Raw genomic sequence first — 72,089 nt, forward strand, 5'->3', positions numbered from 1 at the left:
ATCCTGTGTCCGTATATGTACTTCTGTGTGATTATTTAGTTAGTTAATAAATAAATAATTGATCCAATTGATTGTTTTAAATGTGAAGACAATGTTTGATTTGGTTGGGTACCCCCATGGCCTCGGAGTCGCTACCCTGTTTGCTCAACTTCTGGGCAATGGTTGCCATTAACTGCCTAGACAACCTTACAGAGCACCTCTTCTTTATCACAGAAAGCCTAGACAACGTCACTGAGCAACTCTTTTTGGTGAGGCAGCCGCAACAGCCTGTGCAACTCTCTGTCACAGGCATACAGTCCTACTGCATACTTGAGAGAGAGTGTGTGTGTGTGTGTGAGTCGGACTTCACCAATTGAAACATGGGACAGTGGATAGATCATTTGTACATTTCACAACATGACTGTGCAATGCAGATTGGATAATAAGCTTCCCAACTAGCACAGTGGTTCTTGGCAGATTCCGGGTGAGAGTCGGGGCAGTCGGCTGAAAGTCAGACTTGGCCGATGTCATGTGGCCTTAGGCAGTATTACTTATGGCTAGAAGGCGGGGATTGAGCTCGGCCGATTCCGGTGTGAGTTATCTGGCCCAAAAGTATTACTTGGATCTCGGGCTGATTGGGGCTACTCTCTGGCAAATGATTACATGGGCTGCTTTATATAATTAACACTTAGTTATTTATTTATTTTTCCATATTTTCTCATTGTTTCTGTGATCAAAAAATACAATTAACATTTAAATTCTTTAAGAGTCCTGTTTAAGTTGTATTTTTGTATTTTGATACTTTGTGCATTGATAAGCAATTAAAACTTTGTGGATGGAGCCTCCCGAGTGGTGCAGCAGTCTAAGACACTACATGTTGCTACATATGCTAGTTCGATACTCGTGCCAGTTGTACGGTGTTTCCTCCGACATAATTTTTTTTTGGTGGATGGGTATAATTTGTATGCATAATTCTGGGGCCGATTCTGGGCAGTCATTCATTTTGATTCCGGGCCGAGTCCAACACCCGATTCCGGCCGGATTCAATCAGTTCCGGACTCCCGGAAGAGGAACGCTTCTGAGCCGATTCCTCATTGCTAGCTGGGTTGCTTACTAACTGTGGCTATTGGCTAGTTCACATCACCCATCTTTGGCAGGTGACCTGAGGGCAAATGTATGTAGTTAGCTAGCGTACCTCCATGTGGAAGCAAGGGGCACTGACTGATTTGCATCGCCTGATTGATTGATTCACAATCGATAAATTGAATAACATTATCAGTCGTAAAAACTGAAACATTTACACTTATAGCTAACAATGGATTTTTATGGTATAACAAAAAAATGATACTTACACCCTTGCTACAGCAAGTTTTTGTAGGAAGTGTCCAGTGTTATCGTTCCCCAGTTGACTCGCGCCTATCCGCTAACTCCCGGTTCGATTTCCCACGCTCGTGACAAATATGGTTAAATTACGATGGATTGAATACAGAGCCACAGTCACATAATTTACAAATTATATTTACCGATTACGCATTCTTTCAAGTCCCATTTGCTGCTGACAGCAACTTTGATTAGGCCCTTATCTATGGATTTTACATGACTGGGCAGGGGCGAAGCCATGGGTGGGCCTGGGAGGATATAGGCAAACCCACTGCGGAGCCAGGCCCAGCCAATCAGAATTAGTTTTCCCCATAAAAGGGCTTTATTACAGACAGAAGTACTCCCCCCCTCCTCAAACGATCCCGCAGGTGAAGAAGCCGGGTGTGAAGATCCTGGGCTGGTGTGGTTACACGTGGTCTGCAGTTGTGAGACCAGTTGGATGTACTGTGAAATTCTCTAAAATGATGTTGGTGGTAGAGAAATGAACATTAAATTATCTGGCAACAGCTCTGTTTGACATTCCTGCAATCAGCATGCCAATTGCACACTGCCTCAAAACTTGAGACATCTGTGGCATTGTGTTGTGTGACAAAACTGCACATTTTATTGCCCCCAGCACAAGCTGCACCTGTGTAATGATCATGCAGTTTAACCAGCTTCTTGATATGTCACACCTGGTGGATGGATTATCTTGGCAAAGGAGAAATGCTCACTAACAGGGATGTAAACAAAATTGTGCACAAAATTTGAGAGAAATAAGCTTTTTGTGCACATGGAACATTTCTGGGATCTTTTGTCAGCTCATGAAACCAACACCTCACATTTTTGTTCAGTAATATATTGCCTTTCTGCATGGCTGTGAAACTCATTTCTGCCACAGGTGGAGCCCAAAGTACTGAAGTGAATAGAACCAGAGATGGTTCAGGCGGCGCATCACTTATCTTTAATTTAACACCTGCAGTTGTTGTAGAATACAGTTTGTTTACTGTGTAAGACAATGGGAAAATGAGAATGGAAAATTAGTAGAATTATGTAAATATTTTTATTTCACCTGTTGATATAGCTAACACTGCTGGTAGGTAAAAATAGCAGTACATTACAGTACTTCTAAAAAAAGGTATAACGCAGTTTTCTAATCTTGAAACAATAGTTTTACCATTAATACAAATGTACACAAATGGTGAATTGAAGTGTGTTCTCTTTCATTTGACTAACAACAGTTGGTTCATTAAACACTGAACACAACTCATCTCAAGAAGCAGTGTCTAATGCCAGACAAAACAAATTATGGCACGCTTGTCAACTTTCACAAGGTTGGGTTATGGGAATGTGCCTATGATTAGACTGAGCAGTTCATTTCAGTCAATATAAAAGTGCATGCACTTTGCCTGTTTCTGTTACAGAAATCACGGACGCAAGCAGAATCTTTGATCTGAAAGACATTGGTTGTCTTTGTAAAATTTTCTAAGCCATCAAATAGGGAAACCCAATTGTTAACAATCAATTTGTTAGGGATCATTAAAAAAATTAAGGGCAGCTTCATTATTCAAACGTAAGTAAAACAGATTCATCTATTCAAAACCTTAAACAGAAGCGCACTGACAAATCTCAACAGGAGAAGAAAAAACAAAATACAATCATACAGCAGAGGGGCACAAAGGGAGTAAATAAAATGACAAATGTATCTATTTCCATCTGGACTGTACATCCACAAACAATGCAGCGTTAACACATCACGGACAACTATAACCAACAACCACCGTATTTCAAATTCATCCTGCGTTAACATACCACAATCCATGATATAAAATGCAGACTACATTAACACCACATGCTATGGTTAAATATGCATTGTAAAGAAGAGGTCTGATAACAGTTAAGTTATAATAAGGAGTTGTATGAAATAATAAATCCATACACTAGGCACAATCTTTATCGAGGAACACAAGCCTACCGATAATAGGGGTTAAATAAAGTCTAAGTAAACATGTCAGAAAACAAAAAAGTTAGAAATCTTATTAAAATGATAAGACACATTAAAAGTTGGCTAAGATGATCTCATAGTTACAGTTGAAACACAGACTACACATCCCAGGACCAATGCAGAATGCATTTCTATCTGAACGTTCTGTAACGTTGCACCCTCTTGAACGGACCCCTGATCTGAAGTCAGGTGATCAAACTGAACTAGAGGTTGCTTCTGGGTCGCTTGGCGGCTTCAGGGTGGGTCTCGATGATACTGGGTCTCTGCAGTGCCCATTGGTCAACGTTGTGTCTCTGGCCCTCAGGCTCCTCTGTCTCTGATCCGCTGCTGGAGCTCCCACTGCTGCTACTGCTGGAATGGTCACTGCCAGTGAAGTCATAGCAGTCCTTCTCCTTCCCTCTCCCCTTCCCCCTCCTCTTCCCCTCTGCTGCCTCAGGGTTGACCTGCAGGGCCGACTCGGGCACCGCTGGTGGGGGTCCCATCTGCATGTCCTGCCAGGGCTCCAGGATGGGGGTGAAGACATGGAGGGTCTGCTGCTGGAGCTGGTCAGTGGGGTCATTCACAGTGCTGTGCACCTTGGGCTTGGTCTTCAGGACCTTATCAAACTTCTTGGACTTTGAGGTTACCACAAACCAGTCCTAAGAAAACACAGGACAAAGGAAATTAGTACAGTATGCCACCAAAAAGCACTACAACATGAATTTTTGCAGTACTTTATTCATATGGCAAAACAGTATACATTAATATGATACAGTAGGTCATCATGGAGGTTAAAAGTCTAAAACAAATACATTTCTGACCTGGGAGTGGACAGAGTTGATGTGGTACTTCACCCCACTCTCTGAGTTGAACTCTTTCTTACAGATCAGGCATTTGTATTTCCCTGCTTCAAAGTCCCCCTGCATAATGAGAGAAAAGATTCGCTTGAATTAGATGCTTAATAATGAATTCAATTCCTGTGCATACATCAGATTTTTATGCTGAAGAATTGACTCAGTTTCAGCTGAATTACTTTCCGTCTTCTGGATACGTTGCAGTACTTGGAAGTGAAAGACAGCAGAACAGTGAGAGTAAATCTATTCCATACCCTTCCACAGAGCCCAAGGTGAGCCTTTAATCCAGACACACTGGTGTAGACCGAGCCGCAGCCCTGAGGGAAACCAGAAAGTTTACTAGTCACATTATACAGTGGGGGAAAAAAGTATTTGATCCCCTGCTGATTTTGTACGTTTGCCCACTGACAAAGAAAGGATCAGTCTATAATTTTAATGGTAGGTTTATTTGAACAGTGAGAGACAGAATAACAACAAAAATATCCAGAAAAACGCATGTCAGAAATGTTATAAATTGACTTGCATTTTAATGATGGAAATAAGTATTTGACCCCCTCTCAATCAGAAAGATTTCTGGCTCCCAGGTGTCTTTTATACAGGTAACGAGCTGAGATTAGGAGCACACTCTTAAAGGGAGTGCTCCTATATGCAGCTTGTTACCTGTAAAAAAGACACCTGTCCACAGAAGCAATCAATCAATCAGATTCCAAACTCTCCACCATGGCCAAGACCAAAGAGCTCTCCAAGGATGTCAGGGACAAGATTGTAGACCTACACAAGGCTGGAATGGGCTACAAGACCATCGCCAAGCAGCTTGGTGAGAAGGTGACAACAGTTGCTGCGATTATTCGCAAATGGAAGAAACACAAAAGAACTGTCAATATCCCTCGGCCTGGGGCTCCATGCAAGATCTCACCTCGTGGAGTTGCAATGATCATGAGAACGGTGAGGAATCAGCCCAGAACTACACGGGAGGATCTTGTTAATGATCTCAAGGCAGCTGGGACCAGTCACCAAGAAAACAATTGGTAACACACTACGCCGTGAAGGACTGAAATCCTGCAGCGCCCGCAAGGTCCCCCTGCTCAAGAAAACATATACATGTCCATCTGAAGTTTGCCAATGAACATCTGAATGACTCAGAGGACAACTGGGTGAAAGTGTTGTGGTCAGATGAGACCAAAATGGAGCTCTTTGACATCAACTCAACTTGCCGTGTTTGGAGGAGGAGGAATGCTGCCTATGACCCCAAGAACACCATCTCCACCGTCAAACATGGAGGTGGAAACACTATGCTTTGGGGGTGTTTTTCTGCTAAGGGGACAGGACAACTTCACCGCATCAAAGGGACGATGGACGGGGCCATGGTACCGTCAAATCTTAGGTGAGAACCTCCTTCCTTCAGCCAGGGCATTGAAAATGGGTCGTGGATGGGTATTCCAGCATGACAATGACCCAAAACACACGGCCAAGGCAACAAAGGAGTGGCTCAAGAAGAAGCACATTAAGGTCCTGGAGTGGCCTAGCCAGTCTCCAGAACTTAATCCCATAGAAAATCTGTGGAAGGAGCTGAAGGTTCGAGTTGCCAAACGTCAGCCTCGAAACCTTAATGACTTGGAGAAGATCTGCGAAGAGGAGTGGGACAAAATCCCTCCTGAGATGTGCGCAAACCTGGTGGCCAACTACAAGAAACGTCTGACCTCTGTGATTGCCAACAAGGGTTTTGCCACCAAGTACTAAGTCATGTTTTGCAGAGGGGTCAAATACTCATTTTCCTCATTAAAATGCAAATCATTTCATAACATTTTTGAAATGCGTTTTTCTGGATTTTTTTGTCTCTCACTGTTCAAATAAACCTACTATTAAAATTATAGACTGATCATTTCTTTGTAAGTGGGCAAACGTACAAAATCAGCAGGGGATCAAATACTTCTCCCCCCCAATGTAACACAAGTATAGTACAGTGAACAACATCTCAACTATACGCAATATGGGATAAAAGATCATTTAAAAAACGATGGGTCGTACCAGGTTTGGGCACTGCACTTTTTTTTGCAGCTTCACTTCGTTTTTCCACTTCCGAAGGACCTCCTGACTGAAGGCAGGCAGCCCTGGGCGGGCATATCTCAGCTGTGGAACCCATCAGAAAAATAATGATTAATCTGGAGGTCAACGTATCCACAGGAACAGATACAGTACATGAGCACAGATCTAGGACCATCTTAGTGTTGAAGTGTCCTCACCTTCTTATCGTCTGGGACAAGGTCTCCGATGACCTTCCTCTTGGGCCACTCCTTGGCCAGCTCATCGTTAGCAATCTCCTGTAGGTGGAAAAAGGCCACCTGGGCTGACATGCGTTTGACCCGGCCGCTGGGTGTCCTCTCAGGGTTGGGCTCTCTCTGGACCTTCACCTCCTCCTCCTCTGCATTCTGAGGCACCTGTGGGGGAGAGGGAGACAGCTGTCTATCATCTCCCGTTCAAGAGAAGCTCAAGTAATTTAGACAGGAGGAGAAATTAGCTTCACCAATTGAAAAAAGAGACCAAGGAATGGGGTGCTCTAGGAAATTGAGTGGGTGGATATACTCAGAAATATTTGTGACATTGAAGTTGCCAGAATGTAACTGCTACAGATTGTGAGCACAATGGCATGTTGTGCGATGGAATGTCACCCAGTGAATTATAACCTTGAAAGACTGTCTTATTAGTTAGTGGACAAGTGTATAGTGTAAAACAGGATTCCCAAACTGGTAGCTCCCAGGACGAATTTGGCGCACGGGTGGTTTTATTTGACCCCACCAAGTTCTGGATTGTTGGACATAAAACTCTGTAAAAACACCAGGAAATCAGCTCCAATTGATTATAATTTTGGAAATCTGTTCCCAAGAATTCCCACGCAAAATAGAGAGATGTGATCATATACAAACGTAAGCAAGGTTTAAAATGATTGTTTTATTCAAATATTATATCTGTTTCTGATTATTGCGGTCTACAAATGATTTGCAATTTTGTCCCCCCCCCCACCCCTCAATCTAGTTGAAGATCCCTGCTGTAAAGGCAGTGCAATATAGCGAACTCACTGGTGCGTGCTCCGACTTGAGGTGGTACTCCAGGCCTGCCTTGGACTTGTAGACCTTGCCACAGTGTTGGCAGTTGAGAAGCAGCTTCTCCAGCTCAGACTCCTTTTTCCCACATTTCTTCATGTGGTACAGGTAACCCATGATGCTGGTGAAACTACCAGTGCAGCCCTGTAATGTAACACAGTCCTTTAGAGTGAAACACATCTATAGTTCCCATGTACCAACGATGCAGACTATGAAATCATAGACCTACAGCACCAGTCAAAGGTTTGGACACACCTACTCATTCCAGGGTTCTTCTTTATTTTCACTATTTTCTACATTGTAGAATAAAAGTGAAGACATCAAAACTATGAAATAACACATATGGAATCATGTGACAACCAAAAAAAAAGCGTCAAATCAAAATATATGTTATATATTGGATTCTTCAAAGTAGCCACACTTTGCTTTGATGACAGCTTTGCACACACTTGGCATTCTCTAAACCAGATTCATGAGGAAGTCACCTGGAATGCATTTCAATTAAAACAGGTGTGCCGTGTTAAAACGTTAAATTAATGCGTTTGTGCCAATCAAATGTGTTGTGACAAGGTAGGGGTTGTATACAGAAGATAACCCTATTTTGGTAAAAGACCAAGTCCATATTATGGCAATAAGCAAAGAGAAACGACAGTCCATCATTACTTTAAGAAATAAAGGTCAGTCAATGTGGAAAAGTGCAGTCGCAAAAACCATCAAGCGCTATAATGAAACTGGCTCTCACGAGGACCGCCACAGGAAAGGAAGACCCAGAGTTACCTCTGATGCAGAGGATAAGTTCAGTAGAGTTACAAGCCTCAGAAATTGCAGTCCAAATAAATGCATCACAGAGTTCAAGTAACAGACACATCTCAACATCAACTGTTCAGAGGATACTGCGTAAATCAGGCTTTCATGGTCGAATTGCTGCGTAGAAACCACCACTAAAGGACACCAATAAGAAGAAGACTTGCTTGGGCCAAGAAACACGAGCAATGGACATTAGACTGGCAGAAATCTGTCCTTTGGTCTGACGAGTACAAATTTTAGATTTTTGGTTACAACCGGCGTGTCTTTGTGAGACGCAGAGTAGGTGAACGGATGATCTCCGCATGTGTGGTTCCCACCATGAAGCATGGAGGAGGAGGTGTGACGGTGCTTTGCTGATGACACTATCTGTGATTTATTTAGAATTTAAGGCACACTTAAGCAGCATGGCTACCACAGCCTTCTGCAGTGATATGCCATCACATCTGGTTTGCGCTTAGTGGGACTATCATTTGTTTTTCAACAGGACAATGACCAAACACACCTCCAGGCTGTGTAAGGGCTATTTGACCAAGGAGAGTGATGGGAGTGCCGCATCTGATGACCTGGCCTCCAGAATCACCCGACCTCAACCAAATTGAGATGGTTAGGGATGAGTTGGACCGCAGAGTGAAGGAAAAGTAGCCAACAAGTGCTCAGTATATGTGGGAACTCCTTCAAGATTGTTGGAAAAGCATTCCAGGTGAAGCTGATCGAGAGAATGCCAAGAGAGTGCAAAGCTGTCATCGAGGCAAAGGGTGGCTACTTTGAAGAATCTAAAATAGAAAATATATTTGTTTAACACTTTAGGTTACTAAATGATTCCATATGTGTTATTACATAGTTTTGATGTCTTCACTATTATTCTACAATGTAGAAAATAGTAAAGATAAAGAAGAACCCTGGAATGAGTAGGTGTATCCAAACTCTTGACTGGTACTGTATGTCAGAACATTGTTAATGTGAGAGGCAACCAGAATGCCTAGGGAGACTACCAACAATGGTTAATGTGACATCTGTACTGGAATTTCAGATACAGACGCCATCAAGGAATCATACCTCTTTTGAGCATTTTAATTTGCCCATCCTTTTCAGCACCTTCCTCAATTTTTCCTTCATGGACTGGTCATCCAGGCCATTTATGTCATCTGGTGAGGGCTGGAAAAACAAGATAGTTAACACCAACGTCAACATGAAACACACCAAAACCAGCGTCAGATGGGAGAATGGCCTTACCAGGTTATTGTGGTCTGCCATGATGTGGTACTTCATTCCCGTGGAAGACTTCAGTTGTTTCCCGCATTGCTGACACGTGAAGGGATTCTACAAAGAACACATTAGTTTTGTTTTTGAGATTCAGTTGAACCAAGTGCAAGTGCAACATGGGAGGCTATTATTGTGAGTACAGCACAGACACACACCAATCGGCAGCTCTCCATATGTTTCTTTAGTCCATCCACAGTCTTCCTGCTCACACTTTTACACTTGGGGCACGTGACTCGCCCTTTGCCCAGGATCATCAGCTGCCACCTCTCTTCTTGACTTCCTGTTCCACACAGGAAGTGGAGTTTTTTATTATTGTACAAGTCGAATAAGGAACAATACCTACCATTACAATGTAATTACCCAAGTATTACGTAATATTGTTAATACAACATGGTTACTAAAGTAATTACAGTGTTATTACACAGGTATAGGATGAACTAATGTAAAGTGTTGCCAGGGATTGAATCTATGGTGATATTTTGTTTGCTAATCCTTTGTTCTCTCACCTGGGGGGTAGACTGGGGGTTCCTTCTTGGTTGTGAAGGTGAAGACTTTAGATTTCTCTTCCTCGGTAGGCTCTGCTGGGTGACTGTGACTGCTCTGGATAGTTACACCTCCAATAGAGTGACTTCTATGAACATGTCCACCTACAACAGAGTAACTGCTCTGGACAAGTTCACCTCCAATAGGGTAACTGCTCTGGAGATGTCCACATCCAATAGAGTGATTGCACTGGACATGTCCACCTCCAACCAAGTGACCGCTGTCGACATGGCTATGGACATGCCGACCTCCAACCGAGTGACCGCTGTCAACATGGCTATGGGCATGTCCACCTCCTACCAAGTGACCGCTGTCGACATGGCTATGGACATGCCGACCTCCAACCGAGTGACCGCTGTCAACATGGCTATGGGCATGTCCACCTCCTACCAAGTGAACGCTGTCAAAATGGCTATGGACATGTCCACCTCCTACCAAGTGACCGCTGTCGACATGGCTATGGACATGTCCACCTCCTACCAAGTGACTGCTGTCAAAATGGCTATGGGCATGTCCACCTCCTACCAAGTGACCGCTGTAGACATTGCTATGCCCACCTCCCACTGAGTGACCGCTATGGACATGGCTATGAACATGCCCACCTCCAACAGGAACTGGAACTGCATCAAAGGAAACATTCAACATTAACTAAAACTTGAATACCTGTTTATAAGAGAAAGGGTCAGAAAACAAGAAAGTGATGGTTGCAACATAACTACCTGACTGTCTCACTTCTTGGGAGAAATTTGTAACAGAAGGTGTGCTGTTGTTGTCCACCTCCACTCTCCGTATTTTCTTAATCGCAAAATCGGAGGGCAGGTGTGGTTCCTGACCCCGGCCCTGGGCTCTGCCTGTGTCTGGGGCCTGGTTGGGCCAGCAGTCTTTAGCCACCAGCCTGTGAGGCAGTCTGGCAGAGGGTGGTGGAGGAGGAGGAAGCTCACCGTTGGCTACAGCCAGGCTGGAAGACACCACGGAGCAGCAGGACGTCTCGCTGGTTGAATCCTCCACACCAGAACCCAGAGAGACATTCTGCAGATCCTCATACCTAGACAGTGACACACAGCACCAAACTCACATGGCAACAACTACTCTGGTCAGCTTATGCACAGAGAAAACTCTGCACAAGCACAGACTATTTCCCAGATCAAATGCCTCTATCACCTATACACTTTGAACTTGTGGAGATCTGAGAATATTGGATGGGAAGGAGTCAGTGACGGGAAGGAAAATATACAGAAATGGGCAATTAAAATAAAGGAAACTCACAGTGGGCCCATTGACCTTTTTCTGCCATATGATCTTTTCATCTTTTGGGTCGCCTGGGCATGGGGGTCATCATTCTATAATATTCAAGTACAGAATTGTAAAGCAGAGATCCAGTGTCCTACAGGACCTTACAGGGTTTATTGTGAACACTGCACTAAGGACCATCATATGTTGATGTAGAAGTTCTTAATGCTAAATCACTTCTAGATCATCATGATGGTTGTTATTTTAGTTTTCATGTTGAGGACTGGAATAGTGCACCCATGCTTTGGTAGGAACACTCATAATGGCCAAGTAGAACTGAAAGAAAAGACTGTTACTGTGTATTTATTCTTACCTTAGGTGGAACACCAATCATGCTCATCACACTCATATCTGGCATCTTCTGGATAACTGTTGGATTATGGTCACATTTTCATTAGTTCATCTCGTTCCTTACAAAACACTAGTGAAGGAGCGTTTCCAAGACATTCTGCATGGAATACGTAAATGGAGACTCCACAGACAATAATAATGATGATTCAAGACATCTGCAATTGCAACTGGCCAGAGACAAATCTGGACATAATGTAATTTATCAATACTCTAAAGTTTGCTCAGTAAACTGACAATTTGTCAATCATCTAGTGACAGTTTAGTGACATTTACCTGGTAGTGGAACACCACTTTTTTGTTTTGGCTGTGAAGCCTTCCTCTTCCTTGGCACATATGATGGTGACATGCTTCCTTGTGTGTGATGATGAAGTTGATGATGATCCATGACTGCAGTTGACCTGACCGATCAGTACTGCAACATATAACACAACACCAGGCCTGAATTATTCTATGACATAGTCCATCAATAGACATCATCACTATCACATAATTGATAAAAGGGCTTTAATATTATTTAGTCTGGGGAACATCTATTCTGTTAGTAATTTGATGTCCACATTAAGAAGAATCACGTGGCATACCAACCCTTATATGAACACAGGATTAGCCCGCGTGTGAATACAAAGGTAGGCCTAATATGAAGTCCTTGGTTCTGTTTTGTTCAGTGCAGCAGTGTACCTTACTCGAGCAGTGTAGCAGTAGCAGTGTTTCTAGAGCCACAGCCACCATCATTTTCCACGAATAGTCACACGAAAAAGGGGAACGCTTGCTTTGCAGTGACGTTGCAGCAAATCTACACTCTGGATGCTGATATAATGTAACCTTTCTAACCGTGCACTACATGCGCTCAAACAACTTGGCTACAGTGTAGCCACCTACTGATTTAATTGTTTGATACACTTAACGTTACATTGTGAAACGTCTATCCGTACCGCACACTCCTTAGCAAGGTTAGCTGCCATTCCTTCCTGTTTAAGTCCCCCTCTGTCATTTCCCCCCGACAACGATCCGCCTAACCACTCGTTGGATTCGGCTATTTGAATAGAAAGACCATCAAATGGCTATGCTGAAATTTTCAAGAGGATATCTAATTAAAAATAATGCTCCGACAAACCGTATAGTATCAACTCTCCATATTGCATACCCTCTTTGAGATTACTTCATTCCCGAAACGCCCTCTTAGTGGAGACAACAAATGAGATTCCCATCTCATTCACCACGACTGTAAAGGGGGCGGTTACTTACAGCCATCCAGTACGAACAGGTTTTGTTGAGCGGAACGCTAAACAGATTCCAGATCAGTTATGTCTTCATATTGCCTTACGATGGCTCCGCCTCCTAGTAGTATTCTAGCTCATCCAGACATAGCAGCTGGATGTAGGAAAAAAAATAGGAAAACTAAAATGTGTTTTTTGGTCTTAATTTAAGGTTAGGGTTAGGCATAAGGTTAGCAGTGTGGTCAAGGTTAGGTTTAAAGTTAGGGTTAGGTTTAAAATCACATTTTAAGAAGATTATAGAAATAGGCGGGGTTTATGACTTTGTGGCTGTGGTAACTATTGACGACCTTATAGGTGAGACTGGTGCAGACAGACTTCTGGTGCCTACTGTGCTTTATATTGTGTAAAATGGATTGTCTTGTATATATTAGGGATTGTTGCATATATTAGATAGATGGGTGGGAGACTCTGTGTAGCTTATCTCAGAGGGGTCAGTCATAGTCAGAATGAAAGTGAAAAAAGATTTGAAACAGTTACGCTGTTGCAACACTGATGTTGTGTGATACAGTAAGATAATATATGTATTTTATTGTCTGTTACATGACTAACACATATTTTTTTCTCTGTTCACTCCCCTAACAGATCTCCAATGGAATGCAGAGGTAATTATTTTAATAGGACACATGTTTTAAATAATGTTTAAGTAATGTTTAAGGTCAGATCTTAGGTTAGGCTAATAGCTGTCTGGGCCGTGATCTAAACCAAAACATTGCTACTTTTAGTTTTAGAGTCTATACTTGACTTTTCTCTTTTTTATCAATTATTAAACAGAGGTGCCAAGGTTGATGAAGTACTACACCATCACCACTGGCAATACTATGGATTCTCATATCCAGTTTATGAGACAACTTGGAGGAGGCTTCACTGAAGTGATGTCACCAGAGCAGAGTGATGTCATCATGGCTTTCTGACCCATCGTCTCTCGTGCTGGTACTGATATTGAGGCAGCACTGCAGCAGATTCCAGGTAGCCAACCCCCAAGGTATCCTCCAAAACTATATTACTGTCTCTTCTATCTATTATATCTCCATATCAGAGTTGATGTAGATAGAACATGAGTGAGCGCGAGAGTGGGGTGACCTGGGGAGTTCTGAGGTACCGGAACGCATAAAAAAAACACCTTTATAATAAAGCATTGCATGCATGTCTTCCCATTTCCGTAGTGATATAGAGCAGTAGAGCAGAGGCACTTACAGAAGTTGCACATATAGAGACCAATTTAGTAGCCTTGCATCCGAGAAAAATGTGGCCTTTTATAAATGCATTTCATGCAATTCTGTGTGGCCTTTTATAAATGCATTTCATGCAATTCATTTTACATGACTGGAGATTTTGGCAGAATATTTTTTAATACCGCACAAATTATCGAAATGGCAGGCTACTTTGACACTGACAAACTGATAATCTGAGACCAATAAAAAAACGACCTTGTCTTGAATCCATCAATAGCCTAGGTTTTTGTGTGTGGAGACTCAAAATGCAGGCTACAATATGAGGATGAAATTATAGTCCTAAAAATCCTTACTCACCCAATGATGTACAGTTTACTTACTGGAGATGGCCAATGATGTACAGTTTACTTACTGGAGATGGCCAATGCATTCATTCCAAAAGCCTATCCTCTTTTGTAAAACAATATTTTGAAGTGGATCAAATATTTTGTTCTCCTACAGCAGATGGATAAGTCTTCTCTTTTCAGCAGGAACAATTTGCTTTACAACCTGTGTTTTCCCTAAATTGTATTTGAAATGTTGCTAAAGGCCTGTTTTGTCTGCATGCTGTTTTTTCACTGATAGATTTGCCGCGAGTTCCCGACTGTAGGCTATTCCTTGTTATTGGGCTACAATCCACAGCTAGACTATTAAAAAAAAATGATCCTCCGTGGCTAAATTATAGGTCTTCTCCTGGTGTAGTAGGCTATTCTGAATGATTTCATTCATTTCTGATTAGACAGCAGTAATTCTATAACTTTGTCAAATGTATTTAAATTCATCAGTGGTGCTGCAGTTCCTTCAGAACCCTTCGCGCGGCTATTGTTCTATAAGGAAATAAATGATAAAGTGCAACGCTGGAGAGATGAGAGTTGTAGGCTCATGTCTATCAGAGCAGAGAGTGAGATAGATCATAGAAAGTGAATCTCATTATAGTTATGTGAGATACTGGCTCGCTTTTCACACAGCCACAGCCACACATTGGTCTCAAACATATATAGGTTACAATGTTGAGCAAACCATAAACCCGGGCCGGCTCAACCCAAATCAGCTCTTAAAATATTAGGCCCAGGGAAGCAGATTCGCAGCACTGCTGCACATTCCTGGTAATCTAGTCAGGGCAGGGTCAATCCATCCAAAATGAATGGAAAAATAGTCATACAAAATAAAATGGTAATGAGGTTAAGTGTATTTTCTTTTCCTTTTGACAGCTGATAAACCTGTCATTCTGGTAGTACTGCATCAGACCTTCAACCCAGACTACACTGTACCTGACAGCAGCAGACTAGTGACCAGAGGTGATGTAATACTCACAGTGGACTGTCTCTTCCATGAGAGACAGGGACTATTGGAGTGTCATCACAATGAAGCAACAGTCACAGAGATTTTGAAGAAGCTCAGTAAACATCCTAAGATATTAATTCATCACCAACATTTTGAATTTCACTCTGCTAATTATGTACTATGAGAGCTAAAGATAATGTTTTAATCTTTCTTTTACAGACTGAATCTGGATCTGTTTGTATGGGTCTGCTCAGGGTATGGAAAAACATTGCAAATGACTGTCACGCCCTGACCTTAGAGATCCCTTTTATTCTCTATTTGGTTAGGTCAGAGTGTGACTAGGGTGGGAAATCTATGTTTTCTATTTCTTTGTTGGCCGGGTATGGTTCTCAATCAGAGGCAGCTGTCCATCGTTGTCTCTGATTGGGGATCATACTTAGGCAGCCTTTTTTCCCACCTTAGTTTGTGGGATCTTGTTTTTGGTACTGTGCTGTATTGCCCTACTGAACGTTACATTTTTGTTTGTATTTGTTTTGTTTTCGGTGTTCATTTAATAAATTAAAATGTATGCCTACCACGCTGCACCTTGGTCCGATCCTTCCATCAACGAGCGTAACAATGACAAAATACATCAGCAATGTTCTGCATTATACCCTCTCAAGCAACTTTCATATTGGGATTTCTTTTTAAGCAGGGCCTATCTTTATTTTCATGATTTCTTCAGCTTTTGTATTGTTGGTCAAAGTCCCATTCAGAGGTCTACTTGTTACTAGTAGTAAATATACAGTACAACATCCATACTATTCTGAAGGTTCTGAAGCCAATGTGTCATTCTGATTGTTTTAATTTCCAGATGGTGTGTTCCTGTATCCTTGGTTGCATCTGGGCAGTCAGGCGTTGTAAGTCCATCATTAATTAAAACTAAATTCTACAACATTACAATATTTACAGCTGCTTATATACAGTGCATTCGGACAGTTTTCAGACCCCTTGACTTTTTCCAGATTTTGTTATGTTACAGCCTTATTCTAAATTGGATTAAATATACTGCTCAAACACTTAAACAACACATCCTAGATCTGAATGAAAGAAATAATCATAGTTGAATGTGCTGACAACAAAATCACACAAAAATAATCAATGGAAATCCAATTTATCAACCCATGGAGGTCTGGATTTGGAGTCACACTCAAAATTAAAGTGGAAAACCACACTACAGGCGGATCCAACTTTGATGTAATGTCCTTAAAACAAGTCAAAATGAGGCTCAGTAGTGTGTGTGGCCTCCATGTGCCTGTATGACCTCCCTACAATGCCTGGGCATGCTCCTGATGAGGTGGCGGAGGGTCTCCTGAGGGATCTCCTCCCAGACCTGGACTAAAGCATCCACCAACTCCTGGACAGTCTGTGGTGCAACGTGGCGTTGGTGGATGGAGCGAGACATGATGTCCCAGATGTGCTCAATTGGATTCAGGTCTGGGGAACGGGCGGGCCAGTCCATAGCATCAATGCCTTCCTCTTGCAGGAACTGCTGACACACTCCAGCCACATGAGGTCTAGCATTGTCTTGCATTAGGAGGAACCCAGGGCCAACCGCACCAGCATATGGTCTCACAAGGGGTCTGAGGATCTCATCTCGGTACCTAATGGCAGTCAGGCTACGTCTGGCAAGCACATGGAGTTGTTGCTGGGTTGTTGCCCTCCTACGTTCTCCTCCACGTCTCCTGATGTACTGGCCTGTCTCCTGGTAGCGCCTCCATGCTCTGGACACTACGCTGACAGACACAGCAAGCCTTCTTGCCACAGCTCGCATTGATATGCCATCCTGGATGAGCTGCACTACCTGAGCCACTTGTGTGGGTTGTAGACTCCGTCTCATGCTACCACTAGAGTGAAAGCACCGCCAGCATTCAAAAGTGACCAAAACATCAGCCAGGAAGCATAGGAACTGAGAAGTGGTCTGTGGTCACCACCTGCAGAACCACTCCTTTATTGGGGGTGTCTTGCTAATTGCCTATAATTTCCACCTGTTGTCTATTCCATTTGCACAACAGCATGTGACATTTATTGTCAATCAGTGTTGCTTCCTAAGTGGACATTTTGATTTCACAGAAGTGTGATTGACTTGGAGTTACATTGTGTTGTTTAAGTGTTCCCTGTATTTTTTTGAGCAGTGTAATTTCCCCCCTAATCAATCTACACACAATACCCCATAATGACAAAGCAAAAACAGGTTAAATAAAAAAAACATAAATATCCCATTTACATAAGTATTCAAGTGAACTCAGTACTTTGTTGAAGCACCTTTGGCAGCGATTACAGCCGAGAGTCTTTTTGGGTATGACGCTACAAGTTTGGCACACCTGTATTTGGGGAGTTTCTCCCATTTTTCTCTGCAGATCCTCTCAAGCTCTGTCAGGTTGGATGGGGAGCGTTGCGGCACAGCTGTTTTCAGGTCCCTCCAGAGATGTTCGATCGGGTTCAAGTCCGGACTTTGGCTCGGCCACTCAAGGACATTCAAGGACTTGTCCCGAAGCAACTCCTGTGTTGTCTTAGCTTTGTGCTTAGGGTCATTGTCCTGTTGGAAGGTGAACCTTTGCCCCAGTCTGAGGTCCTGAGTGCTCTGGAGCAAGTTTTCATCAAGGATCTCTCTGTACTTTGCGCCGTTCATCTTTCCCTCGATCCTGACTAGTCTCCCAGTCCCTGCCGCTGAAAAACATCCCCACATCATGATGGTGCCAGGTTTCCTCCAGACATGACTCTTAGCATTCAGGCCAAAGAGTTCAATCTTGGTTTCATCAGACCAGAGAATCTGTTTCTCATGGTCTGAGAGTCTTCAGGTGCCTTTTGGCAAACTCCAAGCAGGCTGTCAAATGCCCTTTATTGAAGAGTGGCTTCCGTCTGGCCCCTCTACCATAAAGACCTGATTGGTGGTTGTGCTTCTGGAAGGTTCTCCCATCTCCACAGAGGAACTCTGGAGATCATCAGGTTCTTAGTCACCTCCCTGACCAAGGCTCATCTCCCACAATTACTCAGTATGGCCAGGCGGCCAGCTCTAGGAATAGCCTTGGTGGTTCCAAACTTCTTCCATTTAAGAATGATGGAGGCCACTGTGTTCTTGGGGACCTTCAATGCTGCAGACATTTTTTCGTACCCTTCCCCAGATCTGTGCCTTGACACAATCCTGTCTCTGAGCTCTACGGACAATTTCTTCAACCTCATGGCTTGTTTTTTGCTCTGACATGGGCTGTCAACTGTGGGACCTTGTAGAGACAGGTGTGTGCCTTTCCAAATCATATCCAATCAATTCAATTTACTACAGGTGAACTCCAATCAAATTGAAGAAACATTTCAAGCTCACCTGAGTTTATATTTAGTAGTGAGTGTAAATGCTAAGTGGATGCTTCACATTTATACATCTGGTGAAATATCTGTCTCATTGTTCTATATCTGGTATTAGTTTAAGATGGCATGATGCTCATGTAATATTCTAGGCCTAATCTGATTGTATATTTTCTATTGTTTCTAGCAAGAAAACAATGAGGATGATTCTGCTTTGACTGCCCTTGTTTTAAATATTAAAGTCATTGAATTTCAGTTGCTGAATAAGTGTGAGTCATTGATGAAGCACAAATAGCCATCATTACACTTTAATAAGAACATGAACCTGTGTTGGGGTAGGAGTGATGCTGTGTTGTTAACCAAGTGGGAAGGTGGTATTTACCAGTTGTGAAGTCATAAATACCAGTTGGATGCACTTCTAGAGAAACGCAGTTAGGCCAATGGCCAACAATCTGCGTCAACCATAAACTAAAACTACAGCTATCCAGTATTTGATCCCCTGCTGATTTTGTATGTTTGCCCACTGACAAAGAAATTATCAGTCTTTAATTTTAATGGTAGGTATATTTGAACAGTGAGAGACAGAATAACAACAAAAAAATACAGAAAAATGCATGTCAAAATGTTAAATGGATTTGCATTTTAATGAGGGAAATAAGTATTTGACCCCCTCTAAATCAGAAAGATTTCTGGCTCCCAGGTGTCTTTTATACAGGTAACGAGCTGAGATTAGGAGCACACTCTTAAAGGGAGTGCTCCTAATCTCAGCTTGCTACCTGTATAAAAGACACCTGTCCACAGAAGCAATCAATCAATCAATCAGATTCCAAACTCTCCACCATGGCCAAGACCAAAGAGCTCTCCAAGGATGTCAGGGACAAGATTGTAGACCTACACAAGGCTGGAATGGGCTACAAGACCATCGCCAAGCAGCTTGGTGAGAAGGTGACAACAGTTGGTGCGATTATTCGCAAATGGAAGAAACACAAAAGAACTGTCTCCCTCGGCCTGAGGCTCCATGCAAGATCTCACCTCGTGGAGTTGCAATGATCATGAGAACGGTGAGGAATCAGCCCAGAACTACACGGGAGGATCTTGTCAATGATCTCAAGGCAGCTGGGACCATAGTCACCAAGAAAGCAATTGGTATCCCACTACGCCGTGAAGGACTGAAATCCTGCAGCACCCGCAAGGTCCCCCTGCTCAAGAAAGCACATATACATGCCCGTCTGAAGTTTGCCAATGAACATCTGAATGATTCAGAGGACAACTGGGTGAAAGTGTTGTGGTCAGATGAGACCAAAATGGAGCTCTTTTGCATCAACTCAACTCGTCGTGTTTGGAGGAGAAGGAATGCTGCCTATGACCCCAAGAACACCATCCCCACCGTCAAACATGTAGGTGGAAACATTATGCTTTGGGGGTGTTTTTCTGCTAAGGGGACAGGACAACTTCACCGCATCAAAGGGACGATGGACGGGGCCATGGTGGGTGAGAACCTCCTTCCCTCAGCCAGGGCATTGAAAATGGGTCGTGGATGGGTATTCCAGCATGACAATGACCCAAAACACATGGCCAAGGCAACAAAGGAGTGGCTCAAAAAGAAGCACATTAAGGTCCTGGAGTGGCCTAGCCAATCTCCAGACCTTAATCCCATAGAAAATCTGTGGAGGGAGCTGAAGGTTCGAGTTGCCTAACGTCAGCCTCGAAACCTTAATGACTTGGAGAAGATCTGCAAAGAGGAGTGGGACAAGATCCCTCCTGAGATGTGTGCAAACCTGGTGGCCAGCTACAAGAAACGTCTGACCTCTGTGATTGCCAACAAGGGTTTTGCCACCAAGTACTAAGTCATGTTTTGCAGAGGGGGTCAAATACTTATTTCCCTCATTAAAATGCAAATCAATTTATAACATTTTTGACATTAGTTTTTTTTCTGATTTTTTTGTTGTTGTTATTCTGTCTCTCACTGTTCAAATAAACCTACCATTAAAATGATAGACTGATCATGTCTTTGTCAGTGGGCAAACGTACAAAATCAGCAGGGGATCAAATACTTTTTCCCTCACTGTACATAGGTTGACCCAAACAGTACAAACATCTTCTGAGCATGACTCCTAATCTTTGGAAAGTTTTGCTCATCGAGAGATGCATAGAACCTCGTTAGTGACATTGTTTTGAATAGTTCTCCAATCATTGCATCAGACTGAAGATCGATAAGCTCAAGTTGCAGGTCATTGGGAGCGTTATCCACACTGAAGGTGAAAGGAGAGGAAACCAACAGCATGTCATTTTCCAACACTTTGAAATCCTCAAAATTACGAGATAACTCACTGTTCAAAGCACGCAGCAGCGATATATACTTCTCCCTGTCATAAGCGTCGATGAAAGGGGACCAAAGCGCAGCGGGTATAGTGCTCATCTTCTTTTATTATCGTAATAAAGTGAACACTTAAACAAAAATAATAAACCGACAATCAACAATTCTGTAAGGTTCTCAGACTGTACAAGAAACAACCACCCACAACCCACAGGAAAAAACAGGCTGCCTAAGTATGGCTTCCAATCAGAGACAACTAACGACACCTGCCTCTGATTGGAAACCATACTCGGCCACACAAAGAAAAACGAACATAGAAAATGAAAACTAGAACATATCTCCTAGAAACAAACAAACCCCAAAACACACAAAAACAACACCCCCTGCCATTCTCTGACCATACTACAATGACAAATGACCCCTTTACTGGTCAGGACGTGACAGTACCCCCCCCCCCCCCCCCCCCGAAAGTGCAGACCCCCACTATGATTATTATTATTATTTTTCTTACGGCGAAAGGGGAACAAACCATACAGATGTTTAAAGACTTGAAAAGAGTTTTCAGAAGAGACCTCGGAGGGCTTCATCCGTATACTCTTATGGTAGCTGTAGTTGTAACCCTTTACTAAATCTTGAACTATATCGATATATCTATGCATGTTGTGAGCTGTAAAATATCTCCACATCCGCTCCTTCAGAGTTCTGTTAAAGTGTTCAACAACTGAAGCTTTCAAATCTGAGCGTGTAGCAAAATATACTATATTGTGCTTCTTCATGAGTTCCTGAAAAGTATTATTAAAACGTTATTTTCCGCCGTCAGTCTGCACTTTCTTGGGGGCTCCTCCTTCCTTCAAGATAGAGTCACCTCTGCTCCACTCTTATTTTTTAAGACACTTACAAATGCTATTTTAGAGAAAATATCTATAACCGTTAGCATGTTGCGATTTCCATCATTTTTATCTGCAAGGGCCTGCATGTCACATAGATCTGCCTGAAACTGGGACAAGGGATGAGTAGAAAAAACTCTATTTCTTGGAAATTGTTTTCGTACAGGTTTATACAGAGTGTAAGCATCCTGCTCTGCTAACCATTCATTCACTTGAGCAACGCCTAACCGGCTACCTGTTCCCTCGGCCAAAGCTCTCTGTAAACGCTCCTTACCCCCATAAGACCCTGGGTTAGAGGGGGTATAATAAATGTTTTTCAACATCTGCTCCGCCATCCTTCTTGCCTCTGAGGTACAATAATGTTAATGAGCCCCTTTCAAATAACGACAACATTTCATTTTCATTTTTTATTTTATGCGAACATCACGTATTACATATACAGACAATTCAGGATTCGTAGCAGGATTCTAGTCCCCGTTTTCTCAACGATCCAAGCATGCAACACCCTGTATATTTGGTTTAGATTTACAGGCTTGTGTCGCTGAATTTTTAAAACACACACATCCGCTATATAAGTATATAAACAACAAATATGATACATGTTACAATTAGACGGTGTTTCAAACAAATAAAGTAAAATCTTAGACAAGGTTATTTCTAGTTCTTCAGAATCATCCACAAGACGGGATACCATTTGTGTCCATTGTAGGCTCTCGCCCGTATGTCGTACATGATTCATGATTTGCTCCATTTTTAGAACACGCTCTGCATTAGCCCAGGTATTGTGTGTTGTGTAGAACGATACATTGTTCACTTTATTTTCAATAATTTGCTGCATAACATTTGTAAGTTCTCTCAAAATATTTTTATTTATTTATTCTCTCTAACATTGTATGCATATAGTTACCCATTGCTTTACATCTAAATAAAAATATGTATTGTTACTCGGTCTCTTGCGGTTTATTGAGCCAGAAAGTCATCACATCAGCCACCACAGCTTCCTTGTATTTGTTGTCGTCCACCAGGGTGTGTCGATTTCATTCAGTTTCTCGTGGATGTAGATCGCCTCCTACAGTTCATGTAGGAAAGCCCCGTCTGGGAATAGACGGCACAAGACCCATAGACTCCAGGGCTCTGACCAACGAAGGCATGAACCGGCTGAGCCACAGTCTTTTCACCAACTCCTCAAAATGGTTGAAGAAGTAGTACCTTGGGGGTTCATATAAACACGGATGATGTCGTTGGCTGGGGTGATTGATCTCACGACCGATGCATTTTTCTCTTATATACTCTCCAAAAACCACGTCTAAAAGTGCGGCTACAGAGGCCTTGATGGTGTCCACAAAAATAGTACTGACCACCCCATCAAACACATCCTCAGGCTGTGTACATGTAGGGGGTGTCGGGAGTCTTGCCTGGGGGGAGTAGAATGGTGGGCTGCGAGGCATAGAGTCCTTAGGGTCTGGCACCCATGATGTATCGGAGTCCTGGTATGTTGTATGAATATCCATGGTATATGCTGAAATGAAGAACCGGAGGCTTTATGGGCCCTCCTTTTATTGTTGAACCAGTCCTTTGGTATCAGGGCGTGGTTAACGCAGCCGTGTACTTAGTGTTCTTCGGGGGCTGACCGTTCTGAGGATGACCCTTCTTGGGGTTCCTTTGAATCATAATCCTCAGGATTCGTATATATTATGCACTTCCTTAGCCGAACAATGCTCTGCCGCTGTTGGCTCTGTACAAAAAGAGCGTCCAACAACTCTTTTCAATTCCATTAGATCCCAACTTTTAAAAGGAATAAGCATGCGCAACCTAAAATCCCCACTCAGGCCACCATCACAAATGTTTTGGTTGCGGATTTCCTCGTTGCTGATATAGAACTCCACGCACCCACATGGAAGTCCATTCTTTCTTTGTATTTTCACCCTGTGAAATACTCTTCCTGAGGAGTCAGGGGTACCTTCCCAATGGGTCTCGTAGCCCGTGAACACGATATATCCCTTTGTGATAACTCTCAGTTCGGGACACACCACCTTGCGAAAAACCTGCCAGTCTTCAAGCCCGTAGTCCACTCCTAAAGTCTGGTCTGTATTTTCTTCTCCTTCGGCTACGGTATAGAGTTTCACTCTACAGGGCTGGTAATCAAACTGATAACCCCATTGCTGTCCATTAGACATCATCACTTGATCGTATATTGTTGCTTTATACTCGGACCTTTCTCTATGTTTCAACCGTGGTCCTGCTTCCGTTGTTACGGTCATCACTGCTTTGCCACTGATTACAAAATCCATGTTTAATTTATTTAGTGGTTTATCGTGGTCGCTTGTGTTGTTCTGGGTCTTATTTATAATGCGTCTGCCCCCACACAATACCCCCGGACATTCCTGCTTCATAGACAACAGCCCTGAGGGCAATAAAATAGGGGGTGTGGGGCCAACCTCTTTGAAATGTTCAAACACATCCCCCCCAGTTCAATGAGGTCCCTACACATAAATCATCATGACAACTTCAAAGGAATAGATGCAATATATGCATAAATTAACTTCTTGGTGACAGGGGGCAGTATTCGGAAATTCAGATGAATAACACAGCCAAATTAAACTGCCTGCTACTCGGGCCCAGACGGTAGGATATGCATATCATTAGTAGATTTGGATAGAAAACACTCTGAAGTTTCTAAAACTGTTTGAATGATGTCTGTGAGTATAACAGAACTCATATGGCAGGCAAAAACCTGAGAGAAAATCCAACCAGGAAGTGGTTTGTGGTTTTTCAACTTATTGCCTTTCCAAACTACAGTGTCTGTGGGGTCATTTTGCACTTCCTAAGGCTTCCACTAGATGTCAACAGTCTTTAGAACCTTGTTTCATGCTTCTTCTGTTACTGGGAAGAGAATAAGAGCTGTCTCAAGCCTGGGACCAATGAGTTGTTTACTGTGCAGGCACGCAGGCGCGCCGTTCCTTCTTTTTCCTATGTAATGAATACGCTATTGTCCAGTTGGAATATTATCGAAGATTTATGTTAAAAAGACCCTAAGGATTGATTGTAAACAACGTTTGACATGTTTCTATGAACGGTAATGGTACTATTTGACTTTTCGTCTCGGATTTTGCGCTCACGCATTATGCCTTTGGATTAGTGATCTGAACGCGAGAACAAAATGGAGTTATCGAACCAAACGAACATTTCTTGTGGAAGTGGGAGTCCTGGGAGTGCATTCCGACGAAGATCAGCAAAGGTAAGTGAAGATTTATAATACTATTTCTGACTACCCCCATAGAGGTACTATAATTAACAGCTACCACTACAAGGTATGTCATGTTTACTTTTTCAAATATATCGCAACTTAAACATTAAACATTAGGCTGTTGTAAACAAACCAACTTTGCATCTGTTGTTATTGATTCTGTGTTGAGGGAAATGTAAAATGTTACACTGTTATTTATGTTGCGGTTGGAAATCCTTTAAACATCCAAGAATGCATCCCTTATTCATTGAATTGTTTCATGCATTCAAAAGGAGTAAAAGAGTGATGTTGGAGTTTGGCGTAGAATTAGGAATAAATGGACTCCTATTAGATAAGAGGCTACACTAATATTGCTTTCTGTTGATGATAGTAGGCCTAATAGTGAAGGTGAAAGATTCTCATTGGAAACAGTCACACAGAAACAGTCACAGGTTGTTATGTAACTAATACTTTATTTCTATTTGTTTATTTTTCCTACAGAATCACTATGGAACACACAGGTAATTTTCAATAGTACATAATGTCTTTAAATAAAGTCACCTCCAAAATTATTGGCACCCTTGATAAAGATGAGCAAAAAATACGGTATAAAATAAATAGCACATACTGAGCTGTATTGTCTGCTCAAACTTTTTTTTGACAATTATTGTATTTTATACTAATACAATTGCTAAAAATTACATGGTATACCAACCCTTATGAACACAGGATTATCCCGTGTGTGAATCCAAAGGTCATATGAACTCCTTGGTTCTGTTTTATTCAGAACAGCAGTGTAGTATTGTAGCTACTCCAGCAGTGTAGCAGTAGCAGTGTTTCTAGAGCCACAGCCACCATCATTGTCCACGAATAGTCACACGAAGAAGGGGAATACTTGCTTTGCAGTGACGTTGCAGCAAATCTACACTCTGGATGCTGATATAATGTAACCTTTCTAACCGTGCACTACATGCGCTCAAACAACTTGGCTACAGTAGCCACCTATTTAGATTTTATTTGGATCTCTTTTAGTCCCCATTTGGACTAATCTTCCAAGAGTCCTTAAATATTAAAATACAATTTATATACGAACACATTTTCACATATAACAAACTATTACAAACATACATAATATACTAACGTAATAAACCAATAAATAATTGATTTAATTGATACACTTACATTGTGAAATGTCTACCCGTACCGTACACTTCCCTTAGCAAGATTAGCTGTCATTTCACCCTGTCTGAATCCCCCTCTGTCATTTCCTCCCGAAAACGATCCGCATAAACAGTGTTTGCATTCGGTATTTCAATAGAGAGACTATCAAATGGATATGCTGATATTTTCAATATGCTACTTATGAAAAATATTTCCCAGGAAAACATTGCCAGAAGATACCGACCCTGCCGATAAGCTTGCTTACACTGAGCTGCACTGAGGTCAGAACGCAATCATGGTTACATTAAGAGACAGTGGAGTTAGCGTGAGACATGGGTAGGAAAACGTAGGGATGGTATTTGCTAGTGTAACCGATGTGAAATGGCTAGTTAGTTAGCGGTAGTGCGCGCTAATAGCGCTTCAATCAGTGACGTCACTCGCTCTGAGACCTGAAGTGGTTGTTCCCCTTGTGTTGCAAGGGCCGCGGCTTTTCGATGCTTCGTGGGTGTCAGTTGTTGATGTGTGCAAGGGTCCCTGGTTCGAGCCCAGGTTGGGGCGAAGAGAGATACGGAACATACACTGTTACACTAGGGGTGTGCCGACATGGCCATATTAGTACTCGTAATCGTATCCGTAAATTGACAGTTGATAGTCATATCGGATCGGATGACAGTCTTGATCTAAATATATATATATATTTTAATATGCCTAAGTAGATGTTGGCAAAATACTTCCCTGCACATTCTCACGGCAAAAAAGCTGCAGATTAGGAGCCGCGTGTGAAGCAGTGAGTGTGTGTCCTCAATTTGCAGCAGGCTGCCATGTTTGCTGTCTCTTAGTCAGAATGCGCATTAGCGTTTCATATCTTTTCCCTACCAATGCCCCGCTTGTTTGATATTATCTACATTGATAGCTTGATAGCAAACATCCTCACCATGTGATTTATCATAGTAGCAGGCAGCAGCAATTTAAACAGTTGAGGCTCCTCAGAGGAGAAAGGGGAGGACCATCCTCAGTGAATTAAATAAAAATAGTGAAACATTAAAAAAGTTAATATTTTTATATAAAATATTCACATCCCCGAATAACTTAGTTAAACATTGTTTTGCAATGTACAGTTGAAGTCGGAAGTTTATATACAATTAGATTGGAGTCATTAAAACTCGTTTTTCAACCACTCCACAAATTTCTTGTCAACAAACTATAGTTTTGGAAAGTCAGTTAGGACATCTACTTTGTGCATGACACAAGTAATTTTTCCAACAACTGTTTACAGACAGATTATTTCACTTATAATTCACTGTATCACAATTCCATTGGGTCAGAAATGTACACACACTAAGTTGACTGTGCCTTTAAACAGCTTGGAAAATTCCAGAAAATGATGTCATGACTTTAGAAGCTTCTGATAGGCTAATTGACATCATTTGAGTCAATTGGAGGTGTACCTGTGGATGTATTTCAAAGCCGACCTTCAAACTCAGTGCCGCTTTGCTTGACATCATGGGAAAATCAAAAGAAATCAGCCAAGACCTCAGAAAAACAATTGTAGACCTCCACAAGTCTGGTTCATCCTTGGGAGCAATTTCCAAATGACTGATGGTACCACGTTCGTCTGTACGAACAATAGTACGCAAGTGTAAACAGCATGGGACCACGCAGCCGTCATACCGCTCAGGAAGAAGACGTGTTCTGTCTCCTAGAGATGAACGTACTTTGGTGCGAAAAGTGCAAATCAATCCTAGAACAACAGCAAAGGACCTTGTGAAGATGCTGGAGGAAACAGGTACAAAAGTATCTATATCCACAGTGTAATGAGTCCTATATCGACATAACCTGAAAGGCCGCTCAGCAAGGAAGAAGCCACTGCTCCAAAACCGCCATAAATATGCTTGTGGAATGCTACACGAAACGTTTGACCCAAGTTGAACAACTACCAAATACTAATTGAGTGTATGTAAACTTCTGACCCACTGGGAATGTGATGAAAGAAGTAAAAGCTGAAATAAATAATTCTCTACTATTATTCTGACATTTCACATTCTTAAAATAAAGTGGTGATCCTAACTGACCTAAGACGGGGATTTTTACTAGGATTAAATGTCAGGAATTGTTCAAAACTGAGTTTAAATGTATTTGGCGAAGGTGTATGTAAACTTCCGACTTCAACTGTAAGTCTACAGTAGCCTCAGCAGCATTCTGTAGGGTAGCACCACCATGGTGTAGCCAGAGTAGAGCTAGCTTCTGTCCTCCTCTGGGTACATTGAATTCAATACAAAACCTAGGAGGCTCATGGGTTCTCACCCCTTCCATAGACCTACACAATAATTATGACAGCTTCCGAAGGATGTCCTCCAACCTATCAGAGCTCTTGCAGCATGAACTGACATGTTGTCCTCTCAATCACAGGATCAGAGAATGAATCTAGTACTGAAAGCATAAGCTATCGCTAGCTAGTACTGCAGTGCATAAAATATGGTGAGTAGTTGACTCAAAGAGATAGAAAGACAATAGTTGAACAGTTTGGAATAAATTCATTTCTTCCAAAATGAAGAGAAAGAGAAAGATATTTGGTGATATTTTTTAAAACTTGAACTTTCACTTAGCTAACAAACACAGCTAGCTAGTTTAGTCTACTGAAACACCCAGCTCAAACAGAGAGGGATGCTATGTTAGCTAGCTGGCAATGGCTATCCAACACTGGAACTCTTCCAAGTCAAGGTAAGCTTTTGGTTTTATTAATTTATTGCCACTGGGGCCCGCCAGGTGTAACTGCAAAATTCCTTTCTGACTGTACATTGTACTGCATGATTGTCGAGGGTTGACCGCATGATTGTAGAGGGTTGACTAACGTGTTAGTTCGAGTAGTTCCCATTGACTTTGAATTGACAACGATGTAGGCTGTGTGTAGCTGTTAGCGATCATGATATGAAGGTTTGGCTTGGAAAGGTTTTTTCACCTGGTCACAGACAGCTGATGTTTTGTGCACTGAAGTCCACAAGTAAATGGTAAAGGTGAGAGGAGGAGAGTGCATAGATAGTTGTGAGAAAGAATTATATATACAACTTGCAAAGTGATCATGCTGTTTTTATGTGGCTGTTATGAAAGTGAACTGTGTTTGCGTGTGATCAGGGGTGCACCTACGTTATTGTAAAATGTTATTCATAGGCTAGGTTGTAGCAACCTCATGATGGGTACAGTGAAAATTCGAGTATCATGTTGTAGCCTAAGCCTATCGATGTTACATTGAGCTGGGTAAATGGAAAATGAATGACAGTCATCAATTATACTGCCATGCTCATATTATTTTTTTAATTCTCCCTCATCTTAAACTGCACCGACTGCCACTAAATCTAAACGATCAGACAGAAAACATGCGAGGAAAACTGATCGGGTGAAATTATGAAGCAAGTGGCTGGAGAAATACAGCTTCACTCTATCCAATCAGAGCAGCAGGATCAACGTACAGCCCGCCCTTCTCTTTAAAGACAGCCAGTTGAGTTATTTAGACCATGTAAAAACCTCGCACCTGACTGACTGACATGAGAACGATGCATGTTTTTTAAAATTTTTTATCACGGATAATTTGAAAAAGTAGTCTAATCATAATCGTATGCAGAAAATGTCCCATATCCATTACAATACTCCTTTTGTCCGACTACTTGGCACACCCGAAGTATATGCCACTGTAAATATTACCTTTTCCACACAGATATATTGAGACGATTGAAATGCTACTAGTTTCACGGAAAACTGCCCTTTTCCACCTCATGCTAGCTAGCAGTAGCCACTCAGCCATTTTGGAATGACAGTGTCAGCCAATCAGCTCCTTTGTTGTTCAACGCTACGTGCCATTCCATAATGGCTGCCATGGCTACTGGTAGCTATCATGAGGACGAAAAGGGAAATTTTTCTGGAAAACTAGCAGTATTTCAATCTTCTTGATAGAGCAATGTGGATGAAGGTAACATTTGGAGTACAGTGGCATATCCCATCCCTGCATTGAGGTACGTTTTCTGATCAATATCTGCCGCCGGCTCTATGGTGTCTTGATGTAACCATGATTGTGTTCCGACCTCAGTGCAGCTAGTGTAAACAAGCTTACCTGTAGTCGGTATCTTCTGGAAAAGAGAAACACTACAGTATCAATTCTCTATATTGCATACCTTCTTTGAGATTACTTCAATCCCGAAACGCCCTCTTTGTGGAGACAACACATGAGATTCTCATCTCATTCACCACAACTGTAAATGAGGCAGTTTCTTGCAGCTGACCAGTAGGAACAGGATGTGTTGAGCAGACGCAAAACAGATTCCAGATCAGCTACTTCTACCCTACATGTATTCCCCCACAGCTGGTCCAGAGACATTGTCTAATTTTGTGTTTGTATTTATTATGGATCCCCATTAGCAAAGGCAGCAGCTACTCTTCCTGGGGTCCAGCAAAATTAAGGCAGTTCATACAATTTTAAAAACGTGGATGGGGGGTGCTCCCTCTGCTGTTTCCTGAAGTCCACGATCACCTCCTTTGTTTTGTTGATGTTGAGTGTGAGGTTATTTTCCTGACACAACACTCCGAGTGCCCTCACCTTCTCCCTGTAGGCCATCTCGTCGTTGTTGGTAATCAAGCCTAACACTGTATTGTCGTCTGCAAACTTGATGATTCAGTCATGTGTGAACAGGGAATGCAGGAGAAGGCTGAGAACGCACCCTTGTGGGGCCCCAGTGTTAAGGATCAGCGGGGTGGAGATGTTATTTCCCACCCTCACCACCTGGGGGCTTGCCGTCAGGAAGTCCAGGATCCAGTTGCACAGGGTGGGTCGAGACCCAGGGTCTCGAGCTTAATGACGAGTTTGGAGGTTACTATGATGTTAAATGCTGAGCTGTAATCGTTGAACAGCATTCTTACATAGGTATTCCTCTTGTCCAGATGGGTTAGGGCAGTGTGATTGCGATTTCATCGTCTGTGGACCTATTGGGGCGGTAAGCAAATTGGAGTGGGTCTAGGGTGTCAGGTAGGGTAGAGGTGATATGATCCTTTACTAGTCTCTCAAAGCCCTTCATGATGACGGAAGTGAGGGCTACGGGGCGATAGTCATTTAGCTCAGTTACTTTAGCTTTCTTGGGAACAGGAACAATGGTGGCCCTCTTGGAGCATGTGGGAAGAGCAGACTAGGATAGGGATTGATTGAATATGTCCGTAAACACACCAGCCAGCTGGTCTGCGCATGCTCTGAGGATGCGGCTAGGGATGTCGTCTGGGCCGGCAGCCTTGCGAGGGTTAACACGTTTAAATGTTTTACTCACATTGGCCGCGGTGAAGGAGAGCCCGCAGGTTTTGGTAACGGGCCGTGTCAGTGGCACTGTGTTGTCCTCAAAGCGAGCAAAGAAGATGTTTAATTTGTCTAAAAGCAAGACGTCGGTGTCTTCTGACGACGGGGCTTGTTTTCTTTTTGTAATCCATGATTGACTCTAGACCCTGCCACATACGTCTCGTGTCTGAGCCGTTGAATTGCGACTCTACTTTGTCTCTATACTGACACTTTGCTTGTTTGATTGCCTTGCGGAGGGAATAGCTACACTGTTTGTATTTGGTCATGTTTCCGTTCACCTTGCCATGATTGAAAGCAGTGGTTCGCGCTTTCAGTTTTGCGCGAATGCTGCCATCAATCCATGGTTTCTGGTTGGGGAAGGTTTTAATTGTCACCGTGGGTACAACATCACCGATACACTTGCTAATTAACTCAATGTTGTTGTCTGAGGCTATCCGGAACATATCCCAGTCCATGTGATCGAAGCAATCTTGAAGCGTGGAATCTGATTGGTCGGACCAGCGTTGAACAGACCTGAGCACGGGCGTTTCCTGTTTTAATTTCTGTCTATAGGCTGGGAGCAACAAAATGGAGTCGTGGTCAGATTTGCCTAAAGGAGTGCGAGGAAGCGCTTTGTATGCGTCGCGGAAGTTAGAGAGCAATGATCCAGAATGCTGCCAGCCCGGGTCGCGCATTCGATATGCTGATAAAATTTAGGGAGCCTTGTTTTCAGATTATCTTTGTTAAAATTCCCAGCTACAATAAATGCAGTCTCAGGATATATGGTTTCCAGTTTACAGAGTCCAACCAATGAAGTTCTTTCAGGGCCGTCGAGGTGTCTGCTTGGGGGGGTGTACCCGGCTGTGATTATAATTGAAGAGAATTCTCTTGGTAGATAATGCAGTTGGCATTTGATTGTAAGGAATTCTAGGTCAGGTGTACGTGTGTGTGTATAATGGGCATGTTATCGTGTGTGTGTGTATGTATGTGTCTGTGCCTATGTTTGTGTTGCTTCACCATAAGGTGTATTTGTATCTGTTTTTTAAATCTACTTTTACACACTTGCCTCAGTTACTTGATGTGGAATAGAGTTCCATGTAGTCATAGCTCTGTGTAGTACTGTGCGCCTCCCATAGTCTGTTCTGGACTTGGGGACTGTGAAGAGACCTCTTGTGGCATGTCTTGTGGGGTATGCATGGGTGTCCGAGCCGTGCGCCAGCAGTTGAAACAGACAGCTCGGTGCATTCAGCATGTTAATACCTCTCATAAAAACAAGTAGTGATGAAGTCAATCCCTCCTCCACTTTGAGCCAGGAGAGATTGACATGCATATTTTTAATATTAGCTCTTTTTATGTTTTACATTTAACCTTTATTTAACTAGGCAAGTTAGTTAAGAATCAAATCTTATTTACAATGACGGCCTACCCCAGCGAAACCTGGACAATGCTGGGCCAATTGTGCGTCGCCCTATGGGACTCCCGATCATGGCCAGGTGTGATACAGCCTGGATTCAAACCAGGGACTGTAGCGACACCTCTTGCACTGAGATGCAGTGCCTTAGACCTCTGCGCCACTCGGGAGCCCAATGTACATCCAAAGGCCAGCCGTGCTGCCCTGTTCTGAGCCAATTGCAATTTTCCTAAGTCCTTTTTTGTGGCACCTGACCACAATTGAACAGTAGTCCAGGTGTGACAAAACTGGGGCCTGTAGGACCTGCCTTGTTGATAGTGCTGTTATGAAGGTAGAGCAGCGCTTTATTATGGACAGACTTCTCCCCATCTTAGCTGCTGTTGTATCAATGTGTTTTTAGTCAATGACAGTTTACAATCCAATGTTACTCAAAGCAGTTTAGTCACCTCAACATGCTCAATTTCCACATTATTTACTACAAGATTTTGTTGAGGTTTAGGGTTTAGTAAATGATTTGTCCCAAATACAATGCTTTAAGTTTTAGAAATATTGAGGACTGTGACGACTTCCGCCGAAGTCGGTTCCTCTCCTTGTTCGGGCGATGTTCGGCGGTCGACGTCATCCGTCTTCTAGCCATCGCCGATCCACCTTTCATTTTCCATTTGTTTTGTTTTGTCTTGTCTTCCCACACACCTGGTTTACATTCCCTCATCACTTGACGTGTATAATACCCTGTTCCCCCCCATGTCTGGGTGTGGAATTGTTTGATGTAAGTGTATTGTACATTTCAGACTGGTGTGCGACGGGTTATTTCTACCCGTATTTTGCATCATACTGCACCCAGCTGCATCATACTGCACCAAATTGCACCCAGCTGTTCTGGGTGCAGTTTGGTTTTTTGCATCATTAAAGAGCTCCGGCTTTAACCCATTTCTGCTCTCCTGCGCCTGACTTCCCTGCAGCCAGTTACGCACCGCTTACAAGGACTAACTTATTCCTTGCCACCCACTCTGAAACCAACTGCAACTCTTTGTTAGGTGTGGCAGTCATTTCAGTCGCTGTAGTAGCTGACATGTATAGAGTTGAGTCATCCGCATACATAGAAACTCTGGCTTTACTCAAAGCCAGTGGCATGTCATTAGTAAACATTTTAAAAAGTAATGGGCGTAGACAGCTGCCTCTCGGGGAAATCCTAATTTTACCTGGATTATGGTGGAAAGGCTTCCATTAAAGAACACCGTCTGTGTTCTGTTAGACAGGTAACTCTTTATCATAAATATAGCTGGGGGTGTAAAGCCATCACACATACGTTTTTACATCAGCAGACTATGAACTCTATGACATATCCACCCGCCCACCGCTTAGTACTGCCTCTCAGGGACCTTGTTGCATTACTCTCTTTGCATTCTTCACGGTACTACTGGACTCTGACATTGCTTTGTAAAGTCTGATTAAGGACATTTTTCAGTTGTACATGTCTACCTCGGTAACCTCATTGCTGCTATCCCTGCATTTCAGTTGCATGCCTCCTTGCATTTCAATTTGCCTTCATTGCACATTTAGACATGCCATTTGCCTTCCTTGAATATTTATACATCCCACTTAATAACATACATTGTATTTAATTGTTTCACTTGTACATTTTTTGCACTCTTTTATTTGCACTTCTGGTCAGATGCAAACTGCATTTCGTTGTACTGTACTTGTTCCACGGCAATAAAGTTGAATCTAATCTAATCTACTGATCAATAATGTCAAAAGCCGCACTGAAGTCTAACAAAACAAATTAACAAAACTGGATGCGATTTCTGTATGAATAATATTCATAGCATTGGTGACAAGTAATATCCCTTTTTCTTTTTTTTTCTTTTTACTTTTACAACGAACGTTGTAGATGCTTTTTAGGTTGTTTCACAGGCTAATGGTTAACTAGGGCATACCAATCTTTAACCAAATGCCAGATGAGAAAACAGGTGATGCTGCAGTTTTAAAAGCCTGCTATAGTGTCTCGTAAATATGAAAGTGAAGCTGTTTCTGATTAAACCATCTCTCCTCCTCTTTTCCCTCAGGCTGTGCACTGTTTCACTTTCCTCTGGGCATCAAAGAAGGTAGTCAGATTGTCTTTCAATAGTCATCTTCCAAAAGGAATTCACACACCATTATGGTTCAGTAAGTACATTTTCTTCTTTACATTTAACACTAACTTACACATGATACAGTTAAAGGCAGATCTGATCTGTGTATTGTTTGTTCAATTGATATCTGGACTTAAACAACGAAGACTGATCTTTTTTTCACTAATTGGTCGTATGAACAATAAGATCAGCTCTTTTTAAAATAATTTGTCAAAACTTCAGAATTGGTCTGCCTGTGTAAATGAAGTCATTATGTCTCAGATTAGCTGTTCTTAGGAGTGCACCTGTCTGAAAACTCAAGGAAGGATGAAAAATGAGCAATGCATGAGTTACCGTAACACCACTATGATTTATGAATAAGTCAAATTGATGTGGTGTGTATAGGCTATTGGTGCATATTGGAAAATATAATGACGTTTATGATGCTAACTATATGGGTGTAAAATAGATGTGAGCAATTCACTATCACTTTATGTTTACTGTAGATCACATGGTCAAATAAAGGCAAGAAGGGAGGTGGGTGGGAGACTGCACAGCTTATCTCAGAGGTCTGTCAGAATGAAAGTGAAAGATGATTTGAAATATTTACATTGTCTGCACACTGGTTTTATTGTCTGTTACCTGATTCATATTTTTTTCCCTGTTCACTCCCCTTACATATCTACAATGGAACGCAGAGGTAATTATTTTAACAGGACACAGACCTACCACTTATTTAAATAATGTTTAAGGTCAGATCTTAGGTTAGGCTGTCTGGGCAGTGATCTAAACCAAAACATTGCTACTTTTAGTTTTAGAGTCTGTACTTGACTTTTCTCTTTTTGTCCATTACAAAACAGAGGTGCCAAGGTTGATGAGGTACTACACCATCACCACTGGCAAGACTTTGGGTTCTCATAATCAGTTTATGAGACAACTTGGAGGAGGCTTCACTGAAGTGTTGTCACCAGCGCAGAGTGATGTCATCATGGCCTTCTGTCCCATCGTCTCTCGTGCTGGTACTGATATTGATGCAGCACTGCAGCAGATTCCAGGTAGCCAACCCCCAAAGTATCCTCCAAAACTATATTACTGTCTCTTCTATCTATTATATCTCCATATCAGTTGATCTAGATAGAACATGTATCAAGTGGCTAATAACATTAATAAATACTTTGTTTGTCCCTCATTCTTTTGACAGATGGTAAAGATGTCATTCTGGTAGTCCTGCATCACGTTTTTAACCCAGACTGCACTGTACCTGACAGCAGCAGACTAGTGACCAGAAGTGATGTAATACTCACAGTGGACTGTCTGTTCCATGAGAGTAAAGGAGGACTACTGAACTGTCCTCGCAACAAAGCAGCAGTTGGTATAATTCGGAAACGACTGAACATGAAGCCAAAGGTAGTTCACCCATGTTCTATGTGTATATCCATCATTCATTCATGATCATTCATGAATTGGACACACAAACCAGACTCAGCTGGTTAGCAAAAACAATACATGTAAAAGCAAACATTTTAAGTGAAGCATTTTATTAGACAGGGTCCAAGAGTAAATAATGTGTTTTTAAATGAAATTTGAGTATTTGTTATTTTTTATCAAAGTATACTGAACGTCTTTATTCAATACATTTAAATATTGTATTCATAGGTGATAGATGCCATCGTGGACATCCCTGATCACAGAAACAGGCCAGTATGTATATTTTCATTTTAGGAGTTGCCACTTAACAGCTGACAACATTACCAACAGTTTTATACCACTATATGATGTCATCTTTTAGTCTGATACATCATTTTTTTTTTTAATTCACGTAGTTTATAGAGATCCATTTTTGGGGGGTAATTTGTAACCTGTCTGTTGCAACCCACATTTATTGGAGGTATGTACTAGCTATAAATCATACATTAATATGATATATACGTCATGTATAATATCTACATTCCCTTGTCATTTAAGAAAACTGCTTTTCGGGGATCAGTGTTGATGCCTGTAAGAGAAACAGGCTGTTAACAGATGGAGGCAGTGTTTGACTTCAGTTGCAGCACCACATCCACCACTTTCTCATTTCAAGTGCCTTTACAAGCAGGGTCTATCTTTATTTTCATGATTTCTTCAGCTTTTATATTGTTGGTCATAGTCCTATTCAGAGGTCTACTTGCTGCTAGTAGTTTAGTAAATATACAGTACAACATCCATACTATTCTGAAGGTTCTGAAGCCAATGTGTCGTTCCGATTGTTTTAATTTCCAGATGGTGTGTTCCTGTATACTTGGTTACATCTGGGCAGTCAGGCGTTGTAAGTCCATCATTAATTAAAACTAAATTCTACAACATTACAATATTTACAGCTGCTTATATACACGTTATATATAACTAATAACTATATAATCTATATATGTAGATGTTGGTAATTATGACATGTTTTTATAGAGGTTATATTGTTTGCATTTCAGAAACATTGACTGTATTGGGATAATTGTGCTTTACTGTAGCTAACTAACATACAGCTTTATATGTTTACTACTATCTTACAGGTTGCCAGAGATCACCGTTTGCATTTGTTGTTGGGCTCATTATTGTTCTTGTTCTTTTGTGTTTGGTGGTATTTTTGATTGTTTCTTTCTGGAAACAATGAGGTTTATCAAAATAACCCAATGGAAATAGAGCAAGTAGGTCTAAACAGCAATAGAGGAATAAACTGTAGAAATTACACAGACAACACAGATAAACTGACTTAATTATACATTACAAATAATAAATAAAGCCTAATAAAGCTCCTACTCTACCTACCTCTATCCAGATAGTGTATTAGTTTAAGATGGCACTATGCTCATGTAATATTGTAGGCCTACTCTGATTGTATATTCTGTGTTGTCACTTTATTCTGCTTTGACTGCCCTTCTTTTCAATATTAAAGTCATTGAATTTCAGTTGCTTTATGAGTGTGTCATTGATGAAGCACAAATAGTCATCATTACGCTTCGACATTAAGAACATGAACCTGTGTTGGGATAGGAGTGATGCTGCGTTGTTAACCAAGTGGGAAGGTGGTATTTACCAGTTGTGTAGTCGTAAAAATACCAGTTTGCACTCATTGAGAAACGCTGATTGGCTAATGGCCAACAAGTTTTGTCAACCATGAACTAAAACTACAGCTATGCATAGCCGCAGGAAGTAGGGGTGCTGGGGGTGCTACCCCTGAAAAATCAGAATAAAAAATATATTTATATATGAGGGCTGTGGTATATGGCCAATATACCACGGCTCTGGGCTGTTCTTACACATGACGCAACACGGAGTGCCTGGACACAGCCTGGACAAAGCCCAGAGGTGCCTTATAGTTATTATAAACTGGTTACCAACGTAATTAGAGCAGTTAACATAAATGTTTTGTCATACCAGTGGGATATGGTCTGATATACCACGGCTGTCTGACAATCAGCATTCAGGGCCCGAACCACCCCGTTTATAATCTTTGTTTAAATGTGGGCTTCCTGTATAAAAGTCATTTTCTTTATTTGGTGTTACTGTTTAGGTAATGAAACGATGCATAGCCAACAATGTGCCACAATTTTTTCATAAGTTATTACATTTCCACAAAATAACAACAACAGTGCTTATTTGCAGTGCTGTGCAAAGCCAACACAATAAATGTCTTGGCTACACTAATCCAGTTCTCTGCAAGTATGTGTAGCTGCAGCCTAAAATGGCGACCGGAAAAGTGGGTGAATGGACAGAAAATAAGCAAATTAGGCTTACTGGTTGTTGCTACTGATTGCGTGGCTGATTGGGCTGCACAACGAATTGATAAGCCTGCGACCAGTGCTCCTGTTTCCACTAGATAGACAGCCACAAAGTAAAACCTACTTGGTATCAGGGTCGTGTAGCTAACATGGCCATTTTTTTTCTCGCCCATGATTTTATTTCAGGTAGGATAGCAGACTACACAAGAAATAACTGATATTAAAAACCAATGTACGGTAGTTGCAAGGTAAGAAACGGACGAAAAAAAACACAGCTTAATGAAAACCATCTAATCTCTACAGCAGAGTGATTTCGACACACCCACTCCTTTCCACATGCCCAGTACTTTCCTTTCGACACACCCACTCCTTTCCACATGCCCAGTACTTTCCTTTCGACACACCCACTCCTTTCCACATGCCCAGTACTTTCCTTTCGACACACCCACTCCTTTCCACAGGCCCAATACTTTCCTTTCGACACATCCACTCCTTTCCACACTCCCAGTACTTTCCTTTCGACACACCCACTCCTTTCCACAGGCCCAATACTTTCCTTTCGACACACCCACTCCTTTCCACATGCCCAATACTTTCCTTTCGACACACCCACTCCTTTCCACATGCCCAATACTTTCCTTTCGACACACCCATTCCTTTCCACATGCCCAATACTTTCCTTTCGACACACCCATTCCTTTCCACACACCCAGTACTTTCCTTTCGACACACCTACTCAAATCAAATCAAATCAAATCAAATGTATTTATATAGCCCTTCGTATATCAGCTGAAATCTCAAAGTGCTGTACAGAAACCCAGCCTAAAACCCCAAACAGCAAGCAATGCATGTGAAAGAGGCACGGTGGCTAGGAAAAACTCCCTAGGAAAAACTCCCTAGAAAGGCCAAAAACCTAGGAAGAAACCTAGAGAGGAACCAGGCTATGAGGGGTGGCCAGTCCTCTTCTGGCTGTGCCGGGTGGATATTATAACAGAACATGGTCAAGATGTTAAAATGTTCATAAATGACCAGCATGGTCAAATAATAATAATCATTGTAGTTGTCGAGGGTGCAACAAGCACGTCCGGTGAACAGGTCAGGGTTCCGTGGCCGCAGGCAGAACAGTTGAAACTGGAGCAGCAGCATGGCCAGGTGGACTGGGGACAGCAAGGAGTCATCATGCCAGGAAGTCCCGAGGCATGGTCCTAGGGCTCAGGTCCTCCGAGAGAAAGAAAGAAAGAGAGAAAGAGAGAATTAGAGAGAGCATATTTAAATTCACACAGGACACCGGATAAGACAAGAGAATACTCCAGATGAAACAGACTGACCCTAGCCCCCCGGCACATAAACTACTGCAGCATAAATACTGGAGGCTGAGACAGGAGGGATCAGAAGACACTGTGGCCCCATCCGATGATACCCCCGGACAGGGCCAAACAGGCAGGATATAACCCCACCCACTTTGCCAAAGCACAGCCCCCACACCACTAGAGGGATGTCTACAACCACCAACTTACCGTCCTAAGACAAGGCCGAGTATAGCCCACAAAATCTTCGCCATGGCACAACCCAAGGGGGGGCGCCAACCCAGACAGGAAGACCACGTCAGTGACTCAACCCACTCAAGTGATGCACCCCTCCCATGGACGGCATGGAAGAACACCAGTAAGTCAGTGACTCAGCCCCTGTAATAGGGTTAGAGGCAGAGAATCCCAGTGGAAAGAGGGGAACCGGCAAGGCAGAGACAGCAAGGGCGGTTCGTTGCTCCAGCCTTTCCGTTCACCTTCACACCCCTGGGCCAGACTACACTTAATCATAGGACCTACTGAAGAGATAAGTCTTCAGTAAAGACTTAAAGGTTGAGACTGAGTCTGCGTCTCTCACATGGGTAGGCAGACCATTCCATAAAAATGGAGCTCTATAGGAGAAAGCCCTACCTCCAGCCGTTTGCTTAGAAATTCTAGGGACAATTAGGAGGCCTGCGTCTTGTGACCGTAGCGTACGTGTAGGTATGTACGGCAGGACCAAATCGGAAAGATAGGTAGGAGCAAGCCCATGTAATGCTTTGTAGGTTAGCAGTAAAACCTTGAAATCAGCCCTTGCCTTAACAGGAAGCCAGTGTAGGGAGGCTAGCACTGGAGTAATATGATCAAATTTTTTGGTTCTAGTCAGGATTCTAGCAGCCGTATTTAGCACTAACTGAAGTTTGTTTAGTGCTTTATCCGGGTAGCCGGAAAGTAGAGCATTGCAGTAGTCCAGCCTAGAAGTAACAAAAGCATGGATTAATTTTTCTGCGTCATTTTTGGACAGAAAGTTTCTGATTTTTGCAATGTTACGTAGATGGAAAAAAGCTGTCCTTGAAACAGTCTTGATATGTTATTCAAAAGAGAGATCAGGGTCCAGAGTAACACCGAGGTCCTTCACAGTTTTATTTGAGACGACTATACAACCATCCAGATTAATTGTCAGATTGAACAGAAGATCTCTTTGTTTCTTGGGACCTAGAACAAGCATCTCTGTTTTGTCCGAGTTTAAAAGTAGAAAGTTTGCAGCCATCCACTTCCTTATGTCTGAAACACAGGCTTCTAGCGAGGGCAATTTTGGAGCTTCACCATGTTTCATTGAAATGTACAGCTGTGTGTCGTCCGCATAGCAGTGAAATTTAACATTATGTTTTCGAATGACATCCCCAAGAGGTAAAATATATAGTGAAAACAATAGTGGTCCTAAAACAGAACCTTGAGGAACACCGAAATTTACAATTGATTTGTCAGAGGACAAACCATTCACAGAGACAAACTGATATCTTTCCGACAGATAAGATCTAAACCAGGCCAGAACTTGTCCATGTAGACCAATTTGGGTTTCCAATCTCTCCAAAAGAATGTGGTGATCGATGGTATCAAAAGCGGCACTAAGATCTAGGAGCATGAGGACAGATGCAGAGCCTCGGTCTGACGTCATTAAAAGGTCATTTACCACCTTCACAAGTGCAGTCTCAGTGCTATGATGGGGTCTAAAACCAGACTGAAGCGTTTCGTATACATTGTTTGTCTTCAGGAAGGCAGTGAGTTGCTGTGCAACAGCTTTTTCTAAAATTTTTGAGAGGAATGGAAGATTCGATATAGGCCGATAGTTTTTTATAATTTCTGGGTCAAGATTCGGCTTTTTCAAGAGAGGCTTTATTACTGCCACTTTTAGTGAGCTTGGTACACATCCGGTGGATAGAGAGCCGTTTATTATGTTCAACATAGGAGGGCCAAGCACAGGAAGCAGCTCTTTCAGTAGTTTAGTTGGAATAGGTTCCAGTATGCAGCTTGAGGGTTTGGAGGCCATGATTATTTTCATCATTGTGTCAAGAGATATAGTACTAAAACACTTTAGTATCTCCCTTGAGCCAAGGTCCTGGCAGAGTTGTGCAGACTCAGGACAATGGAGCTTTGGAGGAATACCCAGATTTAAAGAGGAGTCCGTAATTTGCTTTCTAATGATCATGATCTTTTCCTCAAAGAAGTTCATAAATATATTACTGCTGAAGTGAAAGCCATCCTCCATTTGCGAATGCTGCTTTTTAGTTAGCTTTGCGACAGTATCAAAAAGAAATTTAGGATTGTTCTTATTTTCCTCAATTAAGTTGGAAAAATAGGATAATCGAGCAGCAGTGAGGGCTCTTCGATACTGCACGGTACTGTCTTTCCAAGCTAGTCGGAAGACTTCCAGTTTGGTGTGGCGCCATTTCCGTTCCAATTTTCTGGAAGCTTGCTTCAGAGCTCGTGTATTTTCTGTATACCAGGGAGCTAGTTTCTTATGACAGATGTTTTTAATTTTTAGGGGTGCAACTGCATCTAGGGTATTGCGCAAGGTTAAATTGAGTTCCTCGGTTAGGTGGTTAACTGATTTTTGTCCTCTGACGTCCTTGGGTAGGCAGAGGGAGTCTGGAAGGGCATCAAGGAATCTTTGGGTTGTCTGAGAATTTATAGCACGACTTTTAATGCTCCTTGGTTGGGGTCTGAGCAGATAATTTGTTGCAATTGTAAACGCAATAAAATGGTGGTCCGATAATCCAGGATTATGAGGAAAAACATTAAGATCCACAACATTTATTCCATGGGACAAAACTAGGTCCAGAGTATGACTGTGGCAGTGAGTAGGTCCAGAGACATGTTGGACAAAACCCACTGAGTCGATGATGGCTCCAAAAGCCTTTTGGAGTGGGTCTGTGGAATTTTCCATGTGAATGTTAAAGTCACCAAAAATGAGAATATTATCTGCTATGACTACAAGATCCGATAGAAATTCAGGGAACTCAGTGAGGAACACTGCATATGGCCCAGGAGGCCTGTAAACAGTAGCTATAAAAAGTGAGTGAGTAGGCTGCATAGATTTCATGACTAGAAGCTCAAAAGACGAAAACGTCATTGTTTTTTTTTTTGTAAATTGAAATTTGCTATCGTAAATGTTAGCAACACCTCCGCCTTTGCCGGATGCACGGGGTGTATGGTCACTAGTGTAACCAGGGGGTGAGGCCTCATTTAACACAGTAAATTCATCAGGCTTAAGCCATGTTTCACTCCTTTTACTCCTTTCCACACGCCCACTCCTTTCATTTCGACACACCCACTCCTTTCCACAGGCCCAATACTTTCCTTTCGACACACCCACTCCTTTCCACACTCCCAGTACTTTCCTTTTGACACACCCACTCCTTTCCAGACACCCACTACTTTCCTTTTGACACACCTACTCCTTTCCACACGCCCACTCCTTTCATTTCGACACACCCACTCCTTCCCACACTCCCAGTACTTTCCTTTTGACACACCCACTCCTTTCCACACTCCCAGTACTTTCCTTTCGACACACCCACTCCTTTCCACACGCCCACTGCTTTCAGTTCAACACACCCACTCCTTTCCTTTTGACACACCCACTTGCCCATACTCCGGCCGCCATATTGGGCTGCATCTTCCCCTTTCTCGTTCTATGAGATCACTCACTCTAGACGAATGAAATAAACGTCATCAGGCTACCACCATAAAGGTAGTAGAATTAACAGCTACCACCTCTTCACTCCCTCCTCACACAGCTGTAAGTTTAACTTTATCTTGTAATCAAACAGATCACCTGGCAAGAACAGCTACAAGGTATGTCATGTTTACTTTTTCAAATTCATCGCAACTTAGACAATAAACATTCGGATGTTGTAATCAAACCAACTTTGCACTTGTTGTTATTGATTCTGTGTTGAGGGAAATGTCAAATGTTATGCTGTTATTTATGTTGCGTTTGTAAATCCTTTAAACATCCAACAACTCATCCCTCATTCATTGAATTGTTCCATGCATTCAAAAGGAGTAAAAGAGTAATGTTGGAGTTTGGCGTAGAATTAGGAATAAATGGACTCCTATTAGATAAGAGGCTACACCGATATTGCTTTCTATTGATGATAGTAGGCCTAATAGTGAGGGTGAAAGATTCTCATTGGAAACAATAAAACCTTACAAGGTTTCATTGTGAAAACTGCATTAAGGACTACCATCCATGGACCATTATGCATGGAATGCATAAATGGAGACTACAAAGACAGTAATAATTCTGATTCAAGACATTTGCAATTGAAACTGGCCAGAGAGAGATTTGGACATAATGCCACTCAGTAAACTGACAATTTGTCAAACATCTAGTGATAGTGACGGTTTAGCAGTGGTGTAAAGTACTTGAGTAAAAATACTTAAAAGTACTACTTAAGTCATTTTTGGGGGTATCTGTACTTCACTATTTATATTTTTGACTACTTTTACTTTTACTTCACTACATTCCTTAAGAAAATATTGTACTTTTCACTCCATACATTTTCCTTGACACCCAAAAGTACTTGTTACATTTTGAATGCTTAGCAGGACAGGAAAATAGTCCAGTTCATGCACTTATCAACCGAACATCCCTGGTCATCCCTACTGCCTCTGATCTGGTGGACTCACTAAACATACATGCTTTGTTTGTAAATTATGTCTGAGTGTTGGAGTGTCCCTGGCTTTCCGTTTGCTTAGTATTAGGAATTTGACATGATTTATACTTTCGATATTAAAGTATATTTTAAACCAAATACTTTTAGACTTTACTCAGGTAGAATTGTACTGGGTGACTTTTACTTTTCTTTGAGTTATTTTCTATTAAGGTATCTTTACTTTTACTCAAGTATGACAGTTGGGTCCTTATCCACCTCTGCGGTTTAGTGACTGTTATCTAGTAGTGGAACACCACTTTTTGTGATGGCTGTGAAGCCTTCCTCTTCCCTAGCACATATGACAGTGACGTGCTTCCTTGTGTGTGGTGATGAAGTTGCTGTCTGCAACATAACACAACACCACACTGAAAAAAGTCAGCTCTCAAAAACAAGAAAAAAAAGCTATAAAATGAGGGAAATATTACTTAAAATAAGCAAAAATGATCTGCCAACAGAACAGGAAAATGTTACTTGCCAAGATTTTTTAAACAAGTAAAAATATATTTTCTCAAAGAACACACAGATGTCTTAAACCTAGTGCGGTCAGACCAAAAACAAGTAATTTGTCTGGATACAAAGAAAAGATTTAAGAATAATTTTCTCAATATGTAGGAAAATGTACTTAAATTTAGCAAATGCTAGCGCCATCATTTTGAAATAAGGCTATTTGTTTAGTAAATATAAAAACCAGTACAGCTACACTAAAAACAAGTACATTTGTCTGGATACAAAGAAAATATTAAATAATTATTTTCTCAATATGTAGGAAAATGTGCTTAATTTTAGCATCCAAAGCTATTGCAATCATCTTGAAATAAGGCAATATTCCCAGGAATTTACAGAAAAATAGCATATTGTGCTTAAAATAAGTAATCCTGACTAAGATAAATGTACTTGTATTACTACTAGAAATGAGATTGGCCTGCTTAAAGAAAGAATGAATCTAATTTCTTTTCACTTCTTTATTGAGGACTCAGTATATCCAGAGGCTGATATGGGCAGAACAAAGGAAGCAAAAACAAGAACATAGGCCATTGGTGGTCAAGGTGAAAATATAAGACCTATGGCAAGATAACAAACGTAACAGTGCTTTAAACCTTCTTATAATAAACAACAAATGCCCTGCCTATTTATTAAAGGTTATCGGATCGGTTCTCGGGTGGGCCAATACACACAGTTCTGTTATCGGGACCGGAAATGAAAAAATTGTATTGTGCAACCCTAGTCAGTAATGAACTTTTTCCACTCGGCCATAGCCTTTTTATATGAAGAAGTCATGTCCCGGTCGTGGATGGCGTCCGACAGGACTTCTGTCTGCAGCACAGAGAGGAGTGCCCGTAATGCACTTGGGATATGTGAGGTGAAAGGCGTAATAACGCGCCATGAGATACGTCACGCTGGCATAGATGTCCTCTTTTGGGAAGGTCACCACAGGCATGGTTGCAATGGCCAGTACGCAGTTGGTTACGCAGACAATCACGACACGGCTGAAGAGTGTTCTCATCTGAAGAAAGGTGTTAGGGTCTTCTGCAGACTAACACAAAGAGAAAAACAAATATGACCACAAAGACAATTCACACTCTTTGTATGTTATGGTTAAGTAATGAAAATTCTAATACATGCACACATTTCTTACCTCAAGGATGTGAAGCATAGCCTCACTTGCGTGTCCTAACTTATTCAGTGGAGCCACAGGTGATGGGAACATATCTGGTAAAGCCTTCATCATGGCGATTGAGTGCTTCACTGTTAAAAACGAAAATAGTCTCATTTGAGTAACTGCAGCCTGTTATTTAAAGAAACATTAATACGTTCATGGGATTCTCCATTGTCAACAGAGCCAGTAATTACCTTTGTCCAGCAACGGTGGCTTCATTACCGGTCCGAAATCACAGGTCCCAGAGGTGCCTGGTCTACACAGGTCTGATTCTTCACCCTGTATAAGACATACATTTATTCAATGCTAATTATAAAGAAAAAAGAACACACTTTAACAACAACCTAACAGCAAACACCAAAACAACTACATCTTTAGATACATGTACTGTAATGATGGCCAGGAAATGCTACTTTGATAAAAGGAAACACTGTCTGCATGGTTAGATGAAATGTCTCCTAAATGTCAAAATCTAACATTACCTCATTTTCACCATGAGTAAATCTCCAAATGGTTCGCCTTCTGAAGAAGTGCTCTGGCCCGGGAAAGAGATCATGTAAATCCTGCTTTTATTAGCAGCTGAAAAAAACATTTAAGAAACCTTATTGTGGCCTTCCATTGCTTCCTCTGCCACTGGGGTATAAAAATGACATAACAGGCATGTAAATCCATTTGTCATCCATCATCATGGGGAAAGGCAAAGAACTCAAAAATAAAAAGAGACAAACTGTTGTTGACTTTCATAAATCAGGCAATGGGCACACAAAACAGTAGTTAAAACGAACAGAGTAAACCAAGTGTTAATGTAAGTGTTGTCAAGCAGAGACTTTTACCCAATCCCAATTTGACTCCTATCACCTATCCACTTTGGACTTACATTTATATTTACATTTAAGTCATTTAGCAGACGCTCTTATCCAGAGCGACTTACAAATTGGTGCATTCACCTTATGATATCCAGTGGAACAACCACTTTACAATAGTGCATCTAAATCTTTTAAGGGGGGGGGATAGAAGGATTACTTTATCCTATCCCAGGTATTCCTTAAAGAGGTGGGGTTTCAGGTGTCTCCGGAAGGTGGTGATTGACTCCGCTGTCCTGGCGTCGTGAGGGAGCTTGTTCCACCATTGGGGTGCCAGAGCAGCGAACAGTTTGGACTGGGCTGAGCGGGAACCGTGCTTCCTCAGAGGTAGGGGGGCCAGCAGGCCAGAGGTGGATGAACGCAGTGCCCTTGTTTGGGTGTAGGGCCTGATCAGAGCCTGAAGGTATGGAGGTGCCGTTCCCCTCACAGCTCCGTAGGCAAGCACCATGGTCTTGTAGCGGATGCGAGCTTCAACTGGAAGCCAGTGGAGAGAGCGGAGGAGCGGGGTGACGTGAGAGAACTTGGGAAGGTTGAACACCAGATGGGCTGCAGCGTTCTGGATGAGTTGTAGGGGTTTAATGGCACAGGCAGGGAGCCCAGCCAACAGCGAGTTGCAGTAATCCAGACGGGAGATGACAAGTGCCTGGATTAGGACCTGCGTCGCTTCCTGTGTGAGGCAGGGTCGTACTCTGCGAATGTTGTAGAGCATGAACCTACAGGATCGGGTCACCGCCTTGATGTTAGTGGAGAACGACAGGGTGTTGTCCAGGATCACGCCAAGGTTCTTAGCACTCTGGGAGGAGGACACAAGGGAGTTGTCAACCGTGATGGCGAGATCATGGAACGGGCAGTCCTTCCCCGGGAGGAAGAGCAGCTCCGTCTTGCCGAGGTTCAGCTTGAGGTGGTGATCCGTCATCCACACTGATATGTCTGCCAGACATGCAGAGATGCGATTCACCGCCTGGTTATCAGAAGGGGGAAAGGAAAAGATGAATTGTGTGTCGTCTGCATAGCAATGATAGGAGAGACCATGTGAGGATATGACAGAGCCAAGTGACTTGGTGTATAGCGAGAATAGGAGAGGGCCTAGAACAGAGCCCTGGGGGACACCAGTGGTGAGAGCGCGTGGTGCGGAGACAGATTCTCACCACGCCACCTGGTAGGAGTGACCTGTCAGGTAGGACGCAATCCAAGCGTGGGCCGCGCCGGAGATGCCCAACTCGGAGAGGGTGGAGAGGAGGATCTGATGGTTCACAGTATCAAAGGCAGCAGATAGGTCTAGAAGGATGAGAGCAGAGGAGAGAGAGTTAGCTTTAGCAGTGCGGAGAGCCTCCGTGACACAGAGAAGAGCAGTCTCAGTTGAATGCCCAGTCTTGAAACCTGACTGATTAGGATCAAGAAGGTCATTCTGAGAGAGATAGCAGGAGAGCTGGCCAAGGACGGCACGTTCAAGAGTTTTGGAGAGAAAAGAAAGAAGGGATACTGGTCTGTAGTTGTTGACATGGGAGGGATCGAGTGTAGGTTTTTCAGAAGGGGTGCAACTCTCGCTCTCTTGAAGACGGAAGGGACGTAGCCAGCGGTCAAGGATGAGTTGATGAGCGAGGTGAGGTAGGGGAGAAGGTCTCCGGAAATGGTCTGGAGAAGAGAGGAGGGGATAGGGTCAAGTGGGCAGGTTGTTGGGCGGCCGGCCGTCACAAGACGCGAGATTTCATCTGGAGAGAGAGGGGAGAAAGAGGTCAAAGCACAGGGTAGGGCAGTGTGAGCAGGACCAGCGGTGTCGTTTGACTTAGCAAACGAGGATCGGATATCGTCAACCTTCTTTTCAAAATGGTTGACGAAGTCATCCGCAGAGAGGGAGGGGGGGGGGAGGGGGAGGAGGATTCAGGAGGGAGGAGAAGGTAGCAAAGAGCTTCCTAGGGTTAGAGGCAGATGCTTGGAATTTAGAGTGGTATAAAGTGGCTTTAGCAGCAGAGACAGAAGAGGAGAATGTAGAGAGGAGGGAGTGAAAGGATGCCAGGTCCGCAGGGAGGCGAGTTTTCCTCCATTTCCGCTCGGCTGCCCGGAGCCCTGTTCTGTGAGCTCGCAGTGAGTCGTCGAGCCACGGAGCAGGAGGGGAACTTGGACTTGTAGATCTGAGAAGAGTGGAGTGTTAGGAGGCAATTTCATTACAGGGATAGGCAATTAAAAAAAACAGAAATGGGCAATTAAAATAATGGAAACTCACAGTAGGCCCATTGACCTTTTTCTGCCATATGTTCTTCTCATCTTTTGGGTCGCCTGGGCATGGGGGTCATCATTCTATAATATTCAAGTACAGAACTGTAAAGCAAAGATCCAGTGTCCTACAGGACCTTAGAAGGTTTTATTATGAAAACTGCGATTAGGAACATCATGCATGGGCCAATATGCATGGAATACATAAATGGAGACTCCACAAGCAATAATAATTATGATTCAAGACATTTGGCCAGAGACAGATTTAATTTGCTCAGTAAACTGACACTTTGTCAAACATCTAGTAATAGTGACAGTTTTGTGACAGTTAGTTTTCTGGTAGTGGAACACCACTTTTTTGTTTTGGCTGTGAAGCCTTCCTCTTCCTTGGCATATATGACGGTGACATGCTTCCTTGTGTGTGTGTGATGATGATGATGATGATTACAGAAGACCTCACCGATCAGTACTCTCTAACATAACAACAACAGGCTTGAATTATTGGTATACCAACCCTTATGAACACAGGATTATCCCGCGTGTGAATCCAAAGGTCATATGAACTCCTTGGTTCTGTTTTATTCAGTACAGCAGTGTAGTATTGTAGCTACTCCAGCAGTGTAGCAGTAGCAGTGTTTCTAGAGCCACAGCCACCATCATTGTCCACAAATAGTCACATGAAGAAGGGGAATACTTGCCCTGCAGCTACGTTGCAGCAAATCTACACTCTGGATGCTGATATAATGTAACCTTTCTAACCGTGCACTACATGCGCTCAAACAACTTGGCTACAGTGTAGCCACCTACTGATTTAATTGATATACTCACATTGTGAAATGTCTAACCGTACCGTACAGTTCCCTTAGCAATGTTAGCTGCCATTTCACCCTGACACCGATCAGCATAACCAGTGTTTGCATTCACTTATTTGAATAGAGAGACTATCAAATGGATATGCTGATATTTTCAATAGGCTATTTATGAAAAATATTGCCCAGACAAACATTGCCAGAAGATACCAACCCTGCCATTAAGCTTGTTTACACTGAGCTGCCCTGAGGTCAGAACGTAATCATGGTTACATTAAGAGACAGTGGAGTCAGTGTGAGACATGTGTAGGAAAACGTAGGGATGGTATGTGCTAGGGGTGTGCCCACATGGCCATACTCGTAATCGTATCCGTAAATTGACAGTTGATAGTCATATCGGATCGGATGTGATGACTGTCTTAATATGTCTAAATAGATGTCGGCAAAATACCTCCCTGCACATTCTCACTGCAAAAAAGCTGCAGATTAGGAGCCGCATGTGGAGGGGTGAGTATGTGTGTCCTCAATTTGCATCAGGCTGCTATGTTTGCTGTCTCTTAGTCAGAATGCACATCAGCATTTCATGTCTTTTCTCTACTTCCCCACTTGTTAGATATTATGCACATTGATAGCTTGATAACAAATATCCTCGCCATGTGATTTATCATAGTAGCAGGCAGCAGCCATCTAAATAGTGGAGGCTCCTCAGAGGAGGAAGGGGAGGACCATCCTCCTCAGTGAATTAAATAAAAATAGTGAAACATTAAAAGTTTATCTTTTTAGATAAAACTATTCTAAATATATTCACGTCACCAAATATGTTTTTTAAATACATTGTTTTTGCAATTTATGTCTACAGTAGCCTCAACAGCATTCTGTAGGGTAGCACCATGGTGTAGCCAGAGAACAGCTAGATTCTGTCCTCCTCTAGGTACATTGACTTCAGTACAAAACCTAGGAGGCTCATGGTTCTCACCCCCTTCCATAGGTTTACACAGTAATTATGACAACTTCCGGATGACATCCTCCAACCTATCAGAGCTCTTGCAGTATGAACTGACATGTTGTCCACTCAATCAAAGGATCAGAGAATGAATCTAGTAGTGAAAGCATAAGCTATAGCTAGCCAGCACTACAGTGCATTAATGTGGTGAGAAGTTGGCTGAAAGAGAGAGAAAGACAATAGTTGAACAGTTTTGAACAAATTCATTTCTTCCAAAACTAAGAGAGAGATAAAGATATTTGGTCGAATTTTTTAAAACTTTCACTTTCACTGATCTATCGAATGCAGTTGGTGTCACGACTTCCGCCGAGGTCTGGAGGAGAGATGCTGGGTGCCGGTGGAGAACATGTTAGACCCATCAATGCTGCGGGAGTTCCACCGTCTCCATCCGGATCGCCCTGCGCCTCGCCCTCCGGGTCGTCCCCGAGGCCGGTGTCAGCGCGCTGCTGGAGCCGCGTGTCAAGGGGGGGTACTGTCACGACTTCTGCCGAGGTCGGTCCCTCTCCTTGTTCGGGCGGCGTTCGGCGGTCGACGTCATCGGTCTTCTAGCCATCGCTGATCCATCTTTCATTTTCCATTGGTTTTGTCTTTATTTTCTACACACCTGGTTTTCATTATCCAATTACATGTATTTAACCCTCTGTTTCCCCCATGTTTGTTGTGTGTGATTATTTCTATGTTCAGTTCGGTTCATGATGGCTGTTTTTTCGACAGGTGCTGTGTTCACTCGTGCGTAATGTTTACCGTTGGTTATTGGTCAAGTGTATTTGTTTACCTTGTGCCTTTATTTTTTGAGTAAATTACATTGCTCACTCATTTTGCTCTCCTGCGGCTGACTTCATGCACCAGCTACACTCACCTTCTGACAGTGAGCTAGTTTAGCCTACTGAAACAGAGAAGGATGCTATGTTAGCTAGCTGGCTATGGCTACCCAACACTGGAACTCTTCCAAGTCAAGGTAAGCTTTTGGTTTTATTAATTTACTGCCAATGGGACCCGTCGGTGTAACTGGAAAATTGCATTGTACTGCATGATTGTAGCAGGTTTACTAACGCATTAGTTCTAGGAGTTCTCATTGACTATGACTTGACAACGATGTAGGCTGTGCGTAGCGGTTAGCGATCATGATATGAAGTTTTGGTTTGGAAAGGTTTTTTCGCCTGGTCACGGACAGCTGATATTTTGTGCACTGCAGTTCACAAACAAAGGGAAAAGGTGAGAGGAGGAGAGGGCATAGATAGTTGTGAGAAGGAATTATATATACAACTTGCAAAATGATCATGCTGTTTTTATGTGGCTGTTATGAAAGTGATCTGTGTGATCAGGGGTGCACCTACGTTATTGTAAAATTGTATTCATAGGCTAGGCTGTAGCAACCTCATGATGGGTACAGTGAAAATTTGAGTATCAACTTGTAGCCTAAACCTATCGCTGTTACATTGAGCTGGGTAAATGGAATATGAATGACAGTAATCCAATATGCTGCCATGCTCATAAAAAAAGGAATCATCCCCCTCATCTTAAATGGCACCGACCGCCACTAAATCTAAATGATCAGACAAACATGCGAGGGAAAACTATAGGGTGGAATTATGAAGAAAGTGGCTGGAGAAATACAGCTTCACTCTATCCAATCAGAGCAGCAGGATCAACGTACAGCCCGCCCTTCTCTTTAAAGACAGCCAGTTGAGTTATTTAGACCATGTAGAACCTTGCACCTGACTGACTGACATGGGAACGATGCGTAATGGCACCCGTATATTGGTTTATTTTTTTAAATCATGGATAATTAGAAAAAGGAGTCTGATCATAATCGTATCCAGAAAATGTCCCATATCCATTACGATACTCATTTTGTCAGACTACTTGGCATACCTGTATATGCCACTGTACTCAATTTTACCTTTTCCATGCTGATATATTGAGAAGATTGAAATACTGCTGGTTTTACAGAAAACGGCCCTTTTTGTACTCATGCTAGCTAGCAGTAGCCACTCAGCAATTTTGGAATGGCAGTGTCAGCCAATCAGCTCCTTTGTTGTTCAACACTACATGCCATTCCATAATGGCTGCTGTGGCTACTGGTAGCTTGCATGAGGACGAAAAGCGAAGTTTTACGTAAAACTAGCAGTATTTCAATCTTCTTGATGGAGCAATGTGGACAAAGGTAACATTTGGAGTACAGTGGCATATCCCATCCCTGCATTGAGGTACGTTTTCTGATCATTATCTGCCGCCGGCTCCACGGTGTCTTGATGAAACCATGATTGCGTTCCGACCTCAGTGCAGGCAGTGTAAACAAGCGCAGCTGTAGTCGGTATCTTCTGGCATAGACAAACACTACAGTATCAATTCTCCATATTGCATACCTTTTTTGAGATTACTTCATTCCTGAAACGCCCTCTTTGTGGATACAACAGACAAGATTCTCATCTCATTCACCACAACTGTAAAAGGGGCATTTTCTTGCAGCCGACCAGTAGGAACAGGTTTTGTGTTGAGCAAACGCAAAACAGATTCCAGATCAGCTGCTTCTACCCTACATGCATTGCCCCACATGGCCCCCAAGCCTTGTAGCTGGTCCAGAGACAGTGTCTAATTAACAATACTATCACAATGCTAATCATTAATATGTGATTTCTGTATAAAAAATACTCATAACGTTGGTGACAAGTTATAGAATTTTTTCTTTTCTTTTTTACTTTTACAATGAATGTTAGAGGCTTTTAAGTTGTTTTACAGGCTAAAGGTTCGCTATGGCCAGTTGAATGCCAGTTGAAAAAACAGGTGATCCTGCAGTTGTAAAAGCCTTCTGCAGTCTCTTCAATATGAAAGTGAAACTGTTTCTGATAAAACCATCTCTCCTCCTCTTTTCCCTCACGCTGTGTACTTTTTCACTTTCCTCTGGGATCAAAGAAGGTAGTCAGATTGTCTTTCAATAGTCATCTTCCAAAAGGAATTCACACACCATTATGGTTCAGTAAGTCAATTTTCTTCTTTACATTTAGCACTAACTTAGACATGATACAGTTAAAGGCAGATCTGATCAGTGTATTTTTTGTTCAATTGATATCCAGACTTAAACATTGAAGACTGATTGTAATTTACGAATTGATTTTTATCTTTTTCCACTAATTGGTCTTTTGGACAATCAGATCAGCTCTTTTTTTAATATTTGGTCAAAACTTTAGAATTAGTCTGCCTGTGTAAATAAAGTCATTATGTATCAGATCAGTTATTCTTAGCAGTGCACCTATCTGAAAACTCATGCATTGCTGATTGTTCACCCTTATTGAGATATCTTATTTAACACCACTATGTTTTATGAATAAGTCAAATTGATGTGGTGTGTATAGGCTACTGGTGCAGACAAGAAAATATAATGGGGTTTACGATGCTAATTATATGGGTGTAAAATAGATGTCAGCAATTCACTTTCTTGTTTCCTGTAGATCACATGGTCAAATATAGGCAAGAGGGGATGTGGGTGGGAGACTGCACAGCTTATCTCAGAAGGACATGTCATAGTCAGAATGAAAGTGAAAGATGACTTGAAATATTTACATTGTCTGCACACTGGTTGTTATATTATACAGTAATATATGTATTTTATTGTCTGTTTCATGATTAATACACTTTTTTCCCTGTTCACTCCCCTTACATATCTACAATGGAACGCAGAGGTAATTATTTTAACAGGACACTGACCTACCAATTATTTAAATAACGTTTCAGGCCAGATCTTAGGTTAGGCTAATAGCTGTCTGGGCAGTGATCTAAACCAAAACATTGCTACTTTTAGTTTTAGGGTCTGTACTTGACTTTTCTCTTTTTGTCCATTACAAAACAGAGGTGCCAAGGTTGATGAGGTACTACACCATCACCACTGGCAATACTATGGATTCTCATATCCAGTTTATGAGACAATTTGGAGGAGGCTTCACTGAAGTGATGTCACCAGAGCAGAGTGATGTCATCATGGCTTTCTGTCCCATCGTCTCTCGTGCTGGTACTGATATTGAGGCAGCACTGCAGCAGATTCCAGGTAGCCAACCCCCAAAGTATCCTCAAACTATATTACTCTCTCTTCTATCAATTATATCTCCATATCAGAGTTGATCTAGATAGAACATGTATCAAGTGGCTAATGACATGAATAAAAGCTTTGTTTGTCCCTCATTCTTTTGACAGATGGTAAAGATGTCATTCTGGTAGTCCTGCATCACGTTTTTAACCCAGACTGCACTGTACCTGACAGCAGCAGACTAGTGACCAGAAGTGATGTAATACTCACAGTGGACTGTCTGTTCCATGAGAGTAAAGGAGGACTACTGAACTGTCCTCGCAACAAAGCAGCAGTTGGTAACATTCTGAACCGGCTGAACATGAAGCCAAAGGTAGTTCACCCATGTTCTATGTGTATATCCGTCATTCATTCATGATCATTCATTTATTGGACACACAAACCAGACTCAGCTGGTTAGCAAAAACAGTGCATGCAAAAGCAGACATTTTAACTGAAGCATTTTATTAGACAGAGTCCAAGAGTGTAAATAATGTGTTTTCATTTAAATATGAGTTTGTTATTTTTAATCAAAGTACACTGAACGTCTTTATTCAATACATTTAAATATTGTATTCATAGGTGATAGATGTTGTCATGGACATCCCTGATCTCAGAAACAGGCCAGTATGTATATTTTCATTTTAGGAGTTGCCGCTTTACTCAACAGCTGACAAAATACCCAACAATTGTATACCACTATATGATGTCATCTTTTAGTCTGATACATATAGCTTTAATTCAAAGTTTATACAGATACATTTTGTATATAATTTGCAAACTTTCTCTCTGCTGCAGCACCAGTTTCTTGGAAGTAAGTAATATCAATAAATCATACATTAATATGACGTATATGTACAATATCTACATTCCCTTGTCATTTAAGAAAACTGCTATTGGGGGATCAATGTTGATGCCTGTAAGAAAAACAGACTGCAAACAGATGGAGGCAGTGTTTGACTTCAGTTGCAGCAGCACATCCACCACTTTCTCATTTGGAAAACTATTATGAAGGAAGTGCATTCGGTCTCGTTTCAAAGACATAGCTCATCTTGATAACTGGATTGCCTTATAACCAAATAAGCACAGTGGACTACTAGTGTATTCTTCCCCTTGAACTACTTTTGATGTAATACAATTAAAAATATAAAGCATTATATCTAGATAATTCACACTATGTCTACATTTTCTTCATATTGTCTGTATAGGGATGTCAGGGATGGTGAGATTCTTCATATTTGTGGTTGGCAATACCTTGGGTGCTCATGTGGATTTGACAAGACATCTCGTCATCAGAGGAGGCTGTACTGAAGTGATGTCACAAGAGGAGAGTGATGTCATCATGGCTTTCTGTCCCATCGTCTCTCGTGCTGGTACTGATATTGAAGCAGCACTGCAGCAGATTCCAGGTAATTTAGTCAGGGCAGGGTCAATCCATCCAAAATTAATTGGAAAAGACAAACAAAATAAAATGGTAATGAGGTGAAGTGTATTTTGTTTTCTTTTTGACAGCTGATAAACCTGTCATTCTGGTAGTACTGCATCACACCTTCAACCCAGACTACACTGTACCTGACAGCAGCAGACTAGTGACCAGAGGTGATGTAATACTCACAGTGGACTGTCTCTTCCATGAGAGACAGGGACTATTGGAGTGTCATCACAATGAAGCAGCAGTCAAAGAGATTCTGAAGAAGCTTAATATACATCCTGAGGTAATAACTCATCAACTCCTTTTTTAATTTCACTTTGTTAGTTATGTACTATGAGAGCTAAAAATAATGTTTTAATCTTTCTTTCTTTTACAGACTGATTCTGGATCTGTCTGTATGGGTCTGCTCATGGTATGGAAAACCAATGCAAATGACAAAATACACCAGCAATATACTGCATTATACCCTCTCAACCAAATTTCGTATTGGGATTTTTTTTTAAAGCAGGGCCTATTGTTTTTTTTCATGATTTCTTCAGCTTTTGTATTGTTGGTCAAAGTCCCATTCAGAGGTCTACTTGTTACTAGTAGTAAATATACAGTACAACATCCATACTATTCTGAAGGTTCTGAGGCCAATGTGTCGTTTTCCGATTGTTTTAATTTCCAGATGGTGTGTTCCTGTATCCTTGGTTGCATCTGGGCAGTCAGGCGTTGTAAGTCCATCATTAATTAAAACTAAATTCTACAACATTACAATATTTACAGCTGCTTATATACACGTTATATATAACTAATAACTATATAATCTATATATGTAGTTGTTGGTAATTATGACATGTTTTTATAGAGGTTATATTGTTTGCATTTCAGAAACATTGACTGTATTGGGATAATTGTGCTTTACTGTAGCTAACTAACATACAGCTTTATATGTTTACTACTATCTTACAGGTTGCCAGAGATCACCGTTTGCATTTGTTGTTGGGCTCATTATTGTTCTTGTTCTTTTGTGTTTGGTGGTATTTTTGGTTGTTTCTTTCTGGAAACAATGAGGTTTATCAAAATAACCTAATGGAAATACAGCAATAGAGGAATAAACTGTAGAAACTACACAGACAACACAGATAAACTGACTTAATTATACATAAAAAATAATAAATAAAGCCTAATAAAGCTCCTACTCTACCTACCTCTATCCAGATAGTGTATTAGTTTAAGATGGCACTATGCTCATGTAATATTGTAGGCCTACTCTGATTGTATATTCTGTGTTGTCACTTTATTCTGCTTTGACTGCCCTTCTTTTCAATATTAAAGTCATTGAATTTCAGTTGCTTTATGAGTGTGTCATTGATGAAGCACAAATAGTCATCATTACACTTCGACATTAAGAACATGAACCTGTGTTGGGATAGGAGTGATGCTGCGTTGTTAATTAAGCAATTGGAAAGGTGGTATTTACCAGTTGTGAAGTCGTAAATACCAGTTTGCACTCAGTGAAAAACGCTGACTGGCTAATGGCCAACAAGCTGCGTCAACCATAAACTAAAACTACAGCTATGCATAGCCGCAGGAAGTAGGGGTGTTGGGTGTGCTGCCGCACCCCCTGAAAAATGAGAATCCAAAAGTGTATATATATTAACTCAGCAAAAAAAGAAACATCCTCTCACTGTCAACTGCGTTAATCTTCAGCAAACTTAACATGTGTAAATATTTGTATGAACATAAGATTCAACAACTGGTGTGGTAAGAAACAGGAGGAAAAAAACACAGCTTAATCAAAACCATCTAACATCTACAGCAGAGCGCTTTCGACACAAATTCCTTTCAACATACCCACTACTTTCCACATGCCTGCTGCTTATATTTTGACACACCCACTTGCCCATATTCCAGTTTCCATATTGTTGCTGCAGCTACCCTTTTCTCGTTTTCTGAGATCACTCTGTAATGAAAAAAACGTCATCTGGCTAACATTCATAGAGGTACTATAATTTATGGCTACCACCTCTACCACATCCTTTAAACATCCAACAACTCATCCCTTATTCATTGAATTGTTCCATGCATTCAAAAGGAGTAAAAGAGTAATGTTGGAGTTTGGCGTAGAATTAGGAATAAATGGACTCCTATTAGATAAGAGGCTACACTTGCTTTCTATTGATGATAGTAGGCCTAATAGTGAAGGTGAAAGATTCTCATTGGAAACAGTCACACAAACAGTCACAGGTTGTTATGTAACTAATACTTTATTTCTATTGGTTTATTTTTCCTACAGAACCAGAATGGACAACACAAGTAATTTTCACTAGTACATAATATCTTTAAATAATTTTTTGTTATTTATACTACTATAGTCACCTCCAAAATTATTGGCACCCTTGATAAAGATGAGAAAAAGACTGTTTCAAATAAATAACATATACTGAGCTATATTGTATGCTCCAAAAAATGTTGAAAATAATTTTCTTTTATACTAATACAATTGTTTAGAGAAAGAGATTTTTTTTTAACAAGTAATATAGATATTGTTTTCAAAAAGATAAATGTCGAAATTTATGGCACACCTAAAGATTCTTATACACTGAGTGTACAAAACATTCGGAACACCAGCTCTGTCACGTCCTGACCAGTATAGGGGTTATTTGTTATTGTAGTTCGGTCAGGATGTGGCAGGGGGTGTTTCTTTTATGTGTTTCAGGGTGTGTTTTGTGTATGTGTTTAGGTAGAGGGGTATTTGATTTATTAGTCCGGGGTTTGTTAGTCATTGTTCTATGGTAGTATATTTCTATGTTCTATCTAGTCTTTTGTATTTCTATGTTTAGTTAATTGGGGTTGGACCTTCAATTGGAGGCAGCTGGTTATTGTTGCCTCTGATTGAGGGTCCTATAATTAGGAGTTTGTTTTTCATGGGTTTTTGTGGGAGATTGTGCTTGTTTAGCTGTGTGCCTGACAAGACTGTCCAGTTCGTTTGTATACGTTTATTGTGTTTTCCTTCTTCACCAAATAAAAAGAAGATGAGTATATATTTTCCTGCTGCATCTTGGTCTTTACCCTATGACACCCGTGACATGCTCTTTCCATGACAGACTGACCAGGTGAAAGCTGTTAAATCTACTTCAATCAGTGTAGATGAAGTGGAGGATACAGGGTAAAGAATGATTTTTAAACCTTGGGACAATTGAAACATGGATTATGTATGAGTGCCATTCAGGGGTGAATGGGCAAGAAAAAATATTTAAGCCCCTTTGAACGGGGTATGGTAGTAGGTGCCAGGCGAACCTGTTTGAGTGTGTCAAGAACTGCAACGCTTCTGGGTTTTTCACACTCAACAGTTTCCTGTGTGTATCAAGAATGGTCCACCACCCAAAGGACATCCAGCCATCCAACTGTGAAAAGCGTTGGATTTAACATGGGCCAGCATCCCTGCGGAACGCTTTTGACTCCTTGTAGTGTCCATGCCCCGACGAATTGAGGCTGTTCTGAGGGCAAAAGGGGGTACAACACAATATTAGGAAGGGGGTATAGCATGTAAAATCCATTTGTCATCCATCATCATGGGGAACGGCATTGAACTCAAATGGAATGAGACAAACGGTTGTTGACCTTCATAAATCAGGCAATGGGCACACAAAACAAGAGTTAAAAAGAACAGAGTAAACCAAGTGTCAATGTAAGTGTTGTCAAGCAGAGACTGTTACCCAATCCCAAATTGACTCCTATCACCTATCCACTTTGGACTTGTAGATCTGAGAGGAGTAGAGTGTTTGGAGTCGATTTCATGACAGGGATGGGCAATTATTATTTTTTTTTTACAGAAATGGGCAATTAAAATAAAGGAAACTCACAGTAGGCCCATTGACCTTTTTCTGCCATATGTTCTATTCATCTTTTGGGTCGCCTGGGCATGGGGTCATTATTCTATAATATTCAAGTACAGAACTGAAAAGCAAAGATCCAGTGTCCTACAGGACCTTAGAAGGTTTTATTAGGAACATCATGCATGGGCCAATATGCATGGAATACATACATGGAGACTCCACAAGCAATAATAATTATGATTTAAGACATTTGGCCAGAGACAGATTTAGTTTGCTCAGTAAACTGACTGTAATACCCTTGTTAGAACCAAGTATTGAGTTTATTCTTGTTAGAACCAAGTATTGAGTTTATTCTTGTTAGAACCAAGTATTGAGTTTATTCTTGTTAGAACCAAGTATTGAGTTTATTTGTTATAATTAATTGGTAATCGATTTAAAAAGGTGATTGAATTGCTCCCGAATTGTAATGTTGTTTAATTCATTTCTTTTGAAGAAATATTTCTTTAATGTATAAGTGAATAGGTTGGTTTAATTTTATGTTTAAGTTTTGACCAATAGGGTCGCTTGTTAAGCTGTGGCCAATGGGAGAGTTGACCTGGTTAACGGGAGGCCTGGAAAAAAAGAGATGGAGAGAGAAATTGAGAAAAGGATGGACGTTACATTATGACCGTTGGGGAAGAAAAATTATAACAGAAGATGATAAAAAATGAGTTTTGAAGGTAAATACCGATTTTATTTTATAAGAGAGTTGTAATAATTTTGTTAAGAAAGACTTAGTAAAGACTAAAGCTACCGTCTCATCGTGGAGGTTTTGGACAGCCATGAGGTTAGTGTTGTGTTGCGTCAATTCGAATCTGGTATTAGAACAAAATAGTCAGCACAGAGTAACTTCTGATTTCTTTGTACTTTAATTAATTCAATGATATATAAATGGTAAATATGATGTTCGTATATACGGGCTCACTGTGACACCACGCAGGGCAGACAGAGAATTAACTGTCACACCCAAAGTTCTTCTTTAATACTCTGACAGAGATAGCTCCTGCTTCAGAGCCGGCCTGTCAGTGTAGAGGCTGAGTGTGGTTTAGACTTACTCAGCCTATCGTAGGCGACCAGGCTGGTCCCAGCCTCCTGGCGCATCACTGTTGCCAAGCATAGTTGTCTTCTAGCTTATCTTCTCGTGTGTACCCGAGAGTCAGACACCCAAGGACAGTGTCTGTTTTTATGCTACAGTTAGGACAGTTTCTGCTTTTGTGCTACAGCTATCTTCCATTCTACCAGTCCGTCACGTACACATGTCCTTGAGTGGTTCCACAACCAGGCAGTGTGTGTGTGTGTGTCACGAGTCTACTCAGCCTACACTCCTACTACCCAGCAACCCTCCAGTTAGTCACATACACGGTCTCTTAAGACATAATAATCACACAAGCATGTAGCTTAACAAAACAATAAAACATATTGATACATATGCTGATGTAAAAAGATAATTATACCTTACATTAGCCTAGCGTCGTGTGAAACCGAGAGAGTTTTCTTGGGAAAGATTAATGAGTTCATGTTCCCATGGGATATCGGTTACTGCTAAAGAGTACTGCCTGCATTGATAGCTGTGCTTGCTGTGGATCTTGAGAGGAAACCTGCAAGAAACTGCCATACTTCACTGAGGGAATATCTACGAGTAGTGAGTAACCACAATGGTGGGGTTCTTCAGGACTTTATGTGTGTCGTCATTTTTTTGGAGCTCCAACGTGCGCCAACGGTTGATTAAGCAAGATTGAAATAATTTGGACATGGGTTGTGCACGACTCATTGGGGTTTATTATTTTTATTTATTTGGTGTGGTGCATTAAAAATGAAATAATACCCATATTGAACATTATGTATGTTGCCTTGGTGGAGTCATTTCCTGTTTCAATTTCATTTAATGCATAGGAAAGTATATCCTTATACAATAACAAAAATCTATAAACATTCCAACTGAAGTTAATACCCTATTTGTCATCACCCTAGAAAGTTTACAATTGGGATTCTTATTGGAGATGTCCTTCTCACCTACCATCCCATGCTGTTGTTAATATCGTGAAAGTCAAATTCGAGCCTGATGAGAGGGTTACATGACAATTTGTCAAACATCTAGTAATAGTAACAGTTTAGTGACAGTTAGCTATCTGGTAGTGGAACACCACTTTTTTGTTTTGGCTGTGAAGCCTTCCTCTTCCTTGGCACATATGACGGTGACTTGTTTCCTTGTGTGTGGTGATGAAGTTGATGATGATCATGATGATTTATGATTACAGAAGACCTCACCGATCAGTACTGTCTCTAACATAACAACACCAGACTTGAATTATTCTAAGACAAATAGTGCATGCAATAGACATCATCACTATCACATAATTGTCAAAAGGGCTTCAATATGATTTAGTCTGGAGATCAACATCTATTCTGGTAGTAGGACACTGTATTTTGATGTCCACATAGAATAAAAATGACATGGTATACCAACCCTTATGAACACAGGATTATCCCGCGTGTGAATCCAAAGGTCATATGAACACCTTGGTTCTGTTTTATTCAGTACAGCAGTGTAGTAGTGTAGCAGTAGCAGTGTTTCTAGAGCCACAGCCACCATCATTTTCCACGAATAGTCACACGAAGAAGGGAATACTTGCTTTGCAGTGACGTTGCAGCAAATCTACACTCTGGATGCTGATATAATGTAACCTTTCTAACCGTGCATTAAATCAAAATCAAATCAAATATATTTTTAAAGCCCTTCCTACATCAGCTGATATCTCAAAGTGTTGTACAGAAACCCAGCCTAAAACCCCAAACAGCAAGCAATGCAGGTGTAGAAGCACTACATGCGCTCAAACAACTTGGCTACAATGTAGCCACCTACTGATTTAATTAATTGTTTGATACATTTACATTGTGAAATGTCTACCTGTACTGTACACTTCCCTTTGCAAAGTTAGCTTCCATTTCTCCCTGTTAGAGTCTCCTTCTGTCATTTCCCGCTGACAACAATCCGCATAACCAGTGTTTGCATTCAGAGACCATCAAATGGCTATGCTAATATTTTCAATAGGATACTTAGGAAAAATATTTCCAGAAGATACCGACCCTGCCGATAAGCTTGTTTACACTGAGCTGCACTGAGGTCAGAACGCAATCATGATTACATTAAGACACAGTGGAGTCGGCATGAGACGTGTAGGAAAACGTAGGGATGGTATGTGCTAGGGGTGTGCCAACATGGCCATATTCATATTCATAATCGTATCCGTAAATTGACAGTTGATAGTCATATCGGATCGGATGACAGTCGTGATAAAAAAAAATGAAAAAACTGTTTTAATATTCCTAAGTAGATGTTTGTAAAATTTCCTCCCTGCACATTCTCACTGCAAAAAAGCTGCAGATTAGGAGCAGCGCACGGAGGGGTGCTTGTGCGCGTCCTCAATTTGCAGCGGGTTGCCATGTTTGCTGTCACTTATATGAAATGCTGGTGAGCATTCTGACTATTTTCCCTACCCTTGCCCCGCTTGTTAGATATTATGCACATTGATAGCAAACATCCTCACCATGTGATTTATCATAGTAGCAGGCAGCAGCCATCTAAATAGTGGAGGCTCCTCAGAGGAGGAAGAGGAGGACCATCCTCAGTGAATAAAACTATACTAAATATATTCACGTCACCAAATGATTTATTAAAACAAACTGTTTTGCAATGAAGGTCTACAGTAGCCTCAACAGCACTCTGTAGGGTAGCACCATAGCACCACAACTAGCTTCTGTCCTCCTCTGGGTACATTGACTTCAATACAAAACCTAGGAGGCTCTTGGTTCTCACCCCCTTTCATAGACTTACACAGTAATTATAACAAGTTCCAACGGACATCCTCCAACCTATTAGAGCTCTTGCAGCATAAACTGACATGTTGTCCACCCAATCAAAGGATCAGAGAATGAATCTAGTACTGAAGGCATAAACTATAGCTATTTAGCACTGCATAGCATGTGGTGAGTAGTTGACTCAAAGAGATAGAAAGATAGTAGTTGAACAGTTTTGAACAAGTTCATTTCAACGAAAATGAAGGAGAAGCAAGAGAGAAAAAGAGTTTTATATATTTTTTTATTTAAATTTAACTTATCTTGCGAATGCAGCTAGCTAGTTTAGCCTACTCAAATACCCGGCTCAAACAAAGAGTGATGCTATGTTAGCTATCTGGTTATGGCTATCCAACATTGGAACTCTTCAAGTCAAGGTAAGCTTTTGGTTTTATTCATTTATTGCCACCAAGACCCGCTGGTGTAACTGCAAAATTGCTTTTTGACTGTACACTGTACACTGTCCTGCATGATTGTAGCGGGTTTACTATTTGCTTTGGTTCTAGTAGTTCTCGTTGACTATGACGTGACAGCGATGTAGGGTATGTGTTGCGGTTAGCGGTCATGATATGAAGGTTTGGCTTGGAAAGGTTTTTCGCCTTGTCACAGACAGCTGATGTTTTGTGCACTGAAGTCCACAATTAAATGGTAAAGGTGAGAGGAGGAGAGTGCGTAGATAGTTGCGAGAAGGAATTATATATACAATGAGCGAAGTGATCATTCTGTTTTTATGTGGCTGTTATGAAAGTGAACTGTGTTTGCGTGTGATCAGGGGTGCACCTACGTTATTGTAAAATGTTATTCATAGGCTAGGTTGTAGCAACCTCATGATGGGTACAGTGAAAATTCGAGTATCATGTTGTAGCCTAAGCCTATCGATGTTACATTGAGCTGGGTAAATAGAATATGAATTACAGTCATCCAATATGCTGCCATGCTCATTAAAAAAGAATCTTAAACAGGACACCGACCGCCACTGAATCTAAATGATCAGACCAAAAACATGAAAGGAAAACTGATAGGGTGAAATTATGAAGCAAGTGGCTGGAGAATACAGCTTCACTCTATCCAATCAGAGCAGCAGGATCAACGTACAGCCCGCCCTTCTTTTTACAGACAGCCAGTTGAGTTATACAGAAAATTGCCCATATCCGTAGTGATACTCATTTTGTCCAACTACTCGTCACAATCCTAGTACATGCCACTGTACTCAAAATGTTACCTTTTCTACACTGATATATTGAGAAGATTGAAATACTGCTAGTTTTACAGAAAACTGCCCTAGCAGTAGCCACCACAGCCATTTAGAATGTCAGTGTCAGCCAATCAACTCCTTTGTTGTTCAACGCTACGTGCCATTCCATAATGGCTTCTGTGGCTTCTGGTAGCTATCATGAGGACGAAAAGGGAAGTTATTTGGAGTACAGTGGCATATCCCATCCCTGCATTGACGTACGTTTTCTGACCAATATCTGCCGCCAGCTTCACGGTGTCTTGATATAACCATATTTGCGTTCCGACCTCAGTGCAGCTAGTGTAAACAAGCGTAGCTGTAGTCAGTATCTTCTGGCAAAGACAAACACTAAAGTATCAATTCTCCATATTGCATACCTTCTTTGAGATTACTTTATTCCTGAAACGCCCTCTTTATGGAGACAACAAATGAGATTCTCATCTCATTCACCACAACTGTAAAAGCGGCAGTTTCTTGCGGCCAACCAGTAGGAACAGGTTTTGTGTTGAACAGACGCAAAGCAGATCCCAGATCAGCTACTTCTACCCTATATGCATTCCCCAACATGTCCCCGAAGCCTTAAAGCTGTTCCAGTGACAGTGTCTAACAATACTGGATGTGATTTCTGTATGAATAATACTCATAGCGTTGGTGACAACTTATACTTTTACTTTTCTTTTTTCCTTTTACAATGAATGTCGTAGAGGCTTTTTAGGTTGTTTCACAGGCTCATGGTTAACTAGGGCATACCAATCTTTAACCAAATGCCAGTTGAAAAAACAGGTGATGCTGCAGTTTTAAAAGCCTACTAGATTATCTTGAATATGAAAGTGAAACTGTTTCTGATAAAAACCATCTCTCCCTCAAGCTGTGTACTTTTTCACTTTCCTCTGGGCATCAAAGAAGGTAGTCAGATTGTCTTTCAATAGTCTTCATCCAAAGAAATTCACACACCATTATGGTTCAGTAAGTACATTTTCCTCTTTACATTTAACACTAACTGACTGTCACGTCCAGACCATGGTAAGCTGTTATTTTCTATGGTAGAGTAGGTCAGGGCGTGACAGCGAGGTTTTCTAGTTTAGTTTTTTCTATGTTGTTATGTTCTAGTTTTGTATTTCTATGTTGGGTTGCTCTAGTTTTTGTATTTCTCTGTTGGGCTTTGTTTTAGATGATCTCCAATTAGAGGCAGCTGTTCCTCGTATTCTCTAATTGGAGATCATACTTAAGTAGGGTTTTTTTTTTCCACCTGGGTTTGTGGGAGATTCATTTTGAGTAGTGTATGTTTCACCTCTGCGTCATGGTTTGTTGTTTTTTGTCATTCAGTTTATTTATGTATTGCATAGTTTCACAGTATAAATAAAATGTGGAACGACACACACGCTGCACTTTCGTCTGCTTCTCCTCTCGACAACCATGACACATGATACAGTTAAAGGCAGATCTGTATCGATTGTTCAATTGATATCCGGACGATGACAACGAAGACAGATAATCATTTCCAAATTGATAAGCACACAGAATGAGTCATGGCATCATTGGCTGTTTTTACATAGGCGCCCCATCACTGAATCACATTTTACATTTTAGTCATTTAGCAGACGCTCTTATCCAGAGCGACTTACAGTAGTGAGTGCATACATTTCATTTCATGCATTTATTTAAAAAAAAAAAAAAAATTGTACTCGTATTTCCACTAATTGGTATTTTGAACAATCAAATCAGCTCTTTTGTCGATAATTTGTCAGAACTTCAGAATTGGTCTGCCTGTGTAAATACAGCCATTATGTTGCAGATGAGTTGTTCTTAGGAGATCACCTGTCTGAAAACTCATGCATAGCTCATTGTTCATCCTTCATTGAGGTATCTTATTTAACACCACTATGTTTTATGAATAAGTCAAATTGATGTGGTGTGTATAGGCTACTGGTGCAGACATGAAAATATAATGGGGTTTACGATGCCAATTATATGGGTGTAAAATAGATGTCAGCAATTGACTTTCACTTTCTTGTTTCCTGTAGATCACATGGTCAAATAAAGGCAAGAGGGGAGGTGGGCGAGGGACTGCATAGCTTATCTCAGAGGGATATGTCATAGTCAGAATGAAAGATGACGTGAAATATTTACACTGGTTGTTATATTATACAGTAAGATATGTATTTTATTGTCTGTTACATGACTAATAATTATTTCTTCCTTGTTTATTCCCTTACAGATCTACAATGGATCGCAGAGGTAATTATTTTAACAGAACAAAGGCTTACCACTTATTTAAATAATGTCTAAGGCCAGATCTTAGGTTAGGCTGTCTGGGCATTAATCTAAACCAAAACATTGCTACTTTTAGTTTTAGGGTCTGTACTTTACTTTTCTCTTTTTGTCCATTACAAAACAGAGGTGCCAAGGTTGATGAAGTACTACACCATCACCACTGGCAATACTATGGATTCTCATATCCAGTTTATGAGACAACTTGGAGGAGGCTTCACTGAAGTGATGTCACCAGAGCAGTGTGATGTCATCATGGCTTTTTGTCCCATCGTCTCTCGTGCTGGTACTGATATTGAGGCAGCACTGCAGCAGATTCCAGGTAGCCAACCCCCAAAGTATCCTCCAAAACTATATTACTGTCAATTCTCTCTTCTATCTCCATATCTGTCACGACACCTACGGAAGGTGGCGCCCCTCCTCGCCTCGGCGGTCGTCGTCGCCGGCCTACTAGCTGCCATCGATTTATGTTTCACGTTCTGTTAGTTAGGCCTAGGTTAGTTGCGCACCTGTTTTGTGTTAGTTGTCAGTGGGGAGGGGTATTTAGGCTAGTTAGTTAGGTTTGTTGTTTGTGCGGGATTGTTCGTTGGTCAGGGTGTGTTTGTCATGAGGTTCTGTATTTTTGGAGTTACGCTATTCATTTTGGGCTGCGTCCCTGGTTACGTTCTTTTAAGGGTGGTGCGTTTCTTTTTGCACACCTTGCACTCCATACCTTTGCATATTTTCCGTGTGGATATTTTATTAAAATTAATTCACGGAATCTTTCTGTCTCCTGCGCCTGACTCTTCTGAATCCACAAGCCACCCATTGTGACAATATCAGAGTTGATCTAGATAGAACATGTATCAAGTGGCTAATGACATGAATAAACGCTTTGTCCCTCCTTCTTTTGACAGATGGTAAAGATGTCATTCTGGTAGTCCTGCATCACTTTTTTAACCCAGAGTGCACTGTACCTGACAGCAGCAGACTCGTGACCAGAAGTGATGTAATACTCACAGTGGACTGTCTGTTCCATGAGAGTAAAGGAGGACTACTGAACTGTCCTCTTAATGAAGAAGGAGTTAAAGAGATTAGGAAGAAGCTTGACATACATATTGAGGTGAAGCATCAATTTATCAATATCTTAAATCTGTTGTTGGCAAATCTGAGTGGGTGGGGTCTGCACTTTTGGGAGTATTTTATTGGTTCTATTATGCCGGGCAAGCTAAATTAAAATGAGTTGATGATGTACTGTGGTAACTTACCTTTTTGTACTTCTTGTTTGTTTTTTTAAAGACCAAAGACCAGATGGACAGTGTGGTATGCCAATATCTTTTTCATTTGACATTTCTAGCATATTATGCTATATCCTGTCTAATATATTTTTTCTTCTTTTTTCCAGTGGAGGGTTTTCTGTGTCTGTTGTAGTATTGTTGTAATCTTGGCCATTGGGACTTTTTTTAAGAAAATGATTTCAGAGAAATATGCTTAGCTTTTTGGCTGCATGTCTGTTCCAACAGTGAATCAATGATAACCTCACAGCTGTGGAAATGGGGCCAATTGTAAACATGTTACCCACCAGATATACATTTTCTGATGTGATATCCTTCAAAAATAATAAAACAGCATAGAGGACTTGCCACTTGCTTTGTGTCATTTCTCCCCACTTATGCCAATGCACAAATGATCAAATTCAAAAGACAAAATCAAGCCTGTAACCACAGTTACTGCCAGCTGGCTACTGAAGCTAGAGTTGTTCTTGCAGTAAATGTTTTCTATCCACTCAGGCAGTGAGCATTCACACCAATTATTATTTAAAGTTAATTCACAGTCAATTCTGGAGTGCACTGTACTTGACAGCAGCAGACTAGTGACCAGAACTGATTTAATACTCAGAGTGGACTGACTGTCTGTTCCATGAGAGCCAGGGAGGACTGTGCTGGGATTGATACTGAAGCAGCACTGCAGTTGCCTGGCTACCCAAACTCCTTGCTCCGCCCAAATGCTACGCCACGCCTACATACGTTAGATTCTGGATCTGAGTACCTCCCTGATGATTTCTAGAATGCAAACACATTCTAACCGTTCTGATTGGTCCTAGAAACCAATGGGTTGGGCCAGAGCCATTTTGAAAATTAGTCATTGGCTTTGATACTCTGATTGGTTAGAGATTATCCAATCACTGATTACTTTGTTTTGTACAACACCCCTCGTTTTGACGTCACCACAAACAACTTCAATGATGTCAGTCTCAGACTGAAGTACTATATGTAGTGAAGAAGTAGTCAAGAGTTCAGTTTGAGTCATCAGGCAAGCACTGCAGCAGATTCCAGGTAATCAATATCCATTAAATAAGTTTATTATAGCAGTTTTTGTTTTGTTATTGCTTACCCTACTAGCTACGTAACTACTACGTAAATATTACTAAGATGACACTTGTCTATAGCAATTCATGGAACTGAACCTGTCACTTGTTCAGAGTTCAGTGTAGTGCTGCATCACACCTTCAACCCAGACTCCACTGTAGCTGATAGCAGCAGACTAGTGACCAGAGATTATGCAATGAAGACTGTAACCCTTCTGTTCCATGAGTGCAAGGGAGGACTACTGATGTGTCATCACAATAACAAAGCAATCACAAATATTTAGAAAACAATAAAGAAACAGAAAGGAAGCAAGGGCGGTAGCTGCAGCATTTCCAAAGAAGGTCCAAAGAATATTTGTTGGTCCGTGGTTTGTAATGAGGAGCAAACAGACACTGCACTTGACACATTTATGAAAAAGCTTATTCCAGTTACTAATAAGCATGCATCCATTAAGAACATGACTGTAAAAATAGTTAAATCCCTGTGGATTGATGAGGAATTGAAAAATTGTATGGTTGAGAGGGATGGGGCAAAAAGGAATGGCAAATAAGTCTGGCTGCACGACCGATTTGCAAACATATTGCAAATTGAGAAACCATGTGACTAAACTGAATAAAAAGAAGAAACTACGCTATGAAACAAAGATAAACTAAATAAAGAATGCTAGTAAAAAGCTTTTGAGCACCTTAAATTACATTTTGGGAAAAAATGTATTGAATCAGATGCCTCATTCATCACAAAACCAACTGATTTTGCCGACTACTTTAATGATTATTTTATTGGCAAATTTAGGCATGACATGCCAGCATCAAACGCTGACACTACACATCCAAGTATATCTGACCAAATTATGAAAGACAAGCATTGTAATTTTGAATTCCATAAAGTGAGTGTGGAAAAGGTGAAATGTTTTGTAGTTTATCAACAATGACATGACACCGGGGTCTGACAACTTGGATGGAAAACTACTGAGGATAATAGCGGACGATTTTGCCATTCCTATTTGCCATATTTTCAATTTCAGCCTACTAGAAAGTGTGTGCCCTCAGGCCTGGAGGGAAGCAAAAGTAATTCCGCTACCTAAGAATAATAAAGCCCCCTTTACTGGCTTAAATAGCCGACCAATCAGTCTGTCGCCAAGACTTAGTAAACTTTTGGAAAAATAGTGTTTGACCAGATACTATTTCACAGTAAACAAATTGACAAATGTTCAGCATGCTCATAGAGAAGGACATTCAACAAGCACAACACTAACACAAATGACTGATGATTGGCTGAAAATTGTAATCAGAAATTGATGGTAAAAAGATTGTGGGTACTGTTTTGTTAGACTTCAGCGAGGCTTTTGACGTTATCAATCATAGTCTGTTGCTGGAAAAACGTAAGTGTTATGGCTTTACACCTCCTGCCATATAGTGGATAAAGAGTTACCTGTCTAACAGGACACAGAGGATGTTTTTTAATGGAAGCCTCTCCAACATAATCCCGGTATGCTCTACCTTCTTAACAGCACTATCAACAAGGCAGGTCCTACAGGCCCCAGTTTTGTCACACCTGGACTATTGTTCAGTTGTGTGGTCAGGTGCCACAAAAAAGGACTTAGGAAAGTTGCAATTGGCTCAGAACAGGGCAGCACGGCTGGCCCT

At 41.4% G+C, this 72,089-nt stretch overlaps 2 protein-coding genes across 10 annotated transcripts; one reads left to right on the forward strand and one right to left on the reverse strand.

Moving 5' to 3' along the window:
• Positions 1-2,382: 2,382 nt before the first annotated feature.
• LOC115174761 (uncharacterized) lies at positions 2,383-49,977 on the reverse strand. 6 transcript variants are annotated; one of them, XM_029733599.1, is made up of 15 exons: positions 12,676-12,770; positions 11,805-11,943; positions 11,494-11,549; positions 11,157-11,230; positions 10,610-10,935; positions 9,854-10,510; positions 9,503-9,627; positions 9,318-9,404; positions 9,141-9,239; positions 7,254-7,421; positions 6,420-6,614; positions 6,205-6,306; positions 4,431-4,493; positions 4,144-4,242; positions 2,383-3,981 (listed from the first exon to the last, which is right to left on the reverse strand). In XM_029733599.1, exons 2-15 carry the CDS (start codon positions 11,914-11,916, stop codon positions 3,547-3,549), a joined length of 2,598 nt encoding a protein of 865 aa, XP_029589459.1. In that variant the 5' UTR covers positions 11,917-11,943; positions 12,676-12,770; the 3' UTR covers positions 2,383-3,546. The 6 variants fall into 6 exon arrangements, with proteins under 6 accessions (XP_029589459.1, XP_029589460.1, XP_029589458.1 ...); XM_029733600.1 differs by having other exon boundaries at positions 12,646-12,741; XM_029733598.1 differs by having other exon boundaries at positions 12,464-12,721.
• On the forward strand, positions 34,976-58,205 carry LOC115174763 (uncharacterized). Of its 4 annotated transcripts, XM_029733603.1 has the most exons (11): positions 54,213-54,357; positions 55,041-55,060; positions 55,228-55,422; positions 55,569-55,774; positions 56,023-56,067; positions 56,239-56,254; positions 56,649-56,849; positions 56,953-57,155; positions 57,249-57,284; positions 57,543-57,588; positions 57,827-58,205. In XM_029733603.1, the coding sequence occupies exons 1-11, from the start codon at positions 54,350-54,352 to the stop codon at positions 57,925-57,927; spliced, it is 1,077 nt and encodes a 358-aa protein (XP_029589463.1). In that variant the 5' UTR covers positions 54,213-54,349; the 3' UTR covers positions 57,928-58,205. The 4 variants fall into 4 exon arrangements, with proteins under 4 accessions (XP_029589465.1, XP_029589466.1, XP_029589463.1 ...); XM_029733605.1 differs by lacking the exons at positions 54,213-54,357; positions 55,041-55,060; positions 55,228-55,422; positions 55,569-55,774; positions 56,023-56,067 and adding exons at positions 34,976-35,127; positions 35,753-35,772; positions 35,933-36,127; positions 36,274-36,479; XM_029733604.1 differs by lacking the exon at positions 55,041-55,060 and having other exon boundaries at positions 54,220-54,357; positions 55,226-55,422.
• The last annotated feature ends 13,884 nt before the right edge of the window (positions 58,206-72,089 follow it).

This window comes from Salmo trutta, chromosome 35 (genome assembly GCF_901001165.1).
Source record: "Salmo trutta chromosome 35, fSalTru1.1, whole genome shotgun sequence".
Lineage (NCBI taxonomy): Eukaryota > Metazoa > Chordata > Actinopteri > Salmoniformes > Salmonidae > Salmo > Salmo trutta.

Coding starts and splice junctions, on each gene's coding strand:
- LOC115174761 (XM_029733599.1), bottom strand. CDS start 11,916: ATGGATCATCATCAACTTCATCATCACACACAAGGAAGCATGTCACCA. Junction 7,422..9,140: donor AATTAAAATGCTCAAAAGAG/GTATGATTCCTT, acceptor GTTACATTACAG/GGCTGCACTGGTAGTTTCAC. Junction 6,307..6,419: donor TTGTCCCAGACGATAAGAAG/GTGAGGACACTT, acceptor TGGGTTCCACAG/CTGAGATATGCCCGCCCAGG.
- LOC115174763 (XM_029733603.1), top strand. Junction 55,061..55,227: donor ATCTACAATGGAACGCAGAG/GTAATTATTTTA, acceptor ATTACAAAACAG/AGGTGCCAAGGTTGATGAGG. Junction 55,775..56,022: donor GGCTGAACATGAAGCCAAAG/GTAGTTCACCCA, acceptor TTGTATTCATAG/GTGATAGATGTTGTCATGGA.